This window comes from Schistocerca serialis, unplaced genomic scaffold, assembly GCF_023864345.2.
Source record: "Schistocerca serialis cubense isolate TAMUIC-IGC-003099 unplaced genomic scaffold, iqSchSeri2.2 HiC_scaffold_900, whole genome shotgun sequence".
NCBI classification, from domain to species: Eukaryota; Metazoa; Arthropoda; class Insecta; order Orthoptera; family Acrididae; genus Schistocerca; species Schistocerca serialis.
This window is the reverse complement of record NW_026048519.1, coordinates 80160-151399: the sequence shown is the minus strand read 5'-3', so window position 1 is coordinate 151399 and position 71240 is coordinate 80160. Positions and strand designations below refer to the sequence as shown.

Genomic DNA, 71240 nt, shown 5'->3' with positions numbered 1-71240 from the left:
TGTAGAGGCAACACACTGCGTATTTCTAAAGCATCAAACACACATGCACCTCTGTGGTATACTCTGTTGTAAGGGACTCGTCTTGTAGAAGATGGTGGATACTAGGAGAGAGTTTATATACGAGGATTGGAAATTTAACAGTGGAAAAACTATTTACTTACAGCTCGTACGAAATAAATATGTCTTTCAAAGTTTTATTGACCTTCAAAGTAGTCTCCAGCATAGTGTATAACCCTTGCCAGTGATGCTCTTAGCAGTGTCACATGTGTCGACAGTTCGAGTGGCGCGGTCTGTTAATCGACGAGTTGCAGCAGTCGTCAAGCAAATGCCGTGAAGTGTTTCCTTCAGTCTGAAATCGAGTTGAACTCACGAGGACTTACGTCAGGGGACCGCAGTAGGTGGTACAGCACTCAGCAGTCCCATCAGTCAAACAAATCAGTAACAGTTTGCACTCTACGTGCTTGAGCATTGTTCTGCAAAATGATGGTCAGGTCCCGCAGAAAGTGTCATCACTTCTGTCTCTAAGCTGCTCGTAGGTTGTGTTCCAAAATATGTAGTGCTTTTAGTCGATATTTATTATTTCACAGAGAAATATTACATCGTCGTCATCGTCATCATTATCATCTTTTCCATACCCCTCCTCCGGAAGTAAGTACCATCTTGGCAGTGATGGTAGTGGTGACGGCGATGCGGAGCTATCGGGGATAGCTTCTGAAACTAAAATCAATAAATAAATAAATAACATCAAAACAAAATGAAATTAGTTTTGTGCATCACATAGACAAAGAATCAGTTATGCACCGAATTTTCTGTGTATTAGCATACCCTGTCATAGATACCTGGCTATTTCGAGTCAGACAGTATAGCCTTTGTAATGAATCGCTTTTGTAATGAACCTCGCTTGTAGTTACCGGTACTCATAACTGCGACGAGCACTAAACAATACTACTTGTAAGCCGTATATTTAGGAATGAAGTACCATCGACATTAATGGAAAACGAAGATGATGTATAATTTGACCGATATTTCATGGCTGTAAGCTATAGGGAATAGAATAATCGAATCAAGCACGTTTAATAGATTGAATCGAGGCCTCGTAAGCCATTAGCCGGCTGCCGAAATATTAATGCGTGAAGCACGTAACTGCCACCGTCACAACTTAGCAAAAGATTTGGCAGGGAGCCGAGAACTTTCAGGCCGTGTGTAAAATCGGTAAGCGAGTCTAAGGATTCCAATCAGTTCCTTGTTGAACAGTCTCGTGCGGCAGTTGAAGATAGCAAAAGCCGAACCTAAGTTTAAAATTTCACGTTTAAGACATCGTTCAAGCATGAAAACCGTACAAACATGCAGTCTCTTGACCTTCGGACGGACCCCCGTATGGAAGATGTGTAACTGACATAAGGAAGTACCGTCAAGATTTGAAAAACAGACAAATCATCTGGTCCGGATGGCATTCCTGTTAGATTTTAGAAGGAGTACTCCAGGGAATTGGTCCATCACCCCGCCTCTCTCTCTCTCTCCCTGTCTCTTTCTTTCTCGTCCAACACGAAGATCGAAACGAATGGTATAAAGGAAAGAAAGAAAGCGCGGGTCACTCCAGTATACAAGAAAGATGAAGGAACAGACCGCAAAATTACAGACCAATATCCCTAACTTCGGACTGCTCCCGAATCTTTGTACGTATTCTCAGTTCGAATATAATAAACATTCTTGAGGCTAAGCTGTTTATGTTGATGAATCAGCCTGATTTTAGAAAGCATCATTCGTTCAAAACTCGGCATGCCTTTATTTCACATGATATATCTAAAACTATAAAGGAAGGTAACAGGTGGATTACATATTCTAGATTTCAGGAAGGTATATGACACGATCTCCCATCGCAGCCCGTTAACGAAGGCACGAGCATATTTAACAGGCTCAGAGATAAGAGAGTGGCTATATCAAATATGCAGCCCAGTGCAATTGGATAGCTGCTGTTCTCTTTATACTTAAATGATTTGGCGGGTCAATAGTCTGCCGACGATGCAGCGGTCTACGATAAGTCATCAAAGCTGAGTGACTGTAGGAGGACACAAGACGATTTAGACAAAATTTCCATTTGGTGTGATGAATGGTCGCTAGCCTTAAATGCGGAAAAAATGCAAGTTAATGCTGATGAGTAGGAATAATAAACCAGTAACTTTCAGGTGAAGTATTACTATCGTCCTGCTTACTTCACTGGTGGGATTGATCCGTTCCAGGTCATGTTGAAGAATTTCGGCGAATGGGTTCTAGATTTGTTACCTGTAAGTGCCATGGAGCTGCTTTCAGAACTCAAACAGAAGTCCTTGGAGGACGGTGTTCTTTCCTAGGAACTGTAAACACTAAATTTAGAGACCCTCATTTCAAGGTAACTACCAAACGACTCTACCGCAGCTAACATTAATTGCGCATAAGGACCACGAAGACCAAATACGAAAAAAGTAGACCTCATATGGAAGCGTCCAGACAGCAGTTCTACCATCACTCTATTTAAGATTAATTGTACATGGGGCCCATTGAACTTAAAGAATTCGAAACATGCAATGCCGTAGACGTATACAAAAAAAAAAAAAAACTCTGATAATAACTTCTCTGTAATGCAGTAGAAACACGCATACATGAAAAGCAGGAAATACACCCGTCTCAAAGTTAGCTAATATCGACTCTGGCAGATTGTAGGTGTAGGGTAGAGTTTCGATGTTTCTGTCGCTGGTTTCGAGTGGTTCTGCGAATTTTTTTCTTGGCAGGATAACACCTGTTTGGACTCTGCTACTCACTCCAACTGCCATCTAGTGGCAGCTTCAGACTGGGCAGGTCAGACTGCCCAGTATAGTCTGCTCCCTGTCGGAAGAATTTGCAACCTATGTGCGGAAGTGGACCTCCCAGGTCCTTTGTGTGCACAGGTAGGATTAGCCGTTGTAACGGCCGAGGAGGTAGCTGCGAGACCCCGTAGCGGACGGGCGTGTATGTCTTCCAGCTAAGCCAGGAGCCGCAGTTGGCGCGCTGCCTGTGCAAGTTGTAACGTTTAATGTAATAAACAATTATACCAGACAACTTGTTCCGTCTAGTTATTGTGAGTGGAAACAAGGGGAGGACAGTAAGTTCTCTCGCACTATACATTCACACTTCAATGTGCCACACGGGAAGAAGAGCCCGAGCGCACATTTTTTGGTCCTCCGGGCCGGATACAGTGACCACGCGGAATTTACGTTCGCGCGGATTTATTTTCCGGTATTTGTGAACTTCTAAAAAACCACGTGTGACCTGCGCACGTGATCGGTTTCGTTGTTGCCTGCTATCGAGTGTCCCAAGGCCTGTTCGGGACTTCGACAATAACAGCCTTAACGACGGCGATCGGGGACGTATTTGTGAACATTTAATGTGTGTCTAATTCAAACGCGGGAGGCACAGAAACGCGTCGGTGCAGCATCGTCGGTGACGTCACCTCCTGCTCCCGCCGAAACTTCGCGCCGTCGGAGACTGCAACGCCTGCCACGCCAGCTGCCAGTGTCCGTGACGCCGCTGCTGTTCCAGTCCGTACTGCCGCTGCAGCCTGGTAAGTGCAACTGTTGGCTTCCTGCTATCATCTTCCTGGTCCTAAGATGGAGCCCTCAGAGAAAACAAAATTAGTCAAGCAGAGAGGTGTAGCAAAGGCCGCTCTCGCGCGCTTAGCGAGCTTTGTGCAGTCTGCAGACAGTGCCAGCATCGAAATGTTGGAATCAAAATTAAATCGATTGACTCGGATTCAGACTGATTTTGAGTCGTCTCAAACACGGCTGGAAATTGAAGACGAATCAGCAGATCACAGTAAGGACAGGGCAGAATTCGAGGATTCGTGGGACTTTGTTGAATCCACTCTCAAGGGTTCAATGAAGAGGTACACCCAGATTCCGCAGCCTTTGGGCTCGAATCCATCAGGCAGTGTCAGTTCTTTGAAACTACCCGCTATTAACTTGCCAAATTTTGAAGGTGACTACCTTAAGTGGTCATCATACAGGGATACGTTTTTGAGTCTCATTATGAATAACAATTCAATTGATGACGTTCAAAAACTTCATTACCTTAATTCGTCTTTGCGAGGTGAAGCTAAGGACCTTTTGAAACATATACCTGCCACAGCAGGAAATCTAGCGATAGCCTGGGGACTTATTACGCAGAGATATAATAACCCAAAAATAATTGCAGCCAGACATGCTAAGGCTTTGTTGGCCTTGCCTACAGTCGGCCATGGCGCAGCGAGCGATTATAGGCAACTAATTAATCACGTATGCAGCCATTTGAAGGCCTTAGAAGCTCTCAAACCTGATGTTCCACTTCATGAAGTTATTCTTTCGGAACAGATTCTGTCCAGTATGCGACCCACAGATCGTCATGAGTGGGAGGTAAAGATGTCTGGGTCGACATTCACCACATTAAATCAATTAATAGATTTTTTGGAAACAAAATGTCAGGCCCTTGAGTTGATCAGGTTCAGGGATAACACCTCAAGTGATTCGCAAGGAAATGTCAATAATTCAAATCAAACAAGACATGTGAGGAGGGCTCATCTCGCTAATGCTGATGCTGAGGAATCATGTAATTTTTGTAGTGAACCTCATACTATCACTAAATGCAAAGGGTTTCAGGCACTAAATGTCGATGAGCGGCGGGCATATGTGACAAAAAATAAGCTTTGCTTTTTGTGCATCTGCTCTGGTCATTTCTCGACTAAATGCAGGATTTCTCCTTGTAAGACCTGTAAAGGAAGGCACAACATACTGCTACACAAGCCTGCTGAACCAAGGAATGGGCAGAATAGTAAACCAGGAGACCATTCCTTGGCCCATCAAGCTACAAACGGGAAAGCAAACATCCATTGTAATGTTTTATTGGCAACAGCTGTTGTCAACATTAAAGACAGCATGGGTAGACAGCAGGTTTGCAGAGTTCTGCTAGATAGTGCGAGTCAGCTATCCTTTATATCTAAGGACATGGCAGAGAAATTAAACTGAAACGAAGTAAACATTCGTTTCCTGTGAAGGGCATAAACAATGCCTTTGCTGCCTCAGTGTCTTACACTTGTGATGTTGAACTGTCGTCTAGGGTCAACGACTTTCGTGTCAGAACAACTTGTGCTGTCGTAGATCATGTCACCAGTGACCTACCAGCAAGCAAGATAGACACAAGGTCCTGGAGTGTCCCATGTAATCTTCCGCTCGCTGATCCAGAATTCAACAAACCTGCCACAGTAGATTTAATTCTTGGTGCTGAGGTTTTCTTTGACGTTGTTTGTAAGGAAAGGCTGGTGAAACCAGGTCATCTCTCACTGGTCGAAACAAAATTTGGCTGGATTTTGTCTGGTAGGATGCCTTCAGTTTCATGCAACATGCCTCGTTCTACAGTGACCTCGTGCTTTGTTAGAGGTGACAATTTAGATGCCAAACTGCAAAGATTTTGGGAGTTAGAGGATCTGTCTACGAAAACGATTAGTAAGCAGGGTAAAAAATGTGAGGCTCACTTTCAGCGCCACACGGCACGAGATGAAGAAGGGAGATTTGTGGTTCGACTACCAGTGAAACCTGACTGTAAATCATTAGGCGAATCACGACAACAAGCATCTCGGAGATTGGCGCATCTTGAGAGGAGGTTTAAAAGGCAACCGAATCTGCAGAAGGAATACGCTGCATTCATGCATGAATATGGTAATGAGATCGCTTTGTTAAAGGCCAGCTCTCCTATTCCACATTATAGCAAATTAAGGGATTTGCACCCGTTTGTTGATGCCGAAGGTATTTTACGAGTACCATATGATGTACCATATGATGAGCGCCATCCTATTATCGTACCGCCTATGCATCATTTGACAAAACTCTCATAATACGTGAACATGAAAATCTGTTGCATGCTGGGTCACAAATTTTGTTGGCTATGTTGCGTAGGAGGTTTTGGATCCCCATTGGGCGTAACACAGTCAAGGGAGTTATCACAAAATGTTTAAAATGCTTTAGGCTTAAGTCCAAGACAGTAGTTCAACTCATGGGTCAGCTACCTGCAGCTAGAGTAAACCAGTCTCATCCGTTCCAGCACTGTGGAGTAGATTATGCAGGCCCTATTGCTGTAAAGCATGGTGGAAGGCGGAGTAAAGTTACCACCAAGGCTTATATTGCTTTATTCATTTGCATGGCAACCAAGGCCATCCACTTAGAATTAGTTAGTGACTTGGTAACAAGTTCATTTTTGGCTGCCCTAAGGAGATTCATTGCAAGAAGAGGGAAACCTTCTCACATGTACAGTGACAATGGTACCACATTTGTAGGTGCAGACAATGAGCTTAAACGTTTTCTCTCCAACGATGTTACTGTTGAAGGTGTGGTGAATTATTCGACCTCAGAGGGAATCAGTTGGAGGTTCACTCCACCTCTTGCCCTTCACTTTGGTGGAGTCTGGGAGGCAGGAATAAAATGCATGAAGTCGCATCTCAAACGCCTCATTGGCAATGCAGTACTGACATTTGAAGAACTGACTACTGTGTTAATTCAGATAGAAGCATGCTTGAATTCAAGGCCGTTGTGTCTTCTCTCTGATGACCTAGATTCTCCTGCTGCTCTCACTCCTGGTCATTTCCTAATCGGACAGCCCCTTTGTGCTCATCCTGAACCCTCTGTCCTTGAGGTTCCCGCCAACAGGTTGCACAGATGGCAACTTGTGCAGCAGTTGCATCAGTCCTTTTGGAAGAGGTGGTCCACAGAATATATACATGATCTGCAGCAACGCAAAAAATGGACATCGGAAGGAGCATGGCAACCCCAGATCGGCGATCATGTGCTGGTCAAGGAGGATAATTTGCCTCCCTTGGTGTGGAGGCTGGGTGTCATTGACCAGCTGTTTCCCGGTCCTGATAAGTGTGTGCGTGTGGTAATGGTAAAAACTGCTAATGGGCATATTAAGAGGCCTATAGCAAAATTGTGTCCCCTACCTAAACAATGAATCAGTTAAGTGTTCCCTCAGGTCTGTGTAGTGATATATGATACAGAGCCACTGCCAAATTGTCATTTACTGGAATAACCTCATAATTCATAAAATCAGCTTGGGAGGCTATGGATGTTTCTTGTGGACTAACTGCTGTTAGTATTGATTTCATGTTTTTATGCAGTATAATATTAATACTCTATTGTTTTGTGTCCTGCATGTTAGTACCCATCGTGTTTCACATGCAGCATGACAGTGGTGTTTGGTGATGTGGGCATCCCAAATGTTAGTATATTCATGTTTTATGTGCATTGATCTTGTACCTAGTTATATTTTTTATTGTTTCCTTGTTTTGGTTTTGTTGTTTGTTAAAATTTTGGTATTTGTAAAATGAGAAAACTCATTTTAGAGTGGGAGTATGTTTGGACTCTGCTACTCACTCCAACTGCCATCTAGTGGCAGCTTCAGACTGGGCAGGTCAGACTGCCCAGTATAGTCTGCTCCCTGTCGGAAGAATTTGCAACCTATGGGCGGAAGTGGACCTCCTAGGTCCTTTGTGTGCACAGGTAGGATTAGCCGTTGTAACGGCCGAGGAGGTAGCTGCGAGACCCCGTAGCGGACGGGCGTGTATGTCTTCCAGCTAAGCCAGGAGCCGCAGTTGGCGCGCTGCCTGTGCAAGTTGTAACGTTTAATGTAATAAACAATTATACCAGACAACTTGTTCCGTCTAGTTATTGTGAGTGGAAACAAGGGGAGGACAGTAAGTTCTCTCGCACTATACATTCACACTTCAATGTGCCACACGGGAAGAAGAGCCCGAGCGCACAACACCAGTTGTATGGTATCGTCAGTTTCCGCGGCGTATTGCGATTTTATGCCGTCCTTCTGTAGTGCTTTGCATATAGTTGTGTAATTAGGACCTATCCTTGTGATTAATTACGGAATTAGGATCGATCTTTGCGTCAGTTTCTCGACCAAAATAAATAAAGTACACTAACCTAACCTTTCTCTCCCGCATCTAGACAGGTTTCATGTGTTGGGGGTGCACTTGAGCATTCCGTCCAGGAGCACCAGGGTTCGAGTCCCAGAAAGGGCTCCGGCATTTTTAATTTCCCATCAATTCCATGTGTGTCTGGTGGTTTAATTGTGTTAGGTGGGAGCACTTGGCCTTTCCACCCAGGAGGAGCAGGGTTCGAGTTCCAGAAAGGGTTTCTCTCTCTATGTCACAACCCCGCGCCGGTAATAACGACTAGAGAGTCAACACGTACCGGATACATTCGGTATTTTGGAATGGTGCCGGCCGTGTCCCAATACTGGTCTATTCTGCTTGCTCCACTATTGTATATGTGCGTGTACTGCGTTGTATGTGGGTGGAGGAGACGCCACGTGTCTCGCAGATCTTTGGCGGTCAACAGTTTCACTAATTCAGGACACATAGTGGCCGTAGGGTGCTGGTCGGATGAGTGTGTTACACAGTTAAAATCGCCGCCGAGAATTATTGGACGTGTGGTATCAAACAAGGGAACTATCTCGTGACTGAAAAATGCTGCGCGCATTCGTCTATTATCTGTCCCTGAGGGGGCGTAAGTATTGATAAATCTCATGCTTTGTATATTGCACGCAATTGCGCGTCCGCTTGGCAACGTTTGGACATTGTCTGGCTCTAGGGAATTTTTGTATAAAATCGCGGTACCGCATTTTATATTATTGTTAATGTTATAAATAACATCATATCCATTTATGTTATTGAGGATGTTTGCGGTAACTTCCTGAAGGAATATTACGTCAAAACGACTGTAATGTACAAAGTCGACTAGGGATAAAATTTTGTGAACTGCAGAAATCCCGTTTATGTTTAAGGTAAGAATAGATAAATCTTTTATTTGCGTACAACAGACAGGCATTGGAAGTGGAGAAAGAAACAGAGAAACATTAGCTACGGGAGACAGGGTATATAAATGGAGATAATTTCTTTCTGCAAATGGTTTGTTTGGTATGTGACGAGTGTTGCAACTAATTTTCAACCGAGTTTATACTCAAACATCTTCGGACCAAACAGTACTGCGTTGTTGATCTGAGCGGGGAGGATCATTGTTGGTTTCCATCGGTACGTGCATATGTGGCGAATCGATTTGCATGGCATGGACGGCACGAATGTCGTCCGTCGGGACGTGGGCTGTGTGCCGAGCACGACACTCGTGCATTTCGTCTGCTTTTCTTTTAATTGGCGCTGATAATGCAGCCTCAGTTACGAGCGGTTGTACGCTGATTTCTTTCTCTTGCTTATTTAGAAATTCCCTTAGATGTCGAACAGTTGCCTCGCGCCGGCGATCTGCTTCTGTTTCATGCGACGCAACAGGGTCAACTGTCACAGGGCACTGTTGATCGGATTTAGAACTTACATCCGAAACTCCGTTTCCACGGCCGCGTCGATGTTTTCTTTTCGAAGATTTATTCGGTGAATGGCTCACCGATCTCCTACTCGGGGATGGACTGGGGTCTTTACGTGAAACACGCTTTTCTGAGGGGACAGCAGCAGGGCTGCGTCCACTCTCTGAATTTTGCGTGTTGATCGGAAAAATATCTGATTCAGTATCGTCACTTTTTGGCGGCTCTGGGTGAACGTCAGCCATAACCGTGACGTTTATCGCATTATTGCCGAGAGAATTTTCTGGAATGACGGCTTTTTCATCGATTTCTGTTACTTCCATGACATTGTCCGTGTTCGCCGGGGTCATAGACGATTCGCACGCAGCCTCTTGTCACAGGGAGTGACGAGGGCCGAATCGGAGCAACACCCAACGCTACAGACGCATACGAATTTTTCTGCGTTTGTGCGCTATCACCGCCGAGCGGGAGCTGCACAGGGCGACATCTGTTCGGACAATTTTGTCGAAAATGATCGGTTGCATTGCAGTACGAGCACGTCTGTGGCTGTCCATTGTACGATATAAAGGCCCTGTAGCCGCCTATGACTAGAAAGGACGGGATGTGCTGTTTCAGTTCAATAAGAACACTTCTTACTCCGTTGTAGACTTGTAGGCGGAAACCACTACCCCATTTTTCATTCGTCACTGAAAGCACATTCCCATACGGCATGAGACCACGAGCGATCATTTGCGTAGGTATTTCAAAGGGAAGATTGAAAATACGGACTTGACGAATACCGTAACCCGCGTGGCACACGGTCACAATATTTAAACTTGCGTTTTCCACCGTTTTCATTTACGATCTTTTCGCACATTTCCGCATCATTGAATTTCATAAACAGGGTTCCGGTAATAAAGTCCCACTGGACTCCGTACGTTTCGGTATCGGTAAGACCGAGTTCGTCAATAATCCAGTCGTGAGCTTCGTATGCCGTAGGGCGTACAGCTTCCTTGTCGAAAATAACGTTCAATGTGTTCGATCTGTTTACGTTTTCCATTTTCAAACTGTTACTTAACAACTACGCAAAAAACGCGCGAAAATGAGAAACTCGACAGCGGAACGCAACGCGGAGATGCCAACAGAGCGGCCGCTAGCCGTGTATTCAACATGGTATGGCCGTTGGCGCCCTTGTACTGTAGCCGCACGACAGAAGACGCCTCTGCCTCTTCTCCCAACACACACAATCGCAGTTTTCGGTGACACATTTGACGCAGAGCACGTCCTTCCGCAACAGCTGGAGCCTCGAAGGCGGCGCGGAGTGCGCGTCCGGCGTCTCAGAGGCGTCTGCCGAACTGGCGGGCGCGCCGCGCCGCCACTTGCGTGAGACACGCGGCTGCTCGGTGCGCCGCCCGTCATTCGTTTCGCTTGGTGCGTGCGGCGTCCGACACTCGCGGGCGACGCATCTTGTTCCCGTTATCCGGCGGGGGGCTGTGCGGGGCTTAGCAGTGTCCTGCTGGAGGAGCCCCCGGCAGCTTCCTCACCTGACACACGCCGCGCGGCTCGCGTCCAGGTATTTGCGTGATCTGTGCAGTGCATTCGCACTGTAGGGAAGCAGCCTACTCACGCTGTAGTAAATTCACATCAGTTTCCATTGTGTGCCAGCCAGTCTGCTGTAACTAGCTCTGACGTCATAAATGTTGCGCAATACCTTAAAAATCAAGCAAATGACCTAAATCTTTTCTAGCATGTCAGGAATAATTCTAAATTAATGTGTGTTAAATATCAGTTCGATAACTTCAGCCATTTTCGAAATTTGGACGTTTATCTGAAAAAATCATTGGCGCAACAGAAAAGAGCTAGAGACTTCAAAATTTATATTTAGATTCATCTTTCATAATGATTTAATAAAAACAATACTTTGGATTTCACAAATTAAGATTTTAGTGGAAATTCATGATTTTCTGGTTTTCGTCTCAAAACTGAAGGAAGCAAGATAGATTAAGTAGGCTAATAAATAAAGCTAGGTTGTTTAGATTTAAATAGGTTGGAGGTCCGCTATGACTATGAAGATGTGAAAAGTTTCTTTTGAATACCTATAAAATTATAGCGATAGCTGATCTCAAAAGGGCCAGTTCAGAACTCAACTACTGCGTGCAGTGTAATTTAATTAATTCTCTCGCCCAAAATATTTAACTTAGCCACGTCAAAATTTTATTATCAATACTTACTTGCGTGCTGAATGCACGTTTAAATTAAGAGCTTCATCGGCCATCAGCAAAAGAAGCTATAAATTATTATGTAACTTGAAGTGGTGCGTTACTAGCCCAGAGGCTAGTCGGGAGAGCCGATTTGATCAGGCGTTCCCTCAGTCGTCCGCACCGCGGCTTTATATGCAAGAACGCTGCGCGAGGAAAAAAGGCCCCAGTTCTCTCCAGACGCTGAATGACACGCCATCTGTGTCGGGAGTCGCGTCGCATCAGTATCACTGCTACAAACAGCCTCGGGTGCCGTAATAAGTTACTAGAGATACGCGGAACCATGAAAACATTTCAAGTGAAGTGTTAATTCTGGGATGATTTTCATTATCTAGCTTCAGTTTGCGTATTGTCGTATTTTCACGTGCCGTCGCAGGACAGACATTCTACCAAATATTTAGCGTGGCGTTTGATGAAATATTTTCATCAAATTATGGCGAGCATTCTTTTTAACATTTAATTCGGACATTTATAGTTGCATCAGCGCATTAGACTCTGAACTGCTCTGTTAGTTAGGTTGTAGGGATACTTGTGTTCTTTATCAGTGAATTTCAGAATATACTCAACTGTTTTGGAAAACCGTTTTTGATTAGAAATCCCGGACAATCTCCTAATTCCTCAGAGCTATAAGCTGCAGCTATAATGGTATTCTCAGATGAAGTGGGCACTAGGATCTCTAATTACTGGCTCCACGTTTTGTTAAATCACTTTCTGGGTGCTAAAAGGTAAATAGAGAGCCAGTGTTGAGAACGGCGAAAGACAGCATTAACAACATTCTAAAAGCCAGAAACTGATTCAACATGCAAGCATTTATACAGCAATTAGATTTTTATATTTTACAAACCTAACCGCCGCCCCACAGCACCTTGCTCGACTGCCGCTTTTTTTTTTTTTTTTTTTTTTTTTAATGGACTTGTAGTCCGGGGTGATATGTTACAATACAGCATCACCGGTCTATTGCGGTCTAACTGTGTTGGTGAGGCAGTAAATTTCCACAGGGCAGTGACTGCGTCACTGCAATTCACTTTGGAGGTGTGGCGGTGGGACTTGTAGTCCCGTACCACAATCTGACGGTGATAGTACTACATGAGTCAGGCGGAAAAATTTTGCCTAACATGGGCAGGTTAAGGTGTGGCGGTGGGTCGACTGCCGCTCGGGTCGTGGCCCATATGACAGCACAAGCAAGAGAAACATCTGCGAGACGGCCGTGGGCCTAACGGGCGTGTCCGAGACTCCGTTTGCGGCCAGTAGACCTGTGCAAAGGTGCGAAAACAGGGACACAAGGCACAGTAGGGTCGCCAAAGCATCCATCTCTTCTAGCGACGAAAGATACATTTTTGTTTACAAGTTTGCAGTCGTACACTGCTACAAAACAATAAGCCCTGACGTATTTCAGAACATATCTGTCGGTTCATACTGTTTTGTTATCTTCAGGCACTTTTAAGAAATCTTCCTTGGCACATTCTTCTTCAAACTGAGGCCATTAATATCGAATCTTATGTTTATTACAGTCGTTTATTTTCATTTTTTTTTTTGTGGAGTTTTGCACTGCTACGAAACAGTAGGTGGCCCTGACTTATTTCAGATCACATCTGTCGATTCGTAGTGTTTCGTTATTTTCAAGGCATTGCTAGCACGTTTAAAATGCTTAAGGAAGCACGTTTGTCACAAAAGAAAGGTAGTATGAAAAGAGGGCTGGCAGGGATAGCGGCGTAAAAAGGAGAAAATGAAGGGGAGCCAACAGCACCTTTTTTTTTTGTAACGTTTATAAACTTTTATTTACAATTTTTAACAATATGAGATCTTTACATGAAGTGGTGTGCTTGATTATTGATCGGTTATTTTCATTTTGTCGTTTTCTGTTTTGATTGTTCTTTGAGTAGTCTTTTGGTTGAGTTACAAAACTTTCCACTGAGTGTCCTTCAGCTAAATTTTCACTGTCAGTTGTTTATGTCTTTTTTTAATTACAAACTTACGCTACTTTGATTTTTTCTTAAATTTAGAGTACAAAAAAAGGAAAGTTGTATTCATCTATGGTATTTAAGTGGGCCTATTTTGGCAAGTTTGCTAAAGCGAATATGGAATATACACCAGAGCATCTATGTGGGTAAATTCGTGAAAGCAGGAGATTGTTAATGTATTGGCTAAGGGTGGACGCAACAGTTTACACGGGATTTGGTGCAAAGAATGTCTAATGTTAATATTTTGTTAGTGGCAAAGAGGGATGCTACGTTTAAGCACATGATGGGCCGAAATTTATATACTTATATCTGTATATGTATATATACATACATACATCCAGCACATTAATAAAACACAACAAAACAAGAAATCAAAACACAAAAAAAAGATAAGAGAAAGGAAAAACGTACCTTGAGTGGAGAGAGCGAGAGAAAGAGAGAATCTGAGTGAGAGGCCACATTAATGACATGATATACACTGTTTGATATTTTGTTGTTTCCTTGGAACACTTCTTTATATGTTTTACACTAAATTTATGGCTGATTATTTCCTTTTGCCTGCTGTATTTGACTATCGGACACTTCTGACTACGAATGGCACACGTAGCTTTCACTGTGACGCTGCTACACATACACATTTTTACTTTACGCACATTTTAGCCAACGCTTTCCGCACTGCACCACTCTTGCCGTCGGGTCATTGGAGGGTTCGGTGGGCGACGTCCTCAGCGACTGGGGTTTGGGTGTTGTGGGAGGGCGTCGGTCACGTCGTGTTGAAGGCGTCTCGGAAGGCGGCGTCCAGCGGGACCTGCAGGAAGTTCTGGAAGGTCTCTCGGTACTTGGATCGTTGTTTGGCCCTCCTGTGTTCCTCCCACAGGTCCGTGAGGAACTGCGCCTTGTCGATCTGCCGTTTCGTGACGATGGCGTGTGCCGTCATGGCGATGATCCACATTGTGACCAGACGTTTTGCGTTGGGGAAAGGCTTCGCGTCCGGGACAGTGACAGCTGTGACATGTACCGCCCTCTCGTCGGTTCTGTTGATGTGGGCGATCATTCTTCTCGCTGCCGCCCATATTTCCCCGCTCTCTCTGCAGCCAAAACGATGTTCGATGGTGTCGGTCTGGTTGTAGAGCTCGCAGTTTGGGGATTCCCGCATTTTTATGCGTGCCAGTTTTTCGTTTGTCGGCACTGTTTGGTGGATGATTTTGTACCACGTGTCCCTGGCGTGCTCAGGAAGTGTCCGTTCCGAGACATTCTTCCAGACCTGTGACCAGTCATGGTCTGGAAGTCTCGTCTCTATTTTGGACTTTCTTGCCTTCCCCCTCAGAGCGCTGTAGATGTTCCTCGCCGTTCTTTGTTGTGGGTTGGCAACGACCGCGGCGATGTAACTCTTGTCGATTGCCATCTGTTTTATGTGCCGCAACTTGAATGGTATGTGCGTAGTGTCTACAGGAGCCTCTTCAGATTCAGGTTTATATTCGTTGATCAGGCTGGACGTTATACTGTTGTTGTTCTGGTTTGCCATTTTCATCACACGGTGTAGAAGCAGTGCCGCGCATTTCGTCTTAACGTCAGTCAGACCGAGTCCGCGTTCGTCCCTCGACAGGAAACACGTCGCCTTGGAGACCTTGAAGATTTCCCGCCTCCACAGCAGGTAGTACGCCGCGCCTCCTATCGCTCGCGCAATTTCTGTCGGAGCACATAGTATTTGGGCCATGTACCACGCTTTCGACAGGATCGTTTCGTTTACCAACCGCACTCTTTGGCTCAGCGTCAGGCTCCGGTTCGCGTGTGTCCTCACGAGCCCTCTCGTTGTGTTCAAGACGCTGCGCCAGTTTTGTGCTGCCATTTTCAGAGGGCACTGCTGTAATTCCACTCCGAGTGCCGTATGGTTGTTTGTCACTCGGTACCACTGTCTCGCTGGTCGCAGTCTGCCGTTGCCTATTGGTAGTAGCACTGTCTTCCTCGGATTCGTTTTGGCACCTGAAGCTCTTTCAAAGGAATCCATGATAGGCTGGATTATTTCTAGTTCGTCCTCGTTTTGAATGAAGATGCCCATGTCGTCGGCATAGGCCATACATGCGATGTTTGTTGCACCCATTGTGTATCCTCCGTCTTCAGCTGTTAGTTTTCGAAGTAGGGGATCGAGAGCTATTGTGAAAAGAGCCATCGATAATGGACATCCTTGCCTGACGGGTCTTCCCAGTCTTATTGACTTGGAAGTCCATCTGTTTATTGTTACTTTTGATGTGGCATTTATGATGACGTTCCTGATTATTCTTCCGAATTTTGGTCCGAATCCGAGGCGTGCGATTGTTTTCAGCAGGTACCGGTGACCGATCCTGTCGAAAACCTTGTGGAAATCGACAGAGATTACGGCTGCGGGTCTCCTCGTTGTTGCTGCGTGGGCTATGATGTCCCTGTATGTGCGGACGGCGTCGAAAATGTTCCTGCCAAGCATTGGACAGGTTTGCCATGGGCTAATGGCTTTCTTTAGAGCGACTTTGATGTTTGCAGCCAGGCACTTTGCTGCTATTATGTAGTCTGAATTTAGAAGGATTATTGGCCGAAAGTCTTCTATTTTGTTGGCTGCCTTCGTTTTGGGGAGCAGAATCACCGTCCCTTGCAGGAATTTTGAAGGCAATTCTGTCCCGTTCAGAACTTCATTTACTATTTCGGTGAGTATTCCGCCGACTGTGCCCCAGAGCGCAGTGTAGAATTCTGTTGGGATTCCGTCTGCGCCTGGTGCTCTTCCGTTTGTGCTGTCTTTGATGGCGGCTTTCACATCATCATCTGTGACGTTTTCGTTCAGTAGTGCCCGGTCTGCGTTACTGAGGATCCGACGGGTTTCTTGCAGGATCCTCGCCATTTCTCCGTCGTCATTTTCTTCTCCTCGGAACAGGTCGTTGAAATGGTCTTCGACGTGGCTCAAGATGTCTTTCTTTGTCGTTAACCTGTTCCCGTCCTTGTCGACGAGTTGCCTTACTTGTTTGCTACTAGCCCTCTGTCTCTCCCTGTGCAGGTGGTGCAGCGTGGCAGGTTCTTCTTCGATTTCGCCGTTTGTCTGGCTACATGCGACGACTCCTCTCATTTTGTCTCTTTTCAGGCTCAGTATACGTGCTTTGAGTCTTCTTATCCGCGGCAGAAACAGTTCGTCGTCCGCGGGGGCGTCCATTGCGTCTCGTAGGCATCTAGTGTAGAAGTCTGCCGTGTTCCTTTTCCAGAAAGCCTTCTCAGCGCTGTTCCTTATGAGTTCCCGTCTTACTAGCGGTTTGGCGTGTTCTACCCACCACTCAGTGGTGGAATTGTACTCGCCTCGCCGCTCTCTGCATGCCTGGATCGTGTCGGCAATTTCCTGCTTCAGCTTCCCGTCCGTGAGGTGGCTTGTGTTTAGCTTCCACGTTCCTCTTCCTGCTGGAAGCTTGCTTCTCGGTAGACGGAGTTTGCACTGATAGGCACAGTGGTCTGAGAAGATCACAGGGCAGACTTCTACTTGTGTCACAGAGGTGGCCATCTCTCTGTTTACGTACACTCTATCGATTCTGCTTATGCCGCGGTTATACAGGTACGTGAACACTGTGTGGTTTTGGTGTAGTAGACGCCAGGTGTCTGCTAATTTTAGACGCCTAACTAGATCCTGCAGTTCGGCGCACAAGTTGGGTACCGGGATCTGGTCTTCGGGTGAAATTACACAGTTGAAGTCACCTGCCAGGACGACGTTGTTGCTGTGAACTAGTAGCTCGCAGATGTCCTCGTTGTAAAACTTTCTTCTGGCGCGCTTGTTTCCCGTTCCCGACGGAGCGAAAATGTTTACAAAATCAGTGTCTTCCACCTTCACCGCTATTCCGCGTCCGTCGGGCATCATTTTCACATTGCCGAATTCGAGGCCGTGCCTGATTAGTGTGGCAATTCCGCAGCGAGTTTCTACGTCGATGTTGCAGATGACTTCGTATCCCGGTACCTGTTCTATAGCCGTCGTGACTACCTCCTGTAACATAGCCACGTTTGCGGCTTTGTGCTGCGGGAAGTCAATTAGTGGGTCTAATTTTAGTGCGGCGGTCATTCGGTTCACGTTACACGTAATTACACTGTATACTGAGCCCGGGCCCTGTTGCATTTAATCGCTTTGTGGAGGCGGGTCTGTGGAGTGCTGTGGCCGTTCCGGCCGTGGGACTACGTCCTCTGCTTTAGGGGTTGTAGCCTTTTCGGTTGCTGCTGCCGTATCTGACTCCTCTGATTCAGATACGTCCATCTTTTCGTCTTTTTCACGGCTGAGACTTCGCCGCTTGCTCCGTCGCTTTTTGGCTTTCCCCGCGGCCGGGACGTCCACGTTGTTTTCTTTGGGCTCGCCTTCTGATTCCTTCAGAATGCGGGCCAGTTTCGTGACTTGCTTTTTGATGGCAAGCTCACGCATTTCGCTGTACGGCGTGGCGGCGTCGGCGGTGGGCCCGGCCTGGGCGGCAAGGCTGTTGGCAGGCGCAGCTGTCGGCTGGGCGGGGGCGCCGACCTCCGCGATCCTCGGCCGCCGCGCGGCGGGCGAGGGGGTGGGGGTCAGGGCTGCGTCGGTCTCCATTGTACCTTCGCCCTCCGAGTCGGAGCTCAGCTGGCGTTTCTCACCCGCGCTACCTGTGACGGCCGGGGCAGGGACCCCGGTGTTCCCAGGCGGTAACCCATCCAAGTACTAACCGGGCCCGATGTTGCTTAACTTCGGTGATCGGACGAGAACCGGTGTATTCAACATGGTATGGCCGTTGGCGCCCTTATACTGTAGCCGCACGACAGAAGACGCCTCTGCCTCTTCTCCCAACACACACAATCGCAGTTTTCGGTGACACATTTGACGCAGAGCACGTCCTTCCGCAACAGCTGGAGCCTCGAAGGCGGCGCGGAGTGCGCGGCGTCCGGCGTCTCAGAGGCGTCTGCCGAACTGGCGGGCGCGCCGCACCGCCACTTGCGTGAGACACGCGGCTGCTCGGTGCGCCGCCTGTCATTCGTTTCGCTTGGTGCGTGCGGCGTCCGACACTCGTGGGCGACGCATCTTGTTCCCGTTATCCGGCGGGGGGCTGTGCGGGGTGTAGCAGTGTCCTGCTGGAGAGCGCCCCCGGCAGCTTCCTCACCTGACACACGCCGCGCGGCGCGCTTCGCATCCACATATTTGCGTGATCTGTGACCCGACTTGTCCCGGCTGCCGCTCGGGTCGTGGCCCATACGACAGCACAAGCAAGAGAAACATCTGCAAGACGGGCGTGGGCCTAACGGGCGTGTCCGACACGCCGTTTGCGGCCAGCAGACCTGTGCAAAGGTGCGAAAACAGGGACACAAGACACAGGAGGGTCGCCAAAGCATCCATCTCTTCTAGCGACGAAAGATACACTTTTGTTTACAAGTTTGCAGTTGTACACTGCTGCAAAACAAAAAGCCCTGACGTATTTCAGAACATATCTGTCGGTTCATACTGTTTTGTTACCTTCAGGCACTTTTAAGAAATCTTCCTTGGCACATTCTTCTTCGAACTGAGGCCATTAATATCGAATCTTATGTTTATTACAGTCGTTTATTTTCATTTCTTTTTTTTTTTTTTGTTGTGGAGTTTTGCACTGCTACGGAACAGTAGGTGACCCTGACTTACTTCAGATCACATCTGTCGATTCGTAGTGTTTCGTTATTTTCAAGGCGTTCTTAGCACGTTTAAAATGCTTAAGGAAGCACGTTTGTCACAAAAGAAAGGTAGTATGAAAAGAGGGTTGGCAGGGATAGCGGCGTAAAAAGGAGAAAATGAAGGGGAGCCAACAGCACCTTTTTTTTTTTTTTTTTTTTTTTTTTTGTAACGTGTATAAACTTTTATTTACAATTTTTAACAATTACATATCTTTACATGAAATTGTATATTTTCTCGTTTTCTGTTCTGATTGTTATTTTAGTAGTCACTTGGTTGAGTTACAACACTTTTATTCACTGAGTGTCCTTTATTTAAATTTTTCCCTTTAATTGTTTATGGTTCTTTTTTTAAATTACAAAAAAAACTGCATTACTTTGAATTTTTTTTTAATTGAATTTAAATTAATTTTTTTTTCCCGTATGGTATTTGAATACACCTATTTTGGCATGTTCGCTATGTGTTTGCCAAAGGCTAAAGGAGAATATGGGCCAGAACATCTATGTGAATAAATTGATGAATGGGGAAGTTATTAGTGTACTGTGTGAGAGTGGACGCAACAGTTCCACGGAAAATTTGGGGCAAAGAAAGTCTAAAGTTAGAATTATTGTAAATCGCAAAGGGGAATGCAACGTTTTGGCACATGATGCGCCGAACTTTATAAATGCATATAACTATATCTATACACACGGATACATCACAGGAATAAGCACAAACAAAAAAAAAAACATACAAAAACAACAAAAAAATGATTATAGAAGAGAGAGAGAGAGAGAGAGAGAGAGAGAGAGAGAGAGAGAGAGAGAGAGGGAAAAAGGAACGTACCTTGAATGGAGATAGCGATAAAACACATTAATTACATGAAATACAGTGTTTGACATTTCGCTGTTACCTTGGAACACGTCTTTGTATTCTTTGCACTAAATTAATAACTGATCATTTCCTTTTGCCTGCTTTATTTGGCTATTGGGCACTGGACACTGTATGGCTATGATTGGCACACGTCACTCTCACTTTGGCACTGCTTCACGTACCCACTTTCACTCTGCGCGCATTTTCACAACACTTTCGCAATGCACCACTCTTGCCGTTGGGGCTTTGGACGGATTGGTGGGCGACGTCCTCAGCGACTGGGGTTTGGGTGTTGTGGGAGGGCGTCGGTCACGTCGTGTTGAAGGCGTCTCGGAAGGCGGCGTCCAGCGGGACCTGCAGGAAGTTCTGGAAGGTCTCTCGGTACTTGGATCGCTGTTTGGCCCTCCTGTGTTCCTCCCACAGGTCCGTGAGGAACTGCGACTTGTCGGTCTGCCGTTTGGTGACGATGGCGTGTGCCGTCATGGCGATGATCCACATTGTGGCCAGGCGTTTTGCTTTGGGGAAAGGCTTCGCGTCCGGAACAGTGACAGCTGAGACATGTATCGCCCTCTCGTCGGTTCTGTTGATGTGGGCGATCATTCTTCTCGCTGCCGCCCATATTTCCCCGCTCTCTCTGCAGCCAAAACGATGTTCGATGGTGTCGGTCTGGTTGCAGAGCTCGCAGATTGGGGATTCCCGCATTTTTATGCGTGCCAGTTTTTCGTTTGTCGGCACTGTTTGGTGGATGATTTTGTACCACGTGTCCCTGGCGTGCTCAGGAAGTGTCCGTTCCGAGACATTCTTCCAGACCTGAGGCCAGTCATGGTCTGAAAGTCTCGTCTCTATTTTGGACTTTCTTGCCTTCCCCCTCAGAGCGCTGTAGATGTTCCTCGCCGTTCTTTGTTGTGGGTTGGCAACGACCGCGGTGATGTGACTCTTGTCGATTGCCATCTGTTTTATGTGCCGCAACTTGAATGGTATGTGCGTAGTGTCTACAGGAGCCTCTTCAGATTCAGGTTTATATTGGTTGATCAGGCTGGACGTTATTCTGTTGTTGTTCTGGTTCGCAATTTTCATCGCACGGTGTAGAAGCAGTGCCGCGCATTTCGTCTTAACGTCAGTCAGCCCGAGTCCGCCTTCGTCCCTTGACAGGAAACACGTCGCCTGGGAGACCTTGAAGATTTCCCGCCTCCACAGCAAGTAGTACGCCGCGCCTCCTATCGCTCGCGCAATTTCTGTCGGAGCACATAGTATTTGGGCCATGTACCACGCTTTCGACAGGATCGTTTCGTTTACCAACCGCACTCTTTGGCTCAGTGTCAGGCTCCGGTTCGCGTGTGTCCTCACGAGCCCTCTCGTCGTATTCAAGACGCTGCGCCAGTTTTGTGCTGCCATTTTCAGAGGGCACTGCTGTAGTTCCACTCCGAGTGCCGTATGGTTGTTTGTCACTCGGTACCACTGTCTCGCTGGTCGCAGTCTGCCGTTGCCTATTGGTAGTAGCACTGTCTTCCTCGGATTCGTTTTGGCACCTGAAGCTCTTTCAAAGGAATCCATGATAGGCTGGATTATTTCTAGTTCGTCCTCGTTCTGAATGAAGATGCCCATGTCGTCGGCATAGGCCATACATGCGATGTTTGTTGCACCCATTGTGTATCCTCCGTCTTCAGCTGTTAGTTTTCGAAGTAGGGGATCAAGAGCTGTTGTGAAAAGATCCATCGATAATGGACATCCTTGCCTGACGGATCTTCCCAGTCTTATTGACTTGGAAGTCCATCCGTTTATTGTTACTTTTGAGGTGGCATTTGTGATGACGTTCCTGATTGTTCTTCCGAATTTTGGTCCGAATCCGAGTCGTGCGATGGTTTTCAGCAGGTACCGGTGACTGATCCTGTCGAAAGCCTTGTGGAAATCGACAGAGATTACGGCTGCGGGTCTCCTCGTTGTTGCTGCGTGGGCTATGATGTCCCTGTATGTGCAGACGGCGTCGAAAATGTTCCTGCCAAGCACTGCACAGGTTTGCCATGGGCTAATGGCTTTCTTTAGAGCGACTTTGATGTTTGCAGCCAGGCACTTTGCTGCCATTTTGTAGTCTGAATTTAGAAGGGTTATTGGCCGAAAGTCTTCTATTTTGTTGGCTGCCTTCGTTTTGGGGAGCAGAATCACCGTCCCTTGCAGGAATTTTGAAGGCAATTCTGTCCCGTTCAGAACTTCATTTACTATTTCGGTGAGTATTCCGCCGACTGTGCCCCAGAGCGCAGTGTAGAATTCTGTGGGGATTCCGTCTGCGCCTGGTGCTCTTCCGTTTCTGCTGTCTTTGATGGCGGCTTTCACATCATCTGTGACGTTTTCGTTCAGTAGTGCCCGGTCTGCGTTGGTGAGGATCCGACGGGTTTCTTGCAGGATCCTCGCCATTTCTCCGTCGTCATTTTCTTCTCCTCGGAACAGGTCGTTGAAATGGTTCAAAAAATGGTTCAAATGGCTCTGAGCACTATGGGACTCAACTGCTGAGGTCATTAGTCCCCTAGAACTTAGAACTAGTTAAACCTAAGGACAACACAAACATCCATGCCCGAGGCAGGATTCGAACCTGCGACCGTAGCGGTCTTGCGGTTCCAGACTGCAGCGCCTTTAACCGCACGGCCACTTCGGCCGGCGTTGAAATGGTCTTCGACGTTGCTCATGATGTCTTTCTTTGTCGTTAACCTGTTCCCGTCCTTGTCGACGAGTTGCCTTATTTGTTTGCTATTAGCCCTCTGTCTTTCCCTGTGCAGGTGGTGCAGCGTGGCAGGTTCTTCTTCGATTTCGCCGTTTGTCTGGCTACATGCGACGACTCCTCTCATTTTGTCTCTTTTCAGGCTCAGTATACGTGCCTTCAGTCTTCTGATCCGCGGCAGAAACAGTTCGTCGTCCGCAGGTGCGTCCATGGCGTCTCGTAGGCATCTAGTGTAGAAGTCTGCGGTGTTTCTTTTCCAGAAGGCGTTCTCAGCGCTGTGCCTGATCGGTTCCCGTCTTACTTGCGGTTTGGCGTGTTCTACCCACCACTCAGTGGTGGAATTGTACTCGCCTCGCCGCTCTCTGCATGCCTGGATCGTGTCGGCAATTTCCTGCTTCAGCTTCCCGTCCGTGAGGTGGCTTGTGTTTAGCTTCCACGTTCCTCTTCCTGTTCGAAGCTTGCTTCTCGGTAGACGGAGTTTGCACTGATAGGCACAGTGGTCTGAGAAGATCACAGGGCAGACTTCTACTTGTGTCACAGAGGTGGCCATCTCTCTGTTTACGTACACTCTATCGATTCTGCTTATGCCGCGGTTATACAGGTACGTGAACACTGTGTGGTTTTGGTGTAGTAGACGCCAGGTGTCTGCTAATTTTAGACGCCTAACTAAATCCTGCAGTTCGGCGCACAAGTTGGGTACCGGGATCTGGTCTTCGGGTGAAATTACGCAGTTGAAGTCACCTGCCAGCACGACGTTGTTGCTGTGAGCTAGTAGCTCGCAGATGTCCTCGTTGTAAAATTTGCTCCTGGTGCGCTTGTTTTCCGTTCCCGACGGAGCGTAAATGTTTACAAAATCAGTGTCTTCCAGCTTCACCGCAATTCCGCGTCCGTCGGGCATCAATTTCACATTGCCAAATTCGAGGCCGTGCCTGATTAGTGTGGCAGTTCCGCAGCGAGTTTCTGCGTCGATGTTGCAGATGACTTCGTATCCCGGTACCTGTTCTATAGCCGTCGTAACCACCTCCTGTAACATAGCCACGTCTGCGGCTTCGTGCTGCAGGAAGTCAATTAGTGCGTCTAATTTTAGTGCGGCAGTCATTCGGTTCACGTTACACGTAATTACACTGTATACTGAGCCCGGGCCCTGTTGCATTTAATCGCTTTGTGGAGGCGGGTCTGTGGAGCGCTGTGGCCGTTCCGGCCGTGGGACTACGTCCTCTGCTTTAGGGGTTGTAGCCTTTTCGGTTGCTGCTGCCGTATCTGACTCCTCTGACTCAGATACGTCCATCTTTTCGTCTTTTTCACGGCTGAGACTTCGCCGCTTGCTCCGTCGCTTTTTGGCTTTCCCCGCGGCCGGGACGTCCACGTTGTTTTCTTTGGGCTCGTCTTCTGATTCCTTCAGAATGCGGGCCAGTTTCGTGACTTGCTTTTTGATGGCAAGCTCACGCATTTCGCTGTACGGCGTGGCGGCGTCGGCGGTGGGCCCGGCCTGGGCGGCAGGGCTGTTGGCAGGCGCAGCTGTCGGCTGGGCGGGGGCGCTGACCTCCGCGATCCTCGGCCGCCGAGCGGCGGGCGAGGGGGTGGGGGCCAGGGCAGCGTCGGTCTCCATTGTACCTTCGCCCTCCGAGTCGGAGCTCAGCTGGCGTTTCTCACCCGCGCTACCTGCGCTGGCCACCGCCGGCTTCCGCTGAGGGCGTCTCGTGAACACGTGGAGCGTGGCGCATTACCGCTCCAGCATAGCTGGCGGTGGCGATTTCTTGCGGTGGATCCGCGGCTTCTGTGCGCGGCAATTGCGCCGGACGTCTGCTCCTCGGACACGTTGCCCTCATGTGCTCCGTGGAGCTGCAGATGCAGCACGTCTGGGGCTGGCCGTTGTATTGCACGACCCCCCTATGCCCCCCGATCGTTACAAACGAAGGCACGTGCTTTTTCAGCACCATCGTCACTGCTCTGACGCCCGAGTCCATCTTGTACCGGTGGCCAGCACCCCAGAACTCGCGATTAACGGAGATTACTTCGCCATAAAGACGCAAGTAACGTCCCACTTCGTCGTCAGGCACCTCAAACGGAAGGTTGTACACTTTCAAATGACGCACACCATATCCGGCGAAGGAGATCTTCACGTCACTCACTGCGCCGTCTCTGTGCTTAAATTTTCGTATTCCACCGTGTGTGGACACCAGGGTTTCACACCGTATTAGTGTTCTCAACTTGATAAACAGACTGTACAACGTAAAATCGACCATCAACCCCTCCAGTTCCTCCTCCTCTATACGCAGTTCGTCAAACATCCATTCTTCGATTTCGTAGGCCGTCGGCCTCACGTACTCTCGATCGAATTGCAATTGCAACGTCGTGTTCGAGCGGTTATACGTCGTCATCGTCACTTACCGAATCGTTAGATCGTGCGTTGGAACCGAACAGCTACGCCTGGCGCGGCGCGGGAGCCGGCAGGCGGCGGACGCGGGCGCGGCGCGGTAGGATGTCGGGCGGGGACGGCTCGGCGGCCGGTAATCCTCGGCTACCTGGGGCGCACAATAGCGAGCGGCACACGTGTTGCCAGGCGGGCAGCCAGCCAAGTACTAACCGGGCCCGATGTTGCTTAACTTCGGTGATCGGACGAGAACCGGTGTATTCAACATGGTATGGCCGTTGGCGCCCTTGTACTGTGGCCGCACGACAGAAGACGCCTCTGCCTCTTCTCCCAACACACACAATCGCGGTTTTCGGTGACACATTTGACGCAGAGCACGTCCTTCCGCAACAGCTGGAGCCTCGAAGGCGGCACGGAGTGCGTGTCCGGCGTCGAGACACGCGGCTGCTCGGTGCGCCGCCTGTCATTCGTTTCGCTTGGTGCGTGCGGCGTCCGACACTCGCGGGCGACGCATCTTGTTCCCGTGTGGCAGTGTCCTGCTGGAGAGCGCCCCCGGCAGCTTCCTCACCTGACACACGCCGCGCGGCGCGCTTCGCATCCACATATTTGCGTGATCTGTGACCCGACTTGTCCCGACTGCCGCTCGCTGCCGCTCGGGTCGTGGCCCATACGACAGCACAAGCAAGAGAAACATCTGCAAGACGGGCGTGGGCCTAACGGGCGTGTCCGACACGCCGTTTGCGGCCAGCAGACCCGTGCAATGGTGCGAAAACAGGGACACAAGACACAGGAGGGTCGCCAAAGCATCCATCTCTTCTAGCGACGAAAGATACACTTTTGTTTACAAGTTTGCAGTCGTACACTGCTGCAAAACAATAAGCCCTGACGTATTTCAGAACATATCTGTCGGTTCATACTGTTTTGTTATCTTCAGGCACTTTTAAGAAATCTTCCTCGGCACATTCTTCTTCGAACTGAGGCCATTAATATCGAATCTTATGTTTATTACAGTCGTTTAATACCTTTTTTTTTGTGGAGTTTTGCACTGCTACAGAACAGTAGGTGACCCTGACTTACTTCAGATCACATCTGTCGATTCGTAGTGTTTCGTTATTTTCAAGGCATTCCTAGCACGTTTAAAATGCTTAAGGAAGCACGTTTGTCACAAAAGAAAGGTAGTATGAAAAGAGGGCTGGCAGGGATAGCGGCGTAAAAAGGAGAAAATGAAGGGGAGCCAACAGCACCTTTTTTTTTTTAACGTAATAAACTTTTATTTACAAAGTAACAAATACAGTCATGAGATTCCAAGGTATTTTCAGTTTCAATTTCTGTTACTTATCGAGTCTTTTTCTTTTCTTTTCTGATATGTAACTTTGTTGCAATTGTCTGTTTCGTTATATTTTGTGCATTTGCAGGTTGATTTACACTGTTGCACTGATTTGTAAGTCAGTGGAGCAAAAATATTTCATTTTTTCCTGTTTATTTTTCATTTTTGTTAATTTTATGGGTTTAATTCAAATACTTCTAAGTTCTAGACTTTAGGTAGAGTTATTGGTCTGGTGCCATTATGTGGCATGTGACTATTATTAGAGTTGTCTTACTGGCTAAGGCTTACATCTAGGAGGCAAAGGACAATGACAAATCTGTATGAATGAATATTATAGATTTATATAGCGAAGGTGTCCACGAGATTGTGGTTGAGAGGAAGAGAGCGAGAGCGGGATAGGGAGAGAGACAGAGAGACAGAGAGAGAGAGAGAATTATAGTGAGAGGGCGATATGGAACACATTTGAGACATAATTATGGAAAAAACTCTATAAGTGGACAAATATATTCTACGTAAGCATAACATGATTAGATAGAAATTGCAGAGAGTTGTTTCTTTTGTTAGTCTACTCACATAGTCATCTTCGGCGTAGTGAGTGATGTTTCGCACATTTTTATGAACGCTACCTTCATATGCGCTATATGTGTAGCCGTAGCACTCATCTGATAATATTACACTTTTTTTCCGTTGCGGACACTGTGATTGCACTGCACAAATTTTGCACCGCACGCACTTTAAACACACAACACTTTGGGGGTGTTGGAGGGTTTGCATCGGCGACGACGGAGGCGTGGAGGACTAGGGGGGGGCGTGGTGTGGCGGCGGCGGCGGCGGCAGCTGCGGCGGCAGCGCCGGCGGCGGCGGCGGAGACGACGGAGGCGGTCGCGGCGTGTGGGGACGGAGGGCGTCCTTGAAGGCGGCGTCCAGCGCTATCTGTAGGTAGTTCTGGAACGTGTGCCTGTAGTTGTTTTTCCGCTTGGCTCGCTTGTGTTCCTCCCAGAGATCGGTGAGGAACTGCACTCCGTCCGTTTGTTTTTTTGCGATTATGGCGTGCGCTGTCATCGCGAACGTCCACATGGTCGCGACGCGTTTGGGTCTTGGGAAACATTTTGCAGCTGAGATCGTGATGGCTGTGGCTTCTATAGTTCGGTGGTCCGCCCTGTTCATGAGCGCCACCATTTTCCTGCACGTCTCCCATATCGCCTGACTTGTCGGACATGTGAAGCGGTGTTCCACGGTGTCGATCTCGTTGCACGCTTCGCAGTGCGGCGACTCGCGCATGCCGATGCGCGCTAGCCGCTCGTTCGTGGGTATCTTGTTGTGTACGACTTTGTACCACGTGTCTCTAGCTTCCGTAGGTATGGCTTTCTCGGAGAGATTCTTCCAGACTTGTGGCCAGTCGTGGTCTGGAAGATTCGTCTCTGTTCTGCTTCTTCCTTGTTTGCCTCTCAGTGCACGATAGATTTTCGCTGCAGTTCTCATCTCCTTCACTGCTAGAGTGGATGTGATGTAGCTACTGTCCGTTATTATTAGCTTCAAGTAGCGCATCTTGTAGGGTATTCTACTGACGTCTACCGGCGCTTCCCCGGAATCGGGTCTGTGTTCTTTCAGTAGAGACGACGTGGTACAGTCTACACTTCTGTCCTCCATTTGTAGAGCTCGGTGGAGCAACAGTGCCGCGCATTTTGTCGTGACATCTATCAGGCCCAGCCCCCCTTCTTCTCTAGGGAGAGTGCTGGTGGCTTGCGACACTTTGAGAATTTCCCGCCTCCACAGCAGGTAGTATACAGCGCTTCCTATAGACTTCCCTATTTCTGTTGGTACGTTCATGACTTGTGCCATGTACCAGGCCTTCGCCAGGATCGTTTCGTTGATCAGCTGTGCTTTCTGATCCAACGTCAGGTTTCTGTTGGCGTGTGTCCTGACGAGTCCTCTCGTGGTGTTCAGGATGTTCCGCCAGTTCTCTGCGGCCATTTTGAGTGGGCAGGCCTGCAGCTGAACACCTAGAACTTTATATCTGTCGGTCACCTGGTACCATGGTCTGGCCTCTCTCAGTTTCCCGTTCCCTATCGGGACGAGCACGGTTTTTTTGGGGTTGGTTTTCGCCCCAGATGCCTTCCCAAAAGACTATTATTGGGAGGACTTTGTCGATGTCCTCTTTACCGTCCACGAAAATGCTCAAGTCATCGGCATATGCCATACATGTCACATTTATATCTTTCAGCTTGTAGCCGTTGACGGAGGCAGCGAGTTTCCTGAGGACTGGGTCGAGGGCTACTGTGAATAGTGCCATCGACAGTGGGCACCCTTGCCTCACAGATCTCCCCAGTTTTATCGGCGTAGATGTCCAGCCATTTACAGTAACTCTTGACGTGGCATTTGTTAACATGTTTTTGATGACTTGAGCGAATTCGGAGCCAAAACCTAGTCTTGCCAAGGTCTTCAGCAGGTACCGGTGACCGATCCTGTCGAAGGCCTTTTGGAAGTCTACAGAGATGATCGCTGCAGTCGCTCTGTTGGATGCGGCGTGGGCTATAACGTCTCTGTACGTGCAGACGGCGTCGAAGATGTTTCTGCCTAACACTGCACATGTCTGCCATGGGCTGATTGCTTTTTTGAGGGCGAGCTTCATATTTTCCGCGACGCATTTCGCTACTAGCTTGTAGTCCGCATTTAGGAGGGTAATTGGGCGGAAGTCTGATAGCGTTTTTGGCGCCTTAGTTTTCGGTATCAGCGTGATCGTCCCTTCCAGGAACGGAGGTGGTATCTCCTTCCCGTCCAGAATTTCGTTGACAATTTCTGTTATTATTCACCTACTTTGTCCCAGCAGGTGGCGTAGAATTCTGACGGTAATCCGTCCGCTCCTGGGGCTTTGCCGTTGGCGCAGGTTTTGAGGACGGCTCTCACTTCATCCTCTGACACAGCTTCCGTCAGCAAAGCGCGATCGGTGTCGTTCAGCCGTCTGCGCGTTCCTTGTAGTATTTTTGCTGTTTCTGCGTCATCTGGTACCTCGCCCTTGAAGAGTTCAGAGAAGTGCTCTTCTACGTGACGCATCATATCCCTCCTAGTTGTTATTTTGCGGCCAGCTGCGTCGCTAAGCTCTCTTACAGTTCTGTTTTGTGCCCTCTCCCTCTCTCTATGCAGGTGGTGCAGAGTGGCAGGTTCATCTTCAGTGGCGCCGTGTGTCTGGCTGCGGACGACGACGCCTTTCATCTGTTGACGCCTGATATTCAGTAGTCGCGCCTTTATTCCTCTCACTCGCGTGAGAAGCAGGTCGTCGTCTGGAGGACAGTTGAGCGCGTCCTTCAGACACTGCGTGTAAAAGTCTGCCGTGCTCTTCCTCCAGAAAGCCTTCTCCGCACTGTGCCTAATCGGTGTCTTCCTTATTTGTGGTTTCCCACATTCGACCCACCATTGTGTGGTGTACGGATATTGTTGCTGCGTCTGTAAACTTTCTTCTAGGGTGTGCGCTATCTCCTGATGTTATTTGGCGTCATTTAGATGTTGCGTGTTAAGTTTCCACACTGATCTTGCTCCTAGGATTTTTCTTGTTGCCAGCTGCAGCTTGCATTTGTAGATACACAGGTCGGAGAAGATCACAGGGCAGACTTCCACGTGTGATACAGAGGCGGCCAACTCCCTGGTACATAAATCCTGTCAAGCCTGCTTCTTCCGCGGTTGTGGAAGTACGTGAATTCTGTTGTGTTTGGGTATAATAGACGCCAAGAGTCACGTAGATTCAGTTTTCTTACGAGTTCCTGCAGCTCTGTGCACAGATTTGGTACCGGGACTTGATCTTCCGGAGCAGACACGCAGTTGAAATCGCCTCCCAGCACAACATTGCTGTTGTTGAGTGGAAGGAGCGCACAAATATCTTCATTGAAGAACTGGCGTCTGGCCCTCTTGTTTTCTGTGCCTGACGGCGCGTAGATGTTGACAAAGTAGGTCCCTGCTATTTTGATCGCTATTCCGCGGCCGTCAGTCAGGGTCTTGATGTCGTCTGTGTCGATTCCATTGCTCACCATTACAGCAGTTCCAGTTCTCGTTCCTGCGTCAATGTTCATGAAGACGTCGAATCCCGGTACTTGTTCCAAGTCCGTGGTGACGACTTCTTGTAACATTGCCACATCGGCAGCTCGGTGCTGCAGGAACTCCGTTAGGGCGTCTATTTTTACAACCGAATTCATTTTATTGACATTGCACGTGATGACGTTATAGCCAGAGCGTTCCTGCATTTAAGCGCTATGTGGAGGCGGGGGTTGAACTTGCTGTGGGCGGTCCGGCCGTAGGACTAGGTCCTCCGGTTCGGTGGTTTGTTTTCGCGCGTTTTCGGGCGAGATGTCCGACGCTTCCCCGTCGGAGGTCTCCATCCTCTCGTCGTTTGAGCTGCTGCTGCGGCTTCGCCGCCTGTTACGCCGCCTTTTGGCTTTGGACGCCGGTTGCGGCTGCTCGTTAGACTCCTTCGGTTCGTCGTCGGACTCCTTCAAGATGCGGGCGAGTTTGGTCACCTGCTTCTTGATGGCGATCTCGCGCGCCTCGGTGTACGAGGTGGCCGTGGACTCTGCGCTGGGCCCGGCCAGCTGGCTGCCGTGAATGACAGCCTCAGCTGACGGCTGGGCGGGCGCGGCGGCGCGCGTGTGACCTTCACCCGCCGGGCGGTGGGGGAGGGGGCGGCCGCCGGCTCGGCCTCCATTGTGGTCTCGTTGTCCGAGTCGGAGCTCAGGTGCCGCTTCTCCCCTGCGCTGACCGCGGCGGCCGCCGCTGGGGCCGGTGTTGCCGGCTGGGCGGCCTCGGCTGGCGCGGCAGGCGCCGCTGCTTCCGCTACGGCAGGCTCGTCGTTGGCGCGCGGGCTCTGGCCCGACAAAATTCCGGCGTAACTTGCCGCCTGCTCCGCTGCGTTGTCCGCGTTTTCGCGCGGCAGCTGAGCCACCCTCTTATGTTTGGGGCAGCTGCTCCTCATGTGTTCAGTCGAACTGCAGATGGAGCACGTCGGTGGTTGTCCGCTATATTGGACAACACCTCTGTGTCCTCCTATTACAATAAACGACGGCACGTGTTTTCGTAGGACCATCCTGACGGACCTAACACCAGAGTCCACTTTATACCGGTGCCCGGTACCCCAGAAGTCTCTCGTTACAGAGAGAACCTCACCGTACAGCTTGAAGTAGCGTGCAACTTCCTCATTTGGCACCTCGAAGGGGAGGTTATACACCTCGCCGTGTCCGGCGTAGGTGATTTTTACATCGCTGACGCGGCCATCTCTGTGTTTAAATTTTCTCACACCACCGCTTACGTTTACAAGCGTCTCGCATCTCACGTCTGTTTTCAACTTCAGAAAGAGGCTAAGCAGCGTGAAATCAAGCTGCAACCCCTCTAATTCGTCCTCCTGAATTTTAAGTTCGTGAAACATCCATTCCTCTATATCGAAAGAGGACGGCCGTTCGTGTTCACGATCAAACGCGCACTGAATCGTCGTACTTGAGCGATTAAACGTTGTCATTTTTTTCGTAGAGCACTCACCAAATCGTTGAAACACGAAACACGATCGCCTACGGCGAAACGGCTACGGCTGGCGCGGCGCGGGAGCCGGCAGGCGGCGGGCGCGGGCGCGGCGCGGTAGGATGTCGGGCGGGGACGGCTCGGCGGCCGGTAATCCTCGACTACCTGGGGCGCACAATAGCCAGCGGCACACCTGTTGCCAGGCGGGCAGCCAACCAAGTACTAACCGGGCCCGATGTTGCTTAACTTCGGTGATCGGACGAGAACCGGTGTCTTCAACATGGTATGGCCGTTGGCGCCCTTATACTGTAGCCGCACGACAGAAGACGCCTCTGCCTCTTCTCCCAACACACACAATCGCCGTTTTCGGTGACACATTTGACGCAGAGCACGTCCTTCCGCAACAGCTGGAGCCTCGAAGGCGGCGCGGAGTGCGCGGCGTCCGGCGTCTCAGAGGCGTCTGCCGAACTGGCGGGCGCGCCGCACCGCCACTTGCGTGAGACACGCGGCTGCTCGGTGCGCCGCCTGTCATTCGTTTCGCTTGGTGCGTGCGGCGTCCGACACTCGCGGGCGACGCATCTTGTTCCCGTTATCCGGCGGGGGGCTGTGCGGGGTGTAGCAGTGTCCTGCTGGAGGGCGCCCCCGGCAGCATCCTCACCTGACACACGCCGCGCGGCGCGCTTCGCATCCACATATTTGCGTGATCCGTGCAGTGCATTCGCACCTGTCCTCTTCCGTCCCGACTTGTCCCGACTTTGCTCGACTGCCGCTCGCTGCCGCTCGGGTTGTGGCCCATATGACAGCACAAGCACGACAAACATCTGCGAGACGGCCGTGGGCCTAACGGGCGTGTCCGAGACGCCGTTTGCGGCCAGTAGACCTGTGCAAAGGTGCGAAAACAGGGACACAAGACACAGGAGGGTCGCCAAAGCATCCATCTCTTCTAGCGACGAAAGATTCATTTTTGTTTACAAGTTTGCAGTCGTACACTGCTGCAAAACAATAAGCCCTGACGTATTTCAGAACATATCTGTCGGTTCATACTTTTCTGTTACCTTCAGGCACTTTTAAGAAATCTTCCTTGGCACATTCTTCTTCGAACTGAGGCCATTAATATCGAATCTTATGTTTATTACAGTCGTTTATTTTCATTTTTTTTTTCTTTGTGGAGTTTTGCACTGCTACGAAACAGTAGGTGGCCCTGACATATTTCAGATCACATCTGTCGATTCGTAGTGTTTCGTTATTTTTAAGGAATTCCTAGCATGTTTAAAATGCTTAAGGAAGCACGTTTGTCACAAAAGAAAGGTAGTATGAAAAGAGGGCTGGCAGGGATAGCGGCGTAAAAAGGTGAAAATGAAGGGGAGCCAACAGCACCCGGTGTTCCCAGGCGGTCACCCATCCAAGTACTAACCGGGCCCGATGTTGCTTAACTTCGGTGATCGGACGAGAACCGGTGTATTTTTTTTTTGTTTTATTTTTTTGTTCTTTTTTTTCTTATTTATTTTTTTTATTTTTTTTATTTTTATCTTTTGTTTTTTTTCGTTTTTTTGTTTTATTCTTATTTTTTTATTTTTTTATCTTTTTTTATAGTTAAGTAAAACTGGAACCTCATCCTATTACTCAGTTACTGTCTTTCTGTAACTTTGTTTATTTTATTACTTTTTTCCAAAGATGGTCTTACGTATACTAGTTTACAGGCTAGCACATAACAAAAATTGACAAATGAATGGAGAGTGGTTATATTTCACCAGCTGACACTAACTATAAATGTAAACTTAATTTTGATAGAACTGCATGTAAGACGCAAGAAAGATCAGTGTAAGTATCACAAAAACTCAATTGCGAACCTGAAGGACAATTGATACAAATAAGAGGGGCTCGGAATCATTTTACAGGTGTTTCGCATACGCATGATGCAATGCAGATGATAAGAAATTAGCAAAATGTTCTTTGTGTTTATTACTATTATTGATCTTAGAATATTCTCCCAAATATGAGTCAAAAAGGTGAACCCATCGTGAATTTGCCGGTCAATGAGGGCGTAAACAGTATGGCCCAACAACCACACAGCAGTATTGTGTTTTGGCCGCGGGAAATATTTGAAATCAGGTACAATGACACTATCAACTGAGACGTGCGCCGGAGTAGTTCGCGTGATGAGAGCCACCATTATCTGGCAAGTCCTCCACACATCGGAAACAGCTTGGCATTGCAGGCGGTGTTCTCTGGTGTCAGGCATGCCACATCTGCTACAGTTGGGGGAGGCAAGAAGCTGAATATCGGCTAAACGCTGATTGGTGGGCAGTGTGTTGTTGACTAGTTTGTACCATAACGCAGACACATCGGACGGCAGAATACTGCTATTAACATTTGACCACACCTGCTTCCAGTTAACAGTGGGTAAGCAGACTTCCAATTTACTAAGGGGGGGTTGTCCCATCAATTCAATATAGAGTTGCCGTGCTGTCCTGTGTGGATTCGTGGCCGTGCGGAGGACGTAGCTTTTATTTAGAATATAGTCTCGTACAAAGGACATACGGTAAGGAATGTTGGCCACCGATACTGGGGCGCTTTCAGATTCTGGCCGATAGATTTCTAGCAGGGATGCTGTCGATCCATCGGGAAAGCCGGCCTGCATTTCAGCGGTGCGGTTGACGAGCAACGCTGCACATTTGCGACTGAAGTCTACTAGCCCGAGTCCTCCATGTGACGGGTCCAAGACACAAACTGCTGCTCGCACTTTAAAAATTTCGTGGCGCCAGAGTAACCAGTATACTGCCTGAAATATAGCGCGTCCTATTTGTTTTGGCACGCTAAGCAACTGCGCCATATACCACGCCTTTGAGAGAATAAAGGAATTGATTAGTTTGACTTTCTGGTGCAAGTTAAGGTGCCGGGTTGCGTGGCATTTGCAGAGGCCCTTAATGGAGTTGAGGATTCTTCTCCAATTTCGTGCTTGCATATGCTGTGGGCACGCAGTTATGTCTAGACCCAATACTTGATGGTCTCTCACTATTCTGTACCATGGGCGGACAATATCGGTGGCTAGCAGACCCAGTGGAAGTAGAACAGTTTTATTAGTATTTATCGCTGCTCCAGACGCACTTTCATACTGATGAAGGGAGGCGCGTATCGAGTCTATGTCTGCTGTGTGGTCAATGAAAGCGCCTACGTCATCTGCGTATGCCACACATTTAAAGGAAGCATTGTGTATTTGTACACCTTTTGACGTCCTGCCTATTGTTCTGAGAAGCGGGTCTATGGCGATCACGAATAAGAACATTGACAGCGGACATCCTTGCCTGACAGAGCGGCAGATAGGGATCGGTTTAGTTTGCCATCCGTTTAATGTGACTATTGATCTTGCTCCCGTGAGAATATTTTCAATAATTTTGATAAATTCGCGGCCGAATCCTATTTTTGTCATGACCTGTAGCAAGTATTTGTGGCTTATGCGATCGAAAGCGTTCGCAAAGTCAATGGATAGAATAGCTGTCGATAATTTATGGACTGCCGTGTGAGCTACTATGTCTCGGTATAAGGACGCTGCGTGGAAAATATTGTGGTGTGTAACTCCGCACGTTTGGTAGGAGCTGATAGTTTTGTTCATGACTGGCTTCATCTTTGCTGCAAGGCACCTTGCAACTATTTTGTAGTCAGTATTGAGTAACGTGATGGGCCGGAAATCTTGGACACGACATGTATGTTGCGTTTTTGGGACGAGCACAACTCGACCTTCCAGAAATTTTGCGGGAATATCGGTGCCACGAATTACTTCATTTACTATGTCGGTGAGTTTTTGCCCAAAGATGTCCCAGTAGACCTGATAGAATTCGGTTGGCAGGCCATCAGGTCCCGGCGACTTTCCTTTAGAGCACGATTGTACAATAGGTTTTGTGTTCTGTACTGTCATCTCTGCTATCAACTGTTCTCGGTCTGCGTTCGAAATGTCAGTCTGCAGGTCGCATAACAAATAATTTAGCGCTACGTCGTCTGTCGCAACGTCTCGAAATAAGTCCGTGTAGTGGGCTGTAATATGTTGGAGAATGTCTGTTTTCCGCGTAAGGCGCTCGCCTGACGCAGTCGTTATCGATTCTACGTGTTTACGCCTTGCCCGTGTTTTTTCACGCGCGAGATGATAGGACGACGGTTCTTCGTCGTCCAGAGCGCACAAGGCGCGACTTCGGACCAAAATTCCTTTTGCCTTTTCGTTATGTATACGGAGAATCTTTGCTTTAATACGATTTAAGCGGAGGCGGAGATTTTCATTTGGTCCGACGGGGGTGTTTAACGCGTCTTTGAGGCATTGTTGGTAAAATTCTGTTGTGCGCTGCGTCCTGAAGGATACCTCCTGGCTATAACATTGAGCAATCATCCTAATTTGCGGCTTTGCGTAGAAGGTCCACCACTCTAGTGCTGAGCTGTAGTTTTTCTCTTTCTGCAGGCAAAGCTGCCATACAGATTGCATTTTCGAGCGGAGACGCCACGTGTCTCGCAGATCTTTGGCGGTCAACAGTTTCACTAATTCAGGACACATAGTAGCCGTACGGTGCTGGTCGGATGAGTGTGTTACACAGTTAAAATCGCCACCGAGAATTATTGGACGTGTGGTATCAAACAAGGGAACTATCTCGTGATTGAAAAATGCTGCGCGCATTCGTCTATTATCTGTCCCTGAGGGGGCGTAAATATTGATAAATCTCATGCTTTGTATATTGCACGCAATTGCGCGTCCGCTCGGCAACGTTTGGACATTGTCTGGCTGTAGGGAATTTTTGTATAAAATCGCGGTACCGCATTTTATATTATTGTTAATGTTATAAATGACATCATATCCATTTATGTTATTGAGGAAGTTTGCGGTAACTTCCTGAAGGAGTATTACGTCGAAACGACTGTAATGTACAAAATCAACTAGGGATAAAATTTTGTGAGCTGCAGAAATCCCGTTTATATTTAAGGTAAGAATAGATAAATCTTTTATTTGCGTATAACAGTCCGGCATTGGAAGTGGGGAAAGAAACAGAGAAACATTAGCTACGGGAGACAGGGTATAAATGGAGATAATTTCATTCTGCGAATGGTTTGTTTTGTATGTGAGGAGTATTGCAACTAATTTTCAACCGAGTTTATACTCAAACATCTTCGGACCAAACAGTACTGCGTTGTTGATCTGAGGGGGGGGGGGGGGGGGGATCATTGTTGGTTTCCATCGGTACGTGCATATGTGGCGAATCGATTTGCTTGGCATGGACGGCACGAATGTCGTCCGTCGGGACGTGGGCTGTGTGCCGAGCACGACACTCGTACATATCGTCTGCTTTCCTTTTAATTGGCGCTGATAATCCAGCCTCAGTTGCGAGCGGTTGTACGCTGATTTCTTTCTCTTGCTTATTTAGAAATTCCCTTAGATGTCGAACAGTTGCGTCGCGCCGGCGATCTGCTTCTGTTTCATGCGACGCAACAGGGACGACTGTCACAGGGCATTGTTGATCGGATTTAGAACTTACATCCGAAATTCCGTTTCCACGTCCGCGTCGATGTTTTCTTGTCGAAGATTTATTCGGTGAATGGTTCACCGATCTCCTACTCGGGGATGGACTGGGGTCTTTACGTGAAACACGCTTTTCTGAGGGGACAGCAGCAGGGCTGCGTCCACTCTCTGAATTTTGCGTGTTGGTCGGAAAAATATCTGATTCAGTATCGTCACTTTTTGGCGGCTCTGGGTGAACGTCAGCCACAACCGTAACGTTTGTCGCATTATTGCGGAGAGAATTTTCTGGAATGACGGCTTTTTCATCAATTTCTGTTATGTCCATGACATTGTCCGTGTTCGCCGGGGTCGCAGCCGATTCGCACGCAGCCTCTGTCACAGGGAGTGACGAGGGTCGAATCGGAGCAACACCCAACGCTACAGACGCATACGAATTTTTCTGCGTTTGTGCGCTATCACCGCCGAGCGGGAGCTGCACAGGGCGACGTCTGTTCGGACAATTTTGTCGAAAATGATCGGTTGCATTGCAGTACGAGCACGTCTGTGGCTGTCCATTGTATGATATAAAAGCCCTGTAACCGCCTATGACAAGAAAGGACGGGATGTGCGGTTTCAGTTCAATAAGAACACTTCTTACTCCGTTGTAAACTTGTAGTCGGAAACCACTACCCCATTTCTCATTCGTCACTGAAAGCACATTCCCATACGGCATGAGACCACGAGCGATCATTTGCGTAGGTATTTCAAAGGGAAGATTGAAAATACGAACTTGACGAATACCGTAACCCGCGTGGCACACGGTCACGTCGCAAACGCTTCCGTCACGATATTTAAACTTGCGTTTTCCACCGTTTTCCTGTACGATCTTTTCGCACATTTCCGCATCATTGAATTTCATAAACAGGGTTCCGGTAATAAAGTCCCACTGGACTCCGTACGTTTCGGTGTCGGTAAGACCGAGTTCGTCAATAATCCAGTCGTGAGCCTCGTATGCCGTAGGGCGTACAGCTTCCTTGTCGAAAATAACGTTCAATGTGTTCGATCTGTTTACGTTTTCCATTTTCAAACCGTTTCTTAACAACTACGCAAAAAATACGCGCAAAAATGAGAAACTCGACAGCGGAACGCAACGCGGCGATGCCAACAGAGCGGCCGCTAGCCGTGTATTCAACATGGTATGGCCGTTGGCGCCCTTGTACTGTAGCCGCACGACAGAAGACGCCTCTGCCTCTTCTCCCAACACACACAATCGCAGTTTTCGGTGACACATTTGACGCAGAGCACGTCCTTCCGCAACAGCTGGAGCCTCGAAGGCGGCGCGTTGTGCGCGTCCGGCGTCTCAGAGGCGTCTGCCGGACTGGCGGGCGCGCCGCGCCGCGCCGCCACTTGCGTGAGACACGCGGCTGCTCGGTGCGCCGCCTGTCATTCGTTTCGCTTGGTGCGTGCGGCGTCCGACACTCGCGGGCGACGCATCTTGTTCCCGTTATCCGGCGGGGGGCTGTGCGGGGTGTAGCAGTGTCCTGCTGGAGGGCGCCCCCGGCAGCTTCCTCACCTGACACACGCCGCGCGGCGCGCTTCGCATCCACATATTTGCGTGATCCGTGCAGTGCATTCGCACCTGTCCCCTTCCGTCCCGACTTGTCCCGACTGCCGCTCGCTGCCGCTCGGGTCGTGGCCCATATGACAGCACAAGCAAGAGAAACATCTGCGAGACGGGCGTGGGCCTAACGGGCGTGTCCGAGAGGTCGTTTGCGGCCAGTAGACCTGTGCAAAGGTGCGAAAACAGGGACACAAGGCACAGGAGGGTCGCCAAAGCATCCATCTCTTCTAGCGACGAAAGATACATTTTTGTTTACAAGTTTGCAGTCGTACACTGCTACAAAACAATAAGCCCTGACGTATTTCAGAACATTTCTGTCGGTTCATACTGTTTTGTTATCTTCAGGCACTTTTAAGAAATCTTCCTTGGCACATTCTTCTTCGAACTGAGGCCATTAATATCGTATCTTATGTTTATTACAGTCGTTTATTTTCTTTTTTTTGTGGAGTTTTGCACTGCTACGAAACAGTAGGTGGCCCTGACTTATTTCAGATCATATCTGTCGATTCGTAGTGTTTCGTTATTTTCAAGGCATTGCTAGCACTTTTAAAATGCTTAAGGAAGCACGTTTGTCACAAAAGGAAGGTAGTATAAAAAGAGGGCCGGCAGGGATAGCGGCGTAAAAAGGAGAAAATGAAGGGGAGCCAACAGCACCTTTTTTTTTGTAACGTTTATAAACTTTTATTTACAATTTTTAACAATTACAGATCTTTACATGAAGTGCTGAGCTTGATTATTGATCGGTTATTTTCATTTGGTCGTTTTCTGTTTTGATTGTTCTTTGAGTAGTCTTTTGGTTGAGTTACAAAACTTTCCACTGAGTGTCCTTCAGCTAAATTTTCACTGTCTGTTGTTTATGTCTTTTTTTAATTACAAAATTACGTTACTTTGATTTTTTCTTAAATTTAGAGTACAAAAAAAGGAAAGTTGTATTCATCTATGGTATTTAAGTGGGCCTATTTTGGCAAGTTTGCTAAAGCGAATATGGAATATACACCAGAGCATCTATGTGGGTAAATTCGTGAAAGCAGGAGATTGTTAATGTATTGGCTAAGGGTGGACGCAACAGTTTACACGGGATTTGGTGCAAAGAATGTCTAATGTTAATATTTTGTTAGTGGCAAAGAGGGATGCTACGTTTAAGCACATGATGGGCCGAAATTTATATACTTATATCTGTATATGTATATATACATACATACATCCAGCACATTAATAAAACACAACAAAACAAGAAATCAAAACACAAAAAAAAGATAAGAGAAAGGAAAAACGTACCTTGAGTGGAGAGAGCGAGAGAAAGAGAGAATCTGAGTGAGAGGCCACATTAATGACATGATTTACACTGTTTGATATTTTGTTGTTTTCTTGGAACACTTCTTTACATGTTTTACATTAAATTTATGGCTGATTATTTCCTTTTGCCTGCTGTATTTGACTATCGGACACTTTTGACTACGAATGGCACACGTAACTTTCACTGTGACACTGCTACACATACACATTTTTACTTTGCGCACATTTTCGCCAACGCTTTCCGCACTGCACCACTCTTGCCGTCGGGTCATTGGAGGGTTCGGTGGGCGACGTCCTCAGCGACTGGGGTTTGGGTGTTGTGGGAGGGCGTCGGTCACGTCGTGTTGAAGGCGTCTCGGAAGGCGGCGTCCAGCGGGACCTGCAGGAAGTTCTGGAAGGTCTCTCGGTACTTGGATCGCTGTTTGGCCCTCCTGTGTTCCTCCCACAGGTCCGTGAGGAACTGCGCCTTGTCGGTCTGCCGTTTGGTGACGATGGCGTGTGCCGTCATGGCGATGATCCACATTGTGGCCAGGCGTTTTGCGTTGGGGAAAGGCTTCGCGTCCGGAACAGTGACAGCTGAGACATGTATCGCCCTCTCGTCGGTTCTGTTGATGTGGGCGATCATTCTTCTCGCTGCCGCCCATATTTCCCCGCTCTCTCTGCAGCCAAAACGATGTTCGATGGTGTCGGTCTGGTTGCAGAGCTCGCAGATTGGGGATTCCCGCATTTTTATGCGTGCCAGTTTTTCGTTTGTCGGCACTGTTTGGTGGATGATTTTGTACCACGTGTCCCTGGCGTGCTCAGGAAGTGTCCGTTCCGAGACATTCTTCCAGACCTGTGGCCAGTCATGGTCTGGAAGTCTCGTCTCTATTTTGGACTTTCTTGCCTTCCCCCTCAGAGCGCTTTAGATGTTTCTCGCCGTTCTTTGTTGTGGGTTGACAACGACCATGGTGATGTAACTCTTGTCGATTGCCATCTGTTTTATGTGCCGCAACTTGAATGGTATGTGCGTAGTGTCTACAGGAGCCTCTTCAGATTCAGGTTTGTATTCGTTGATCAGGCTGGACGTTATACTGTTATTGTTCTGGTTCGCCATTTTCATCGCACGGTGTAGAAGCAGTGCCGCGCATTTCGTCTTTACGTCCGTCAGACCGAGTCCGCGTTCGTCCCTCGACAGGAAGCACGTCGTCTGGGAGACCTTGAAGATTTCCCGCCTCCACAGCAGGTAGTACACCGCGCCTCCTATCGCTCGCGCAATTTCTGTCGGAGCAGATAGTATTTGGGCCATGTACCACGCTTTCGACAGGATCGTTTCGTTTACCAACTGGACTCTTTGGCTCAGCGTCAGGCTCCGGTTCGCGTGTGTTCTCACGAGCCCTCTCGTCGTGTTCAAGACGCTGCGCCAGTTTTGTGCTGCCATTTTCAGAGGGCACTGCTGTAGTTCCACTTCGAGTGCTGTATGGTTGTTTGTCACTAGGTACCACTGTCTCGCTGGTCGCAGTCTGCCGTTGCCTATTGGTAGTAGCACTGTCTTCCTCGGATTCGTTTTGGCACCTGAAGCTCTTTCAAAGGAATCCATGATAGGCTGGATTATTTCTAGTTCGTCCTCGTTTTGAATGAAGATGCCCATGTCGTCGGCATAGGCCATACATGCGATGTTTGTTGCACCCATTGTGTATCCTCCGTCTTCAGCTGTTAGTTTTCGAAGTAGGGGATCAAGAGCTGTTGTGAAAAGATCCATCGATAATGGACATCCTTGCCTGACGGATCTTCCCAGTCTTATTGACTTGGAAGTCCATCCGTTTATTGTTACTTTTGAGGTGGCATTTGTGATGACGTTCCTGATTGTTCTACTGAATTTTGGTCCGAATCCGAGGCGTGCGATGGTTTTCAGCAGGTACCGGTGACTGATCCTGTCGAAAGCCTTGTGGAAATCGACAGAGATTACGGCTGCGGGTCTCCTCGTTGTTGCTGCGTGGGCTATGATGTCCCTGTATGTGCGGACGGCGTCGAAAATGTTCCTGCCAAGCATTGGACAGGTTTGCGATGGGCTAATGGCTTTCTTTAGAGCGACTTTGATGTTTGCAGCCAGGCACTTTGCTGCTATTATGTAGTCTGAATTTAGAACGATTATTGGCCGAAAGTCTTCTATTTAGTTGGCTGCCTTCGTTTTGGGGAGCAGAATCACCGTCCCTTGCAGGAATTTTGAAGGCAATTCTGTCCCGTTCAGAACTTCATTTACTATTTCGGTGAGTATTCCGCCGACTGTGCCCCAGAGCGCAGTGTAGAATTCTGTTGGGATTCCGTCTGCGCCTGGTGCTCTTCCGTTTCTGCTGTCTTTGATGGCGGCTTTCACATCATCTGTGACGTTTTCGTTCAGTAGTGCCCGGTCTGCGTTGGTGAGGATCCGACGGGTTTCTTGCAGGATCCTCGCCATTTCTCCGTCGTCATTTTCTTCTCCTCGGAACAGGTCGTTGAAATGGTCTTCGACGTGGCTCAAGATGTCTTTCTTTGGCGTTAACCTGTTCCCGTCCTTGTCGACGAGTTGCCTTATTTGTTTGCTATTAGCCCTCTGTCTTTCCCTGTGCAGGTGGTGCAGCGTGGCAGGTTCTTCTTCGATTTCGCCGTTTGTCTGGCTACATGCGACGACTCCTCTCATTTTGTCTCTTTTCAGGCTCAGTATACGTGCCTTCAGTCTTCTTATCCGCGGCAGAAACAGTTCGTCATCCGCAGGGGCGTCCATTGCGTCTCGTAGGCAATCTAGTGTAGAAGTCTGCCGTGTTCCTTTTCCAGAAAGCCTTCTCAGCGCTGTGCCTGATCGGTTCCCGTCTTACTTGCGGTTTGGCGTGTTCTACCCACCACTCAATAGTGGTATTGTACTCGCCTCGCCGCTCTCTGCATGCCTGGATCGTGTCGGCAATTTCCTGCTTCAGCTTCCCGTCCGTGAGGTGGCTTGTATTTAGCTTCCACGTTCCTCTTCCTGTTCGAAGCTTGCTTCTCGGTAGACGGAGTTTGCACTGATAGGCACAGTGATCTGAGAAGATCACAGGGCAGACTTCTACTTGTGTCACAGAGGTGGCCATCTCTCTGTTTACGTACACTCTATCGATTCTGCTTATGCCGCGGTTATACAGGTACATGAACACTGTGTGGTTTTGGTGTAGTAGACGCCAGGTGTCTGCTAATTTTAGACGCCTATCTAAATCCTGCAGTTCGGCGCACAAGTTGGGTACCGGGATCTGGTCTTCGGGTGAAATTACGCAGTTGAAGTCACCTGCCAGCACGACGTTGTTGCTGTGAACTAGTAGCTCGCAGATGTCCTCGTTGTAAAATTTGCTCCTGGCACGCTTGTTTTCCGTTCCCGACGGTGCGTAAATGTTTACAAAATCAGTGTCTACCACCTACACCGCTATTCCGCGTCCGTCGGGCATCATTTTCACATCGCCGAATTCGAGGCCGTGCCTGATTAGTGTGGCAATTCCGCAGCGAGTTTCTACGTCGATGTTGCAGATGACTTCGTATCCCGGTACCTGTTCTATAGCCGTCGTGACTACCTCCTGTAACATAGCCACGTTTGCGGCTTTGTGCTGCAGGAAGTCAATTAGTGCGTCTAATTTTAGTGCGACGGTCATTCGGTTCACGTTACACGTAATTACACTGTATACTGAGCCCGGGCCCTGTTGCATTTAATCGCTTTGTGGAGGCGGGTCTGTGGAGTGCTGTGGCCGTTCCGGCCGCAGGACTACGTCCTCTGCCTTAGGGGTTGTAGCCTTTTTGGTTGCGGCTGCCGTATCTGACTCCTCCGCTTCCGATACGTCCATCTTTTCGTCTTTTTCACGGCTGCGACTTCGCCGCTTGCTCCGTCGCTTTTTGGCTTTCCCCGCGGCCGGGACGTCCACGTTGTTTTCTTTGGGCTCGCCTTCTGATTCCTTCAGAATGCGGGCCAGTTTCGTGACTTGCTTTTTGATGGCAAGCTCACGCATTTCGCTGTACGGCGTGGCGGCGTCGGCGGTGGGCCCGGCCTGGGCGGCAAGGCTGTTGGCAGGCGCAGCTGTCGGCTGGGCGGGGGCGCCGACCTCCGCGATCCTCGGCCGCCGCGCGGCGGGCGAGGGGGTGGGGGTCAGGGCTGCGTCGGTCTCCATTGTACCTTCGCCCTCCGAGTCGGAGCTCTGCTGGCGTTTCTCACCCGCGCTACCTGTGACGGCCGGGGCAGGGACCCCGGTGTTCCCAGGCGGTAACCCATCCAAGTACTAACCGGGCCCGATGTTGCTTAACTTCGGTGATCGGACGAGAACCGGTGTATTCAACATGGTATGGCCGTTGGCGCCCTTATACTGTAGCCGCACGACAGAAGGCGCCTCTGCCTCTTCTCCCAACACACACAATCGCGGTTTTCGGTGACACATTTGACGCAGAGCACGTCCTTCCGCAACAACTGGAGCCTCGAAGGCGGCGCGGAGTGCGCGTCCGGCGTCGAGACACGCGGCTGCTCGGTGCGCCGCCTGTCATTCGTTTCGCTTGGTGCGTGCGGCGTCCGACACTCGCGGGCGACGCATCTTGTTCCCGTTATCCGGCGGGGGGCTGTGCGGGGTGTAGCAGTGTCCTGCTGGAGGGCGCCCCCGGCAGCTTCCTCACCTGACACACGCCGCGCGGCGCGCTTCGCATCCACATATTTGCGTGATCCGTGCAGTGCATTCGCACCTGTCCCCTTCCGTCCCGACTTGTCCCGACTGCCGCTCGCTGCCGCTCGGGTCGTGGCCCATATGACAGCACAAGCAAGAGAAACATCTGCGAGACGGGCGTGGGCCTAACGGGCGTGTCCGAGAGGTCGTTTGCGGCCAGTAGACCTGTGCAAAGGTGCGAAAACAGGGACACAAGGCACAGGAGGGTCGCCAAAGCATCCATCTCTTCTAGCGACGAAAGATACATTTTTGTTTACAAGTTTGCAGTCGTACACTGCTACAAAACAATAAGCCCTGACGTATTTCAGAACATTTCTGTCGGTTCATACTGTTTTGTTATCTTCAGGCACTTTTAAGAAATCTTCCTTGGCACATTCTTCTTCGAACTGAGGCCATTAATATCGTATCTTATGTTTATTACAGTCGTTTATTTTCTTTTTTTTGTGGAGTTTTGCACTGCTACGAAACAGTAGGTGGCCCTGACTTATTTCAGATCATATCTGTCGATTCGTAGTGTTTCGTTATTTTCAAGGCATTGCTAGCACTTTTAAAATGCTTAAGGAAGCACGTTTGTCACAAAAGGAAGGTAGTATAAAAAGAGGGCCGGCAGGGATAGCGGCGTAAAAAGGAGAAAATGAAGGGGAGCCAACAGCACCTTTTTTTTTGTAACGTTTATAAACTTTTATTTACAATTTTTAACAATTACAGATCTTTACATGAAGTGCTGAGCTTGATTATTGATCGGTTATTTTCATTTGGTCGTTTTCTGTTTTGATTGTTCTTTGAGTAGTCTTTTGGTTGAGTTACAAAACTTTCCACTGAGTGTCCTTCAGCTAAATTTTCACTGTCTGTTGTTTATGTCTTTTTTTAATTACAAAATTACGTTACTTTGATTTTTTCTTAAATTTAGAGTACAAAAAAAGGAAAGTTGTATTCATCTATGGTATTTAAGTGGGCCTATTTTGGCAAGTTTGCTAAAGCGAATATGGAATATACACCAGAGCATCTATGTGGGTAAATTCGTGAAAGCAGGAGATTGTTAATGTATTGGCTAAGGGTGGACGCAACAGTTTACACGGGATTTGGTGCAAAGAATGTCTAATGTTAATATTTTGTTAGTGGCAAAGAGGGATGCTACGTTTAAGCACATGATGGGCCGAAATTTATATACTTATATCTGTATATGTATATATACATACATACATCCAGCACATTAATAAAACACAACAAAACAAGAAATCAAAACACAAAAAAAAGATAAGAGAAAGGAAAAACGTACCTTGAGTGGAGAGAGCGAGAGAAAGAGAGAATCTGAGTGAGAGGCCACATTAATGACATGATTTACACTGTTTGATATTTTGTTGTTTTCTTGGAACACTTCTTTACATGTTTTACATTAAATTTATGGCTGATTATTTCCTTTTGCCTGCTGTATTTGACTATCGGACACTTTTGACTACGAATGGCACACGTAACTTTCACTGTGACACTGCTACACATACACATTTTTACTTTGCGCACATTTTCGCCAACGCTTTCCGCACTGCACCACTCTTGCCGTCGGGTCATTGGAGGGTTCGGTGGGCGACGTCCTCAGCGACTGGGGTTTGGGTGTTGTGGGAGGGCGTCGGTCACGTCGTGTTGAAGGCGTCTCGGAAGGCGGCGTCCAGCGGGACCTGCAGGAAGTTCTGGAAGGTCTCTCGGTACTTGGATCGCTGTTTGGCCCTCCTGTGTTCCTCCCACAGGTCCGTGAGGAACTGCGCCTTGTCGGTCTGCCGTTTGGTGACGATGGCGTGTGCCGTCATGGCGATGATCCACATTGTGGCCAGGCGTTTTGCGTTGGGGAAAGGCTTCGCGTCCGGAACAGTGACAGCTGAGACATGTATCGCCCTCTCGTCGGTTCTGTTGATGTGGGCGATCATTCTTCTCGCTGCCGCCCATATTTCCCCGCTCTCTCTGCAGCCAAAACGATGTTCGATGGTGTCGGTCTGGTTGCAGAGCTCGCAGATTGGGGATTCCCGCATTTTTATGCGTGCCAGTTTTTCGTTTGTCGGCACTGTTTGGTGGATGATTTTGTACCACGTGTCCCTGGCGTGCTCAGGAAGTGTCCGTTCCGAGACATTCTTCCAGACCTGTGGCCAGTCATGGTCTGGAAGTCTCGTCTCTATTTTGGACTTTCTTGCCTTCCCCCTCAGAGCGCTTTAGATGTTTCTCGCCGTTCTTTGTTGTGGGTTGACAACGACCGTGGTGATGTAACTCTTGTCGATTGCCATCTGTTTTATGTGCCGCAACTTGAATGGTATGTGCGTAGTGTCTACAGGAGCCTCTTCAGATTCAGGTTTGTATTCGTTGATCAGGCTGGACGTTATACTGTTATTGTTCTGGTTCGCCATTTTCATCGCACGGTGTAGAAGCAGTGCCGCGCATTTCGTCTTTACGTCCGTCAGACCGAGTCCGCGTTCGTCCCTCGACAGGAAGCACGTCGTCTGGGAGACCTTGAAGATTTCCCGCCTCCACAGCAGGTAGTACACCGCGCCTCCTATCGCTCGCGCAATTTCTGTCGGAGCAGATAGTATTTGGGCCATGTACCACGCTTTCGACAGGATCGTTTCGTTTACCAACTGGACTCTTTGGCTCAGCGTCAGGCTCCGGTTCGCGTGTGTTCTCACGAGCCCTCTCGTCGTGTTCAAGACGCTGCGCCAGTTTTGTGCTGCCATTTTCAGAGGGCACTGCTGTAGTTCCACTTCGAGTGCTGTATGGTTGTTTGTCACTAGGTACCACTGTCTCGCTGGTCGCAGTCTGCCGTTGCCTATTGGTAGTAGCACTGTCTTCCTCGGATTCGTTTTGGCACCTGAAGCTCTTTCAAAGGAATCCATGATAGGCTGGATTATTTCTAGTTCGTCCTCGTTTTGAATGAAGATGCCCATGTCGTCGGCATAGGCCATACATGCGATGTTTGTTGCACCCATTGTGTATCCTCCGTCTTCAGCTGTTAGTTTTCGAAGTAGGGGATCAAGAGCTGTTGTGAAAAGATCCATCGATAATGGACATCCTTGCCTGACGGATCTTCCCAGTCTTATTGACTTGGAAGTCCATCCGTTTATTGTTACTTTTGAGGTGGCATTTGTGATGACGTTCCTGATTGTTCTACTGAATTTTGGTCCGAATCCGAGGCGTGCGATGGTTTTCAGCAGGTACCGGTGACTGATCCTGTCGAAAGCCTTGTGGAAATCGACAGAGATTACGGCTGCGGGTCTCCTCGTTGTTGCTGCGTGGGCTATGATGTCCCTGTATGTGCGGACGGCGTCGAAAATGTTCCTGCCAAGCATTGGACAGGTTTGCGATGGGCTAATGGCTTTCTTTAGAGCGACTTTGATGTTTGCAGCCAGGCACTTTGCTGCTATTATGTAGTCTGAATTTAGAACGATTATTGGCCGAAAGTCTTCTATTTAGTTGGCTGCCTTCGTTTTGGGGAGCAGAATCACCGTCCCTTGCAGGAATTTTGAAGGCAATTCTGTCCCGTTCAGAACTTCATTTACTATTTCGGTGAGTATTCCGCCGACTGTGCCCCAGAGCGCAGTGTAGAATTCTGTTGGGATTCCGTCTGCGCCTGGTGCTCTTCCGTTTCTGCTGTCTTTGATGGCGGCTTTCACATCATCTGTGACGTTTTCGTTCAGTAGTGCCCGGTCTGCGTTGGTGAGGATCCGACGGGTTTCTTGCAGGATCCTCGCCATTTCTCCGTCGTCATTTTCTTCTCCTCGGAACAGGTCGTTGAAATGGTCTTCGACGTGGCTCAAGATGTCTTTCTTTGGCGTTAACCTGTTCCCGTCCTTGTCGACGAGTTGCCTTATTTGTTTGCTATTAGCCCTCTGTCTTTCCCTGTGCAGGTGGTGCAGCGTGGCAGGTTCTTCTTCGATTTCGCCGTTTGTCTGGCTACATGCGACGACTCCTCTCATTTTGTCTCTTTTCAGGCTCAGTATACGTGCCTTCAGTCTTCTTATCCGCGGCAGAAACAGTTCGTCATCCGCAGGGGCGTCCATTGCGTCTCGTAGGCAATCTAGTGTAGAAGTCTGCCGTGTTCCTTTTCCAGAAAGCCTTCTCAGCGCTGTGCCTGATCGGTTCCCGTCTTACTTGCGGTTTGGCGTGTTCTACCCACCACTCAATAGTGGTATTGTACTCGCCTCGCCGCTCTCTGCATGCCTGGATCGTGTCGGCAATTTCCTGCTTCAGCTTCCCGTCCGTGAGGTGGCTTGTATTTAGCTTCCACGTTCCTCTTCCTGTTCGAAGCTTGCTTCTCGGTAGACGGAGTTTGCACTGATAGGCACAGTGATCTGAGAAGATCACAGGGCAGACTTCTACTTGTGTCACAGAGGTGGCCATCTCTCTGTTTACGTACACTCTATCGATTCTGCTTATGCCGCAGTTATACAGGTACATGAACACTGTGTGGTTTTGGTGTAGTAGACGCCAGGTGTCTGCTAATTTTAGACGCCTATCTAAATCCTGCAGTTCGGCGCACAAGTTGGGTACCGGGATCTGGTCTTCGGGTGAAATTACGCAGTTGAAGTCACCTGCCAGCACGACGTTGTTGCTGTGAACTAGTAGCTCGCAGATGTCCTCGTTGTAAAATTTGCTCCTGGCACGCTTGTTTTCCGTTCCCGACGGTGCGTAAATGTTTACAAAATCAGTGTCTACCACCTACACCGCTATTCCGCGTCCGTCGGGCATCATTTTCACATCGCCGAATTCGAGGCCGTGCCTGATTAGTGTGGCAATTCCGCAGCGAGTTTCTACGTCGATGTTGCAGATGACTTCGTATCCCGGTACCTGTTCTATAGCCGTCGTGACTACCTCCTGTAACATAGCCACGTTTGCGGCTTTGTGCTGCAGGAAGTCAATTAGTGCGTCTAATTTTAGTGCGACGGTCATTCGGTTCACGTTACACGTAATTACACTGTATACTGAGCCCGGGCCCTGTTGCATTTAATCGCTTTGTGGAGGCGGGTCTGTGGAGTGCTGTGGCCGTTCCGGCCGCAGGACTACGTCCTCTGCCTTAGGGGTTGTAGCCTTTTTGGTTGCGGCTGCCGTATCTGACTCCTCCGCTTCCGATACGTCCATCTTTTCGTCTTTTTCACGGCTGAGACTTCGCCGCTTGCTCCGTCGCTTTTTGGCTTTCCCCGCGGCCGGGACGTCCACGTTGTTTTCTTTGGGCTCGCCTTCTGATTCCTTCAGAATGCGGGCCAGTTTCGTGACTTGCTTTTTGATGGCAAGCTCACGCATTTCGCTGTACGGCGTGGCGGCGTCGGCGGTGGGCCCGGCCTGGGCGGCAAGGCTGTTGGCAGGCGCAGCTGTCGGCTGGGCGGGGGCGCCGACCTCCGCGATCCTCGGCCGCCGCGCGGCGGGCGAGGGGGTGGGGGTCAGGGCTGCGTCGGTCTCCATTGTACCTTCGCCCTCCGAGTCGGAGCTCTGCTGGCGTTTCTCACCCGCGCTACCTGTGACGGCCGGGGCAGGGACCCCGGTGTTCCCAGGCGGTAACCCATCCAAGTACTAACCGGGCCCGATGTTGCTTAACTTCGGTGATCGGACGAGAACCGGTGTATTCAACATGGTATGGCCGTTGGCGCCCTTATACTGTAGCCGCACGACAGAAGGCGCCTCTGCCTCTTCTCCCAACACACACAATCGCGGTTTTCGGTGACACATTTGACGCAGAGCACGTCCTTCCGCAACAACTGGAGCCTCGAAGGCGGCGCGGAGTGCGCGTCCGGCGTCGAGACACGCGGCTGCTCGGTGCGCCGCCTGTCATTCGTTTCGCTTGGTGCGTGCGGCGTCCGACACTCGCGGGCGACGCATCTTGTTCCCGTTATCCGGCGGGGGGCTGTGCGGGGTGTAGCAGTGTCCTGCTGGAGGGCGCCCCCGGCAGCTTCCTCACCTGACACACGCCGCGCGGCGCGCTTCGCATCCACATATTTGCGTGATCCGTGCAGTGCATTCGCACCTGTCCCCTTCCGTCCCGACTTGTCCCGACTGCCGCTCGCTGCCGCTCGGGTCGTGGCCCATATGACAGCACAAGCAAGAGAAACATCTGCGAGACGGGCGTGGGCCTAACGGGCGTGTCCGAGAGGTCGTTTGCGGCCAGTAGACCTGTGCAAAGGTGCGAAAACAGGGACACAAGGCACAGGAGGGTCGCCAAAGCATCCATCTCTTCTAGCGACAAAAGATACATTTTTGTTTACAAGTTTGCAGTCGTACACTGCTACAAAACAATAAGCCCTGACGTATTTCAGAACATTTCTGTCGGTTCATACTGTTTTGTTATCTTCAGGCACTTTTAAGAAATCTTCCTTGGCACATTCTTCTTCGAACTGAGGCCATTAATATCGTATCTTATGTTTATTACAGTCGTTTATTTTCTTTTTTTTGTGGAGTTTTGCACTGCTACGAAACAGTAGGTGGCCCTGACTTATTTCAGATCATATCTGTCGATTCGTAGTGTTTCGTTATTTTCAAGGCATTGCTAGCACTTTTAAAATGCTTAAGGAAGCACGTTTGTCACAAAAGGAAGGTAGTATAAAAAGAGGGCCGGCAGGGATAGCGGCGTAAAAAGGAGAAAATGAAGGGGAGCCAACAGCACCTTTTTTTTTGTAACGTTTATAAACTTTTATTTACAATTTTTAACAATTACAGATCTTTACATGAAGTGCTGAGCTTGATTATTGATCGGTTATTTTCATTTTGTCGTTTTCTGTTTTGATTGTTCTTTGAGTAGTCTTTTGGTTGAGTTACAAAACTTTCCACTGAGTGTCCTTCAGCTAAATTTTCACTGTCTGTTGTTTATGTCTTTTTTTAATTACAAAATTACGTTACTTTGATTTTTTCTTAAATTTAGAGTACAAAAAAAGGAAAGTTGTATTCATCTATGGTATTTAAGTGGGCCTATTTTGGCAAGTTTGCTAAAGCGAATATGGAATATACACCAGAGCATCTATGTGGGTAAATTCGTGAAAGCAGGAGATTGTTAATGTATTGGCTAAGGGTGGACGCAACAGTTTACACGGGATTTGGTGCAAAGAATGTCTAATGTTAATATTTTGTTAGTGGCAAAGAGGGATGCTACGTTTAAGCACATGATGGGCCGAAATTTATATACTTATATCTGTATATGTATATATACATACATACATCCAGCACATTAATAAAACACAACAAAACAAGAAATCAAAACACAAAAAAAAGATAAGAGAAAGGAAAAACGTACCTTGAGTGGAGAGAGCGAGAGAAAGAGAGAATCTGAGTGAGAGGCCACATTAATGACATGATTTACACTGTTTGATATTTTGTTGTTTTCTTGGAACACTTCTTTACATGTTTTACATTAAATTTATGGCTGATTATTTCCTTTTGCCTGCTGTATTTGACTATCGGACACTTTTGACTACGAATGGCACACGTAACTTTCACTGTGACACTGCTACACATACACATTTTTACTTTGCGCACATTTTCGCCAACGCTTTCCGCACTGCACCACTCTTGCCGTCGGGTCATTGGAGGGTTCGGTGGGCGACGTCCTCAGCGACTGGGGTTTGGGTGTTGTGGGAGGGCGTCGGTCACGTCGTGTTGAAGGCGTCTCGGAAGGCGGCGTCCAGCGGGACCTGCAGGAAGTTCTGGAAGGTCTCTCGGTACTTGGATCGCTGTTTGGCCCTCCTGTGTTCCTCCCACAGGTCCGTGAGGAACTGCGCCTTGTCGGTCTGCCGTTTGGTGACGATGGCGTGTGCCGTCATGGCGATGATCCACATTGTGGCCAGGCGTTTTGCGTTGGGGAAAGGCTTCGCGTCCGGAACAGTGACAGCTGAGACATGTATCGCCCTCTCGTCGGTTCTGTTGATGTGGGCGATCATTCTTCTCGCTGCCGCCCATATTTCCCCGCTCTCTCTGCAGCCAAAACGATGTTCGATGGTGTCGGTCTGGTTGCAGAGCTCGCAGATTGGGGATTCCCGCATTTTTATGCGTGCCAGTTTTTCGTTTGTCGGCACTGTTTGGTGGATGATTTTGTACCACGTGTCCCTGGCGTGCTCAGGAAGTGTCCGTTCCGAGACATTCTTCCAGACCTGTGGCCAGTCATGGTCTGGAAGTCTCGTCTCTATTTTGGACTTTCTTGCCTTCCCCCTCAGAGCGCTTTAGATGTTTCTCGCCGTTCTTTGTTGTGGGTTGACAACGACCGTGGTGATGTAACTCTTGTCGATTGCCATCTGTTTTATGTGCCGCAACTTGAATGGTATGTGCGTAGTGTCTACAGGAGCCTCTTCAGATTCAGGTTTGTATTCGTTGATCAGGCTGGACGTTATACTGTTATTGTTCTGGTTCGCCATTTTCATCGCACGGTGTAGAAGCAGTGCCGCGCATTTCGTCTTTACGTCCGTCAGACCGAGTCCGCGTTCGTCCCTCGACAGGAAGCACGTCGTCTGGGAGACCTTGAAGATTTCCCGCCTCCACAGCAGGTAGTACACCGCGCCTCCTATCGCTCGCGCAATTTCTGTCGGAGCAGATAGTATTTGGGCCATGTACCACGCTTTCGACAGGATCGTTTCGTTTACCAACTGGACTCTTTGGCTCAGCGTCAGGCTCCGGTTCGCGTGTGTTCTCACGAGCCCTCTCGTCGTGTTCAAGACGCTGCGCCAGTTTTGTGCTGCCATTTTCAGAGGGCACTGCTGTAGTTCCACTTCGAGTGCTGTATGGTTGTTTGTCACTAGGTACCACTGTCTCGCTGGTCGCAGTCTGCCGTTGCCTATTGGTAGTAGCACTGTCTTCCTCGGATTCGTTTTGGCACCTGAAGCTCTTTCAAAGGAATCCATGATAGGCTGGATTATTTCTAGTTCGTCCTCGTTTTGAATGAAGATGCCCATGTCGTCGGCATAGGCCATACATGCGATGTTTGTTGCACCCATTGTGTATCCTCCGTCTTCAGCTGTTAGTTTTCGAAGTAGGGGATCAAGAGCTGTTGTGAAAAGATCCATCGATAATGGACATCCTTGCCTGACGGATCTTCCCAGTCTTATTGACTTGGAAGTCCATCCGTTTATTGTTACTTTTGAGGTGGCATTTGTGATGACGTTCCTGATTGTTCTACTGAATTTTGGTCCGAATCCGAGGCGTGCGATGGTTTTCAGCAGGTACCGGTGACTGATCCTGTCGAAAGCCTTGTGGAAATCGACAGAGATTACGGCTGCGGGTCTCCTCGTTGTTGCTGCGTGGGCTATGATGTCCCTGTATGTGCGGACGGCGTCGAAAATGTTCCTGCCAAGCATTGGACAGGTTTGCGATGGGCTAATGGCTTTCTTTAGAGCGACTTTGATGTTTGCAGCCAGGCACTTTGCTGCTATTATGTAGTCTGAATTTAGAACGATTATTGGCCGAAAGTCTTCTATTTAGTTGGCTGCCTTCGTTTTGGGGAGCAGAATCACCGTCCCTTGCAGGAATTTTGAAGGCAATTCTGTCCCGTTCAGAACTTCATTTACTATTTCGGTGAGTATTCCGCCGACTGTGCCCCAGAGCGCAGTGTAGAATTCTGTTGGGATTCCGTCTGCGCCTGGTGCTCTTCCGTTTCTGCTGTCTTTGATGGCGGCTTTCACATCATCTGTGACGTTTTCGTTCAGTAGTGCCCGGTCTGCGTTGGTGAGGATCCGACGGGTTTCTTGCAGGATCCTCGCCATTTCTCCGTCGTCATTTTCTTCTCCTCGGAACAGGTCGTTGAAATGGTCTTCGACGTGGCTCAAGATGTCTTTCTTTGGCGTTAACCTGTTCCCGTCCTTGTCGACGAGTTGCCTTATTTGTTTGCTATTAGCCCTCTGTCTTTCCCTGTGCAGGTGGTGCAGCGTGGCAGGTTCTTCTTCGATTTCGCCGTTTGTCTGGCTACATGCGACGACTCCTCTCATTTTGTCTCTTTTCAGGCTCAGTATACGTGCCTTCAGTCTTCTTATCCGCGGCAGAAACAGTTCGTCATCCGCAGGGGCGTCCATTGCGTCTCGTAGGCAATCTAGTGTAGAAGTCTGCCGTGTTCCTTTTCCAGAAAGCCTTCTCAGCGCTGTGCCTGATCGGTTCCCGTCTTACTTGCGGTTTGGCGTGTTCTACCCACCACTCAATAGTGGTATTGTACTCGCCTCGCCGCTCTCTGCATGCCTGGATCGTGTCGGCAATTTCCTGCTTCAGCTTCCCGTCCGTGAGGTGGCTTGTATTTAGCTTCCACGTTCCTCTTCCTGTTCGAAGCTTGCTTCTCGGTAGACGGAGTTTGCACTGATAGGCACAGTGATCTGAGAAGATCACAGGGCAGACTTCTACTTGTGTCACAGAGGTGGCCATCTCTCTGTTTACGTACACTCTATCGATTCTGCTTATGCCGCGGTTATACAGGTACATGAACACTGTGTGGTTTTGGTGTAGTAGACGCCAGGTGTCTGCTAATTTTAGACGCCTATCTAAATCCTGCAGTTCGGCGCACAAGTTGGGTACCGGGATCTGGTCTTCGGGTGAAATTACGCAGTTGAAGTCACCTGCCAGCACGACGTTGTTGCTGTGAACTAGTAGCTCGCAGATGTCCTCGTTGTAAAATTTGCTCCTGGCACGCTTGTTTTCCGTTCCCGACGGTGCGTAAATGTTTACAAAATCAGTGTCTACCACCTACACCGCTATTCCGCGTCCGTCGGGCATCATTTTCACATCGCCGAATTCGAGGCCGTGCCTGATTAGTGTGGCAATTCCGCAGCGAGTTTCTACGTCGATGTTGCAGATGACTTCGTATCCCGGTACCTGTTCTATAGCCGTCGTGACTACCTCCTGTAACATAGCCACGTTTGCGGCTTTGTGCTGCAGGAAGTCAATTAGTGCGTCTAATTTTAGTGCGACGGTCATTCGGTTCACGTTACACGTAATTACACTGTATACTGAGCCCGGGCCCTGTTGCATTTAATCGCTTTGTGGAGGCGGGTCTGTGGAGTGCTGTGGCCGTTCCGGCCGCAGGACTACGTCCTCTGCCTTAGGGGTTGTAGCCTTTTTGGTTGCGGCTGCCGTATCTGACTCCTCCGCTTCCGATACGTCCATCTTTTCGTCTTTTTCACGGCTGCGACTTCGCCGCTTGCTCCGTCGCTTTTTGGCTTTCCCCGCGGCCGGGACGTCCACGTTGTTTTCTTTGGGCTCGCCTTCTGATTCCTTCAGAATGCGGGCCAGTTTCGTGACTTGCTTTTTGATGGCAAGCTCACGCATTTCGCTGTACGGCGTGGCGGCGTCGGCGGTGGGCCCGGCCTGGGCGGCAAGGCTGTTGGCAGGCGCAGCTGTCGGCTGGGCGGGGGCGCCGACCTCCGCGATCCTCGGCCGCCGCGCGGCGGGCGAGGGGGTGGGGGTCAGGGCTGCGTCGGTCTCCATTGTACCTTCGCCCTCCGAGTCGGAGCTCTGCTGGCGTTTCTCACCCGCGCTACCTGTGACGGCCGGGGCAGGGACCCCGGTGTTCCCAGGCGGTAACCCATCCAAGTACTAACCGGGCCCGATGTTGCTTAACTTCGGTGATCGGACGAGAACCGGTGTATTCAACATGGTATGGCCGTTGGCGCCCTTATACTGTAGCCGCACGACAGAAGGCGCCTCTGCCTCTTCTCCCAACACACACAATCGCGGTTTTCGGTGACACATTTGACGCAGAGCACGTCCTTCCGCAACAACTGGAGCCTCGAAGGCGGCGCGGAGTGCGCGTCCGGCGTCGAGACACGCGGCTGCTCGGTGCGCCGCCTGTCATTCGTTTCGCTTGGTGCGTGCGGCGTCCGACACTCGCGGGCGACGCATCTTGTTCCCGTTATCCGGCGGGGGGCTGTGCGGGGTGTAGCAGTGTCCTGCTGGAGGGCGCCCCCGGCAGCTTCCTCACCTGACACACGCCGCGCGGCGCGCTTCGCATCCACATATTTGCGTGATCCGTGCAGTGCATTCGCACCTGTCCCCTTCCGTCCCGACTTGTCCCGACTGCCGCTCGCTGCCGCTCGGGTCGTGGCCCATATGACAGCACAAGCAAGAGAAACATCTGCGAGACGGGCGTGGGCCTAACGGGCGTGTCCGAGAGGTCGTTTGCGGCCAGTAGACCTGTGCAAAGGTGCGAAAACAGGGACACAAGGCACAGGAGGGTCGCCAAAGCATCCATCTCTTCTAGCGACGAAAGATTCATTTTTGTTTACAAGTTTGCAGTCGTACACTGCTACAAAACAATAAGCCCTGACGTATTTCAGAACATTTCTGTCGGTTCATACTGTTTTGTTATCTTCAGGCACTTTTAAGAAATCTTCCTTGGCACATTCTTCTTCGAACTGAGGCCATTAATATCGTATCTTATGTTTATTACAGTCGTTTATTTTCTTTTTTTTGTGGAGTTTTGCACTGCTACGAAACAGTAGGTGGCCCTGACTTATTTCAGATCATATCTGTCGATTCGTAGTGTTTCGTTATTTTCAAGGCATTGCTAGCACTTTTAAAATGCTTAAGGAAGCACGTTTGTCACAAAAGGAAGGTAGTATAAAAAGAGGGCCGGCAGGGATAGCGGCGTAAAAAGGAGAAAATGAAGGGGAGCCAACAGCACCTTTTTTTTTGTAACGTTTATAAACTTTTATTTACAATTTTTAACAATTACAGATCTTTACATGAAGTGCTGAGCTTGATTATTGATCGGTTATTTTCATTTTGTCGTTTTCTGTTTTGATTGTTCTTTGAGTAGTCTTTTGGTTGAGTTACAAAACTTTCCACTGAGTGTCCTTCAGCTAAATTTTCACTGTCTGTTGTTTATGTCTTTTTTTAATTACAAAATTACGTTACTTTGATTTTTTCTTAAATTTAGAGTACAAAAAAAGGAAAGTTGTATTCATCTATGGTATTTAAGTGGGCCTATTTTGGCAAGTTTGCTAAAGCGAATATGGAATATACACCAGAGCATCTATGTGGGTAAATTCGTGAAAGCAGGAGATTGTTAATGTATTGGCTAAGGGTGGACGCAACAGTTTACACGGGATTTGGTGCAAAGAATGTCTAATGTTAATATTTTGTTAGTGGCAAAGAGGGATGCTACGTTTAAGCACATGATGGGCCGAAATTTATATACTTATATCTGTATATGTATATATACATACATACATCCAGCACATTAATAAAACACAACAAAACAAGAAATCAAAACACAAAAAAAAGATAAGAGAAAGGAAAAACGTACCTTGAGTGGAGAGAGCGAGAGAAAGAGAGAATCTGAGTGAGAGGCCACATTAATGACATGATTTACACTGTTTGATATTTTGTTGTTTTCTTGGAACACTTCTTTACATGTTTTACATTAAATTTATGGCTGATTATTTCCTTTTGCCTGCTGTATTTGACTATCGGACACTTTTGACTACGAATGGCACACGTAACTTTCACTGTGACACTGCTACACATACACATTTTTACTTTGCGCACATTTTCGCCAACGCTTTCCGCACTGCACCACTCTTGCCGTCGGGTCATTGGAGGGTTCGGTGGGCGACGTCCTCAGCGACTGGGGTTTGGGTGTTGTGGGAGGGCGTCGGTCACGTCGTGTTGAAGGCGTCTCGGAAGGCGGCGTCCAGCGGGACCTGCAGGAAGTTCTGGAAGGTCTCTCGGTACTTGGATCGCTGTTTGGCCCTCCTGTGTTCCTCCCACAGGTCCGTGAGGAACTGCGCCTTGTCGGTCTGCCGTTTGGTGACGATGGCGTGTGCCGTCATGGCGATGATCCACATTGTGGCCAGGCGTTTTGCGTTGGGGAAAGGCTTCGCGTCCGGAACAGTGACAGCTGAGACATGTATCGCCCTCTCGTCGGTTCTGTTGATGTGGGCGATCATTCTTCTCGCTGCCGCCCATATTTCCCCGCTCTCTCTGCAGCCAAAACGATGTTCGATGGTGTCGGTCTGGTTGCAGAGCTCGCAGATTGGGGATTCCCGCATTTTTATGCGTGCCAGTTTTTCGTTTGTCGGCACTGTTTGGTGGATGATTTTGTACCACGTGTCCCTGGCGTGCTCAGGAAGTGTCCGTTCCGAGACATTCTTCCAGACCTGTGGCCAGTCATGGTCTGGAAGTCTCGTCTCTATTTTGGACTTTCTTGCCTTCCCCCTCAGAGCGCTTTAGATGTTTCTCGCCGTTCTTTGTTGTGGGTTGACAACGACCGTGGTGATGTAACTCTTGTCGATTGCCATCTGTTTTATGTGCCGCAACTTGAATGGTATGTGCGTAGTGTCTACAGGAGCCTCTTCAGATTCAGGTTTGTATTCGTTGATCAGGCTGGACGTTATACTGTTATTGTTCTGGTTCGCCATTTTCATCGCACGGTGTAGAAGCAGTGCCGCGCATTTCGTCTTTACGTCCGTCAGACCGAGTCCGCGTTCGTCCCTCGACAGGAAGCACGTCGTCTGGGAGACCTTGAAGATTTCCCGCCTCCACAGCAGGTAGTACACCGCGCCTCCTATCGCTCGCGCAATTTCTGTCGGAGCAGATAGTATTTGGGCCATGTACCACGCTTTCGACAGGATCGTTTCGTTTACCAACTGGACTCTTTGGCTCAGCGTCAGGCTCCGGTTCGCGTGTGTTCTCACGAGCCCTCTCGTCGTGTTCAAGACGCTGCGCCAGTTTTGTGCTGCCATTTTCAGAGGGCACTGCTGTAGTTCCACTTCGAGTGCTGTATGGTTGTTTGTCACTAGGTACCACTGTCTCGCTGGTCGCAGTCTGCCGTTGCCTATTGGTAGTAGCACTGTCTTCCTCGGATTCGTTTTGGCACCTGAAGCTCTTTCAAAGGAATCCATGATAGGCTGGATTATTTCTAGTTCGTCCTCGTTTTGAATGAAGATGCCCATGTCGTCGGCATAGGCCATACATGCGATGTTTGTTGCACCCATTGTGTATCCTCCGTCTTCAGCTGTTAGTTTTCGAAGTAGGGGATCAAGAGCTGTTGTGAAAAGATCCATCGATAATGGACATCCTTGCCTGACGGATCTTCCCAGTCTTATTGACTTGGAAGTCCATCCGTTTATTGTTACTTTTGAGGTGGCATTTGTGATGACGTTCCTGATTGTTCTACTGAATTTTGGTCCGAATCCGAGGCGTGCGATGGTTTTCAGCAGGTACCGGTGACTGATCCTGTCGAAAGCCTTGTGGAAATCGACAGAGATTACGGCTGCGGGTCTCCTCGTTGTTGCTGCGTGGGCTATGATGTCCCTGTATGTGCGGACGGCGTCGAAAATGTTCCTGCCAACCATTGGACAGGTTTGCGATGGGCTAATGGCTTTCTTTAGAGCGACTTTGATGTTTGCAGCCAGGCACTTTGCTGCTATTATGTAGTCTGAATTTAGAACGATTATTGGCCGAAAGTCTTCTATTTAGTTGGCTGCCTTCGTTTTGGGGAGCAGAATCACCGTCCCTTGCAGGAATTTTGAAGGCAATTCTGTCCCGTTCAGAACTTCATTTACTATTTCGGTGAGTATTCCGCCGACTGTGCCCCAGAGCGCAGTGTAGAATTCTGTTGGGATTCCGTCTGCGCCTGGTGCTCTTCCGTTTCTGCTGTCTTTGATGGCGGCTTTCACATCATCTGTGACGTTTTCGTTCAGTAGTGCCCGGTCTGCGTTGGTGAGGATCCGACGGGTTTCTTGCAGGATCCTCGCCATTTCTCCGTCGTCATTTTCTTCTCCTCGGAACAGGTCGTTGAAATGGTCTTCGACGTGGCTCAAGATGTCTTTCTTTGGCGTTAACCTGTTCCCGTCCTTGTCGACGAGTTGCCTTATTTGTTTGCTATTAGCCCTCTGTCTTTCCCTGTGCAGGTGGTGCAGCGTGGCAGGTTCTTCTTCGATTTCGCCGTTTGTCTGGCTACATGCGACGACTCCTCTCATTTTGTCTCTTTTCAGGCTCAGTATACGTGCCTTCAGTCTTCTTATCCGCGGCAGAAACAGTTCGTCATCCGCAGGGGCGTCCATTGCGTCTCGTAGGCAATCTAGTGTAGAAGTCTGCCGTGTTCCTTTTCCAGAAAGCCTTCTCAGCGCTGTGCCTGATCGGTTCCCGTCTTACTTGCGGTTTGGCGTGTTCTACCCACCACTCAATAGTGGTATTGTACTCGCCTCGCCGCTCTCTGCATGCCTGGATCGTGTCGGCAATTTCCTGCTTCAGCTTCCCGTCCGTGAGGTGGCTTGTATTTAGCTTCCACGTTCCTCTTCCTGTTCGAAGCTTGCTTCTCGGTAGACGGAGTTTGCACTGATAGGCACAGTGATCTGAGAAGATCACAGGGCAGACTTCTACTTGTGTCACAGAGGTGGCCATCTCTCTGTTTACGTACACTCTATCGATTCTGCTTATGCCGCGGTTATACAGGTACATGAACACTGTGTGGTTTTGGTGTAGTAGACGCCAGGTGTCTGCTAATTTTAGACGCCTATCTAAATCCTGCAGTTCGGCGCACAAGTTGGGTACCGGGATCTGGTCTTCGGGTGAAATTACGCAGTTGAAGTCACCTGCCAGCACGACGTTGTTGCTGTGAACTAGTAGCTCGCAGATGTCCTCGTTGTAAAATTTGCTCCTGGCACGCTTGTTTTCCGTTCCCGACGGTGCGTAAATGTTTACAAAATCAGTGTCTACCACCTACACCGCTATTCCGCGTCCGTCGGGCATCATTTTCACATCGCCGAATTCGAGGCCGTGCCTGATTAGTGTGGCAATTCCGCAGCGAGTTTCTACGTCGATGTTGCAGATGACTTCGTATCCCGGTACCTGTTCTATAGCCGTCGTGACTACCTCCTGTAACATAGCCACGTTTGCGGCTTTGTGCTGCAGGAAGTCAATTAGTGCGTCTAATTTTAGTGCGACGGTCATTCGGTTCACGTTACACGTAATTACACTGTATACTGAGCCCGGGCCCTGTTGCATTTAATCGCTTTGTGGAGGCGGGTCTGTGGAGTGCTGTGGCCGTTCCGGCCGCAGGACTACGTCCTCTGCCTTAGGGGTTGTAGCCTTTTTGGTTGCGGCTGCCGTATCTGACTCCTCCGCTTCCGATACGTCCATCTTTTCGTCTTTTTCACGGCTGCGACTTCGCCGCTTGCTCCGTCGCTTTTTGGCTTTCCCCGCGGCCGGGACGTCCACGTTGTTTTCTTTGGGCTCGCCTTCTGATTCCTTCAGAATGCGGGCCAGTTTCGTGACTTGCTTTTTGATGGCAAGCTCACGCATTTCGCTGTACGGCGTGGCGGCGTCGGCGGTGGGCCCGGCCTGGGCGGCAAGGCTGTTGGCAGGCGCAGCTGTCGGCTGGGCGGGGGCGCCGACCTCCGCGATCCTCGGCCGCCGCGCGGCGGGCGAGGGGGTGGGGGTCAGGGCTGCGTCGGTCTCCATTGTACCTTCGCCCTCCGAGTCGGAGCTCTGCTGGCGTTTCTCACCCGCGCTACCTGTGACGGCCGGGGCAGGGACCCCGGTGTTCCCAGGCGGTAACCCATCCAAGTACTAACCGGGCCCGATGTTGCTTAACTTCGGTGATCGGACGAGAACCGGTGTATTCAACATGGTATGGCCGTTGGCGCCCTTATACTGTAGCCGCACGACAGAAGGCGCCTCTGCCTCTTCTCCCAACACACACAATCGCGGTTTTCGGTGACACATTTGACGCAGAGCACGTCCTTCCGCAACAACTGGAGCCTCGAAGGCGGCGCGGAGTGCGCGTCCGGCGTCGAGACACGCGGCTGCTCGGTGCGCCGCCTGTCATTCGTTTCGCTTGGTGCGTGCGGCGTCCGACACTCGCGGGCGACGCATCTTGTTCCCGTTATCCGGCGGGGGGCTGTGCGGGGTGTAGCAGTGTCCTGCTGGAGGGCGCCCCCGGCAGCTTCCTCACCTGACACACGCCGCGCGGCGCGCTTCGCATCCACATATTTGCGTGATCCGTGCAGTGCATTCGCACCTGTCCCCTTCCGTCCCGACTTGTCCCGACTGCCGCTCGCTGCCGCTCGGGTCGTGGCCCATATGACAGCACAAGCAAGAGAAACATCTGCGAGACGGGCGTGGGCCTAACGGGCGTGTCCGAGAGGTCGTTTGCGGCCAGTAGACCTGTGCAAAGGTGCGAAAACAGGGACACAAGGCACAGGAGGGTCGCCAAAGCATCCATCTCTTCTAGCGACGAAAGATACATTTTTGTTTACAAGTTTGCAGTCGTACACTGCTACAAAACAATAAGCCCTGACGTATTTCAGAACATTTCTGTCGGTTCATACTGTTTTGTTATCTTCAGGCACTTTTAAGAAATCTTCCTTGGCACATTCTTCTTCGAACTGAGGCCATTAATATCGTATCTTATGTTTATTACAGTCGTTTATTTTCTTTTTTTTGTGGAGTTTTGCACTGCTACGAAACAGTAGGTGGCCCTGACTTATTTCAGATCATATCTGTCGATTCGTAGTGTTTCGTTATTTTCAAGGCATTGCTAGCACTTTTAAAATGCTTAAGGAAGCACGTTTGTCACAAAAGGAAGGTAGTATAAAAAGAGGGCCGGCAGGGATAGCGGCGTAAAAAGGAGAAAATGAAGGGGAGCCAACAGCACCTTTTTTTTGTAACGTTTATAAACTTTTATTTACAATTTTTAACAATTACAGATCTTTACATGAAGTGCTGAGCTTGATTATTGATCGGTTATTTTCATTTTGTCGTTTTCTGTTTTGATTGTTCTTTGAGTAGTCTTTTGGTTGAGTTACAAAACTTTCCACTGAGTGTCCTTCAGCTAAATTTTCACTGTCTGTTGTTTATGTCTTTTTTTAATTACAAAATTACGTTACTTTGATTTTTTCTTAAATTTAGAGTACAAAAAAAGGAAAGTTGTATTCATCTATGGTATTTAAGTGGGCCTATTTTGGCAAGTTTGCTAAAGCGAATATGGAATATACACCAGAGCATCTATGTGGGTAAATTCGTGAAAGCAGGAGATTGTTAATGTATTGGCTAAGGGTGGACGCAACAGTTTACACGGGATTTGGTGCAAAGAATGTCTAATGTTAATATTTTGTTAGTGGCAAAGAGGGATGCTACGTTTAAGCACATGATGGGCCGAAATTTATATACTTATATCTGTATATGTATATATACATACATACATCCAGCACATTAATAAAACACAACAAAACAAGAAATCAAAACACAAAAAAAAGATAAGAGAAAGGAAAAACGTACCTTGAGTGGAGAGAGCGAGAGAAAGAGAGAATCTGAGTGAGAGGCCACATTAATGACATGATTTACACTGTTTGATATTTTGTTGTTTTCTTGGAACACTTCTTTACATGTTTTACATTAAATTTATGGCTGATTATTTCCTTTTGCCTGCTGTATTTGACTATCGGACACTTTTGACTACGAATGGCACACGTAACTTTCACTGTGACACTGCTACACATACACATTTTTACTTTGCGCACATTTTCGCCAACGCTTTCCGCACTGCACCACTCTTGCCGTCGGGTCATTGGAGGGTTCGGTGGGCGACGTCCTCAGCGACTGGGGTTTGGGTGTTGTGGGAGGGCGTCGGTCACGTCGTGTTGAAGGCGTCTCGGAAGGCGGCGTCCAGCGGGACCTGCAGGAGGTTCTGGAAGGTCTCTCGGTACTTGGATCGCTGTTTGGCCCTCCTGTGTTCCTCCCACAGGTCCGTGAGGAACTGCGCCTTGTCGGTCTGCCGTTTGGTGACGATGGCGTGTGCCGTCATGGCGATGATCCACATTGTGGCCAGGCGTTTTGCGTTGGGGAAAGGCTTCGCGTCCGGAACAGTGACAGCTGAGACATGTATCGCCCTCTCGTCGGTTCTGTTGATGTGGGCGATCATTCTTCTCGCTGCCGCCCATATTTCCCCGCTCTCTCTGCAGCCAAAACGATGTTCGATGGTGTCGGTCTGGTTGCAGAGCTCGCAGATTGGGGATTCCCGCATTTTTATGCGTGCCAGTTTTTCGTTTGTCGGCACTGTTTGGTGGATGATTTTGTACCACGTGTCCCTGGCGTGCTCAGGAAGTGTCCGTTCCGAGACATTCTTCCAGACCTGTGGCCAGTCATGGTCTGGAAGTCTCGTCTCTATTTTGGACTTTCTTGCCTTCCCCCTCAGAGCGCTTTAGATGTTTCTCGCCGTTCTTTGTTGTGGGTTGACAACGACCGTGGTGATGTAACTCTTGTCGATTGCCATCTGTTTTATGTGCCGCAACTTGAATGGTATGTGCGTAGTGTCTACAGGAGCCTCTTCAGATTCAGGTTTGTATTCGTTGATCAGGCTGGACGTTATACTGTTATTGTTCTGGTTCGCCATTTTCATCGCACGGTGTAGAAGCAGTGCCGCGCATTTCGTCTTTACGTCCGTCAGACCGAGTCCGCGTTCGTCCCTCGACAGGAAGCACGTCGTCTGGGAGACCTTGAAGATTTCCCGCCTCCACAGCAGGTAGTACACCGCGCCTCCTATCGCTCGCGCAATTTCTGTCGGAGCAGATAGTATTTGGGCCATGTACCACGCTTTCGACAGGATCGTTTCGTTTACCAACTGGACTCTTTGGCTCAGCGTCAGGCTCCGGTTCGCGTGTGTTCTCACGAGCCCTCTCGTCGTGTTCAAGACGCTGCGCCAGTTTTGTGCTGCCATTTTCAGAGGGCACTGCTGTAGTTCCACTTCGAGTGCTGTATGGTTGTTTGTCACTAGGTACCACTGTCTCGCTGGTCGCAGTCTGCCGTTGCCTATTGGTAGTAGCACTGTCTTCCTCGGATTCGTTTTGGCACCTGAAGCTCTTTCAAAGGAATCCATGATAGGCTGGATTATTTCTAGTTCGTCCTCGTTTTGAATGAAGATGCCCATGTCGTCGGCATAGGCCATACATGCGATGTTTGTTGCACCCATTGTGTATCCTCCGTCTTCAGCTGTTAGTTTTCGAAGTAGGGGATCAAGAGCTGTTGTGAAAAGATCCATCGATAATGGACATCCTTGCCTGACGGATCTTCCCAGTCTTATTGACTTGGAAGTCCATCCGTTTATTGTTACTTTTGAGGTGGCATTTGTGATGACGTTCCTGATTGTTCTACTGAATTTTGGTCCGAATCCGAGGCGTGCGATGGTTTTCAGCAGGTACCGGTGACTGATCCTGTCGAAAGCCTTGTGGAAATCGACAGAGATTACGGCTGCGGGTCTCCTCGTTGTTGCTGCGTGGGCTATGATGTCCCTGTATGTGCGGACGGCGTCGAAAATGATCCTGCCAAGCATTGGACAGGTTTGCGATGGGCTAATGGCTTTCTTTAGAGCGACTTTGATGTTTGCAGCCAGGCACTTTGCTGCTATTATGTAGTCTGAATTTAGAACGATTATTGGCCGAAAGTCTTCTATTTAGTTGGCTGCCTTCGTTTTGGGGAGCAGAATCACCGTCCCTTGCAGGAATTTTGAAGGCAATTCTGTCCCGTTCAGAACTTCATTTACTATTTCGGTGAGTATTCCGCCGACTGTGCCCCAGAGCGCAGTGTAGAATTCTGTTGGGATTCCGTCTGCGCCTGGTGCTCTTCCGTTTCTGCTGTCTTTGATGGCGGCTTTCACATCATCTGTGACGTTTTCGTTCAGTAGTGCCCGGTCTGCGTTGGTGAGGATCCGACGGGTTTCTTGCAGGATCCTCGCCATTTCTCCGTCGTCATTTTCTTCTCCTCGGAACAGGTCGTTGAAATGGTCTTCGACGTGGCTCAAGATGTCTTTCTTTGGCGTTAACCTGTTCCCGTCCTTGTCGACGAGTTGCCTTATTTGTTTGCTATTAGCCCTCTGTCTTTCCCTGTGCAGGTGGTGCAGCGTGGCAGGTTCTTCTTCGATTTCGCCGTTTGTCTGGCTACATGCGACGACTCCTCTCATTTTGTCTCTTTTCAGGCTCAGTATACGTGCCTTCAGTCTTCTTATCCGCGGCAGAAACAGTTCGTCATCCGCAGGGGCGTCCATTGCGTCTCGTAGGCAATCTAGTGTAGAAGTCTGCCGTGTTCCTTTTCCAGAAAGCCTTCTCAGCGCTGTGCCTGATCGGTTCCCGTCTTACTTGCGGTTTGGCGTGTTCTACCCACCACTCAATAGTGGTATTGTACTCGCCTCGCCGCTCTCTGCATGCCTGGATCGTGTCGGCAATTTCCTGCTTCAGCTTCCCGTCCGTGAGGTGGCTTGTATTTAGCTTCCACGTTCCTCTTCCTGTTCGAAGCTTGCTTCTCGGTAGACGGAGTTTGCACTGATAGGCACAGTGATCTGAGAAGATCACAGGGCAGACTTCTACTTGTGTCACAGAGGTGGCCATCTCTCTGTTTACGTACACTCTATCGATTCTGCTTATGCCGCGGTTATACAGGTACATGAACACTGTGTGGTTTTGGTGTAGTAGACGCCAGGTGTCTGCTAATTTTAGACGCCTATCTAAATCCTGCAGTTCGGCGCACAAGTTGGGTACCGGGATCTGGTCTTCGGGTGAAATTACGCAGTTGAAGTCACCTGCCAGCACGACGTTGTTGCTGTGAACTAGTAGCTCGCAGATGTCCTCGTTGTAAAATTTGCTCCTGGCACGCTTGTTTTCCGTTCCCGACGGTGCGTAAATGTTTACAAAATCAGTGTCTACCACCTACACCGCTATTCCGCGTCCGTCGGGCATCATTTTCACATCGCCGAATTCGAGGCCGTGCCTGATTAGTGTGGCAATTCCGCAGCGAGTTTCTACGTCGATGTTGCAGATGACTTCGTATCCCGGTACCTGTTCTATAGCCGTCGTGACTACCTCCTGTAACATAGCCACGTTTGCGGCTTTGTGCTGCAGGAAGTCAATTAGTGCGTCTAATTTTAGTGCGACGGTCATTCGGTTCACGTTACACGTAATTACACTGTATACTGAGCCCGGGCCCTGTTGCATTTAATCGCTTTGTGGAGGCGGGTCTGTGGAGTGCTGTGGCCGTTCCGGCCGCAGGACTACGTCCTCTGCCTTAGGGGTTGTAGCCTTTTTGGTTGCGGCTGCCGTATCTGACTCCTCCGCTTCCGATACGTCCATCTTTTCGTCTTTTTCACGGCTGCGACTTCGCCGCTTGCTCCGTCGCTTTTTGGCTTTCCCCGCGGCCGGGACGTCCACGTTGTTTTCTTTGGGCTCGCCTTCTGATTCCTTCAGAATGCGGGCCAGTTTCGTGACTTGCTTTTTGATGGCAAGCTCACGCATTTCGCTGTACGGCGTGGCGGCGTCGGCGGTGGGCCCGGCCTGGGCGGCAAGGCTGTTGGCAGGCGCAGCTGTCGGCTGGGCGGGGGCGCCGACCTCCGCGATCCTCGGCCGCCGCGCGGCGGGCGAGGGGGTGGGGGTCAGGGCTGCGTCGGTCTCCATTGTACCTTCGCCCTCCGAGTCGGAGCTCTGCTGGCGTTTCTCACCCGCGCTACCTGTGACGGCCGGGGCAGGGACCCCGGTGTTCCCAGGCGGTAACCCATCCAAGTACTAACCGGGCCCGATGTTGCTTAACTTCGGTGATCGGACGAGAACCGGTGTATTCAACATGGTATGGCCGTTGGCGCCCTTATACTGTAGCCGCACGACAGAAGGCGCCTCTGCCTCTTCTCCCAACACACACAATCGCGGTTTTCGGTGACACATTTGACGCAGAGCACGTCCTTCCGCAACAACTGGAGCCTCGAAGGCGGCGCGGAGTGCGCGTCCGGCGTCGAGACACGCGGCTGCTCGGTGCGCCGCCTGTCATTCGTTTCGCTTGGTGCGTGCGGCGTCCGACACTCGCGGGCGACGCATCTTGTTCCCGTTATCCGGCGGGGGGCTGTGCGGGGTGTAGCAGTGTCCTGCTGGAGGGCGCCCCCGGCAGCTTCCTCACCTGACACACGCCGCGCGGCGCGCTTCGCATCCACATATTTGCGTGATCCGTGCAGTGCATTCGCACCTGTCCCCTTCCGTCCCGACTTGTCCCGACTGCCGCTCGCTGCCGCTCGGGTCGTGGCCCATATGACAGCACAAGCAAGAGAAACATCTGCGAGACGGGCGTGGGCCTAACGGGCGTGTCCGAGAGGTCGTTTGCGGCCAGTAGACCTGTGCAAAGGTGCGAAAACAGGGACACAAGGCACAGGAGGGTCGCCAAAGCATCCATCTCTTCTAGCGACGAAAGATACATTTTTGTTTACAAGTTTGCAGTCGTACACTGCTACAAAACAATAAGCCCTGACGTATTTCAGAACATTTCTGTCGGTTCATACTGTTTTGTTATCTTCAGGCACTTTTAAGAAATCTTCCTTGGCACATTCTTCTTCGAACTGAGGCCATTAATATCGTATCTTATGTTTATTACAGTCGTTTATTTTCTTTTTTTTGTGGAGTTTTGCACTGCTACGAAACAGTAGGTGGCCCTGACTTATTTCAGATCATATCTGTCGATTCGTAGTGTTTCGTTATTTTCAAGGCATTGCTAGCACTTTTAAAATGCTTAAGGAAGCACGTTTGTCACAAAAGGAAGGTAGTATAAAAAGAGGGCCGGCAGGGATAGCGGCGTAAAAAGGAGAAAATGAAGGGGAGCCAACAGCACCTTTTTTTTTGTAACGTTTATAAACTTTTATTTACAATTTTTAACAATTACAGATCTTTACATGAAGTGCTGAGCTTGATTATTGATCGGTTATTTTCATTTTGTCGTTTTCTGTTTTGATTGTTCTTTGAGTAGTCTTTTGGTTGAGTTACAAAACTTTCCACTGAGTGTCCTTCAGCTAAATTTTCACTGTCTGTTGTTTATGTCTTTTTTTAATTACAAAACTACGTTACTTTGATTTTTTCTTAAATTTAGAGTACAAAAAAAGGAAAGTTGTATTCATCTATGGTATTTAAGTGGGCCTATTTTGGCAAGTTTGCTAAAGCGAATATGGAATATACACCAGAGCATCTATGTGGGTAAATTCGTGAAAGCAGGAGATTGTTAATGTATTGGCTAAGGGTGGACGCAACAGTTTACACGGGATTTGGTGCAAAGAATGTCTAATGTTAATATTTTGTTAGTGGCAAAGAGGGATGCTACGTTTAAGCACATGATGGGCCGAAATTTATATACTTATATCTGTATATGTATATATACATACATACATCCAGCACATTAATAAAACACAACAAAACAAGAAATCAAAACACAAAAAAAAGATAAGAGAAAGGAAAAACGTACCTTGAGTGGAGAGAGCGAGAGAAAGAGAGAATCTGAGTGAGAGGCCACATTAATGACATGATTTACACTGTTTGATATTTTGTTGTTTTCTTGGAACACTTCTTTACATGTTTTACATTAAATTTATGGCTGATTATTTCCTTTTGCCTGCTGTATTTGACTATCGGACACTTTTGACTACGAATGGCACACGTAACTTTCACTGTGACACTGCTACACATACACATTTTTACTTTGTGCACATTTTCGCCAACGCTTTCCGCACTGCACCACTCTTGCCGTCGGGTCATTGGAGGGTTCGGTGGGCGACGTCCTCAGCGACTGGGGTTTGGGTGTTGTGGGAGGGCGTCGGTCACGTCGTGTTGAAGGCGTCTCGGAAGGCGGCGTCCAGCGGGACCTGCAGGAAGTTCTGGAAGGTCTCTCGGTACTTGGATCGCTGTTTGGCCCTCCTGTGTTCCTCCCACAGGTCCGTGAGGAACTGCGCCTTGTCGGTCTGCCGTTTGGTGACGATGGCGTGTGCCGTCATGGCGATGATCCACATTGTGGCCAGGCGTTTTGCGTTGGGGAAAGGCTTCGCGTCCGGAACAGTGACAGCTGAGACATGTATCGCCCTCTCGTCGGTTCTGTTGATGTGGGCGATCATTCTTCTCGCTGCCGCCCATATTTCCCCGCTCTCTCTGCAGCCAAAACGATGTTCGATGGTGTCGGTCTGGTTGCAGAGCTCGCAGATTGGGGATTCCCGCATTTTTATGCGTGCCAGTTTTTCGTTTGTCGGCACTGTTTGGTGGATGATTTTGTACCACGTGTCCCTGGCGTGCTCAGGAAGTGTCCGTTCCGAGACATTCTTCCAGACCTGTGGCCAGTCATGGTCTGGAAGTCTCGTCTCTATTTTGGACTTTCTTGCCTTCCCCCTCAGAGCGCTTTAGATGTTTCTCGCCGTTCTTTGTTGTGGGTTGACAACGACCGTGGTGATGTAACTCTTGTCGATTGCCATC

The 71240-nt window shown here is 49.2% G+C and overlaps 8 pseudogenes; all 8 read right to left on the bottom strand.

Annotated features, from left to right (window-relative positions):
- Positions 1 to 18193: 18193 nt before the first annotated feature.
- On the bottom strand, positions 18194 to 18311 carry LOC126452595 (5S ribosomal RNA; annotated as a pseudogene).
- Positions 18312 to 25315: 7004 nt separating this feature from the next.
- LOC126452597 (5S ribosomal RNA) lies at positions 25316 to 25433 on the bottom strand (annotated as a pseudogene).
- A 6722-nt stretch (positions 25434 to 32155) lies between these two features.
- LOC126452599 (5S ribosomal RNA) lies at positions 32156 to 32273 on the bottom strand (annotated as a pseudogene).
- Positions 32274 to 44576: 12303 nt separating this feature from the next.
- Positions 44577 to 44694, bottom strand: LOC126452592 (5S ribosomal RNA; annotated as a pseudogene).
- Positions 44695 to 50555: 5861 nt separating this feature from the next.
- On the bottom strand, positions 50556 to 50673 carry LOC126452591 (5S ribosomal RNA; annotated as a pseudogene).
- A 5861-nt stretch (positions 50674 to 56534) lies between these two features.
- On the bottom strand, positions 56535 to 56652 carry LOC126452590 (5S ribosomal RNA; annotated as a pseudogene).
- A 5861-nt stretch (positions 56653 to 62513) lies between these two features.
- On the bottom strand, positions 62514 to 62631 carry LOC126452589 (5S ribosomal RNA; annotated as a pseudogene).
- Positions 62632 to 68491: 5860 nt separating this feature from the next.
- Positions 68492 to 68609, bottom strand: LOC126452588 (5S ribosomal RNA; annotated as a pseudogene).
- Between the last annotated feature and the right edge of the window lie 2631 nt (positions 68610 to 71240).